The sequence below is a fragment of the Lepidochelys olivacea genome (assembly GCF_965140295.1).
Source record: "Lepidochelys olivacea isolate rLepOli2 genome assembly, chromosome: 1".
In the NCBI taxonomy this organism is placed as follows: Eukaryota; Metazoa; Chordata; order Testudines; family Cheloniidae; genus Lepidochelys; species Lepidochelys olivacea.
Window position 1 is genome coordinate 164,746,693 of NC_140411.1, and position 71,338 is coordinate 164,818,030.

Sequence of the window (71,338 nt, forward strand, 5' to 3'; positions counted from 1 at the left end):
GGGGCAGGGGCCAGGCTGTTTGGGGAGGCACAGCCTTCCCTACCTGGCCCTCCATACAGTTTTGCACCCCGATGTGGCCCTTGGGCCAAAAAGTTTGCCCACCGCTGTTCTATTCCAGACTGATCTGGTTACTTTTAAGATCAAATAGTTAGACATTATAATCTCACCAGGAACAGTATGTGAAATCACTAAAAAGGAACACACCTTCCCCCCCCCACCTGCTAAAAAGAATATAAATTTCAACAAATCAATTTTAGCTTATTAAACTACACTTTATTTAAACAGTTTTCATAGTTTTAAGAACTAAATTAAGGCACAGTTTAATTCATGCATTATTCCAAACGGCAATTATTTTGTAATAGCAGAAACCTTGTGTGTATTCTATAAACCCTAATAAGATACTAGAAATGGCAAAGACATTTACAGATGCTTAATTATTATTGGTACCACAATAAAACAGTAATATCTGATACTGTTTCTGGACTGCATCTCACATATACAGAACTCCTCACTTAATGTCATAGTTATGTTCCCAAAAAATGCAACTTTAAGCGAAACAATGCTAAGTGAATCCAATTTCCCAAGAAGAATTAATGTAAAGGGGGGGGAGGGGTTAGGTTCCAGGGAAATTTTTTTTCCACCAGACAAAAAACTATATTATAGTTTATTTTTATATATATATATATATAAAATAATAAATTTGTTAGTCTAAGGTGCTACAAAGACTCCTCATTGTTGTTAATGTAGCCTCACACTCTACAAGGCAGCACGAATGGAGAGAGGGGAGACAGCATGGCAGACAGAGACAGACACACACCCTGTGTGTGTGAGAGAGATGAATATTGCCCCTTTAAGTAAGTACACTGCCTTTAAAAAGGATCAGGAAGTTGAGACAGCAGCTGTGGTCCTGTCCCCACCCTGCTACATATGGAGAAGGGGTAAGGGGGGGGCAGGAATAGGGGGGAGGGGGACACCCTGACATTAGCCTCCCTCTTCCCGCCCCCCCCCCGCGCACAGCAAGCAGGAGGCTCCCAGGAGCAGCTCCAAGGCAGAGGGAAGGAGCAGCACATGGCAGTGGGGGGAGGGACAGCTGAACTGCTGGCAATTGGTAGCCTGCTGGGTGGCTTCTGTACAGGGAACTTATGGGAGTGGGGAGCTAATCGGGGGGCTACCAGTCCACCCTGGTTCCAAGCTCCCACCAGCTAGCTGCAACTGGCTGCTCTTCCTGCAAGCAGTGGACAAAACAATGCTGTAAGGGAGCACTGCACAATTTTAAACAAGCATATTCCCTAATTGATCAATGTAACAATGAAACAACGTTATCTAGGACGACTTTAAGTGAGGAGTTACTGTATAAATAAAAGGACTGTCAAGGCAAGTTTACTGCTTTTGCACCTTTTTTTCACTAATGAACTGCCCATGAGGCCCATCAGCACCAGGGGCCAAAAGGGCTAAGTAAACTGGAGTCTCGGCTCCCTCATCTGGACTTTTAGTGGCACTGGGACCTGCCATGTCGGTTCTCACCCATCCAGGGCAACAGGCATTTAGAAGAATTTGATCAGCTTTCCTTTCTTCATTCAACATCCGGGCCTGGATTCTGGACAAGACCGTGACTCCAATTTTGGACACACCGTAAGCAGTATTTGGCCAGCCCTCCTTCTCATGCACTCCGTTCTTGGTATCCTCCACAAACTTTGTCATGAGTTTCACTAGCTCCTCGTCAGTGATTGTGTCACTACGAAACTTCCGCTGCAGATCTTGGCTACATCTTGCCAGAGCTGATACGCTTACCATGCTAGATACATTCACTACTCTGCCTATTAAAAGAAAATTATAAGTAAATATATAAACCATGCCCATACACAATGTTAGGTCTTGATCCTGCAAAGTGCTCCACAAAGGTCTATGTATGGTGATTGCTTTGAAGAACCACAGTTTAAAAACCAAACCAACAGACACTGTTGGATGTAATGGAATTCCTAGCAAATATTTGACATGACCCACCGCTACAATTTTAAATAGGGATATTTCTGAATAAATAAACAAATCTGATCCTGCAAATACTCACTGCCAAACACTGTGCTTACTTCCGTGAATAATCCCATTAAAAAAAAAACACAACAAAAATGGGCCTATAATGTACATAGAGTGAAACTTCTCTGCAGGGAGACAGCAACAAGACTAGGGAGCTGGGTTTCTTCAGTGACTGTGGGTACAAGTCTGTACAGCACACTGAACTCAGCCTCAGTGCTCCATTTTTGTGAGCAAGTAGGACATAGAAATATCTCCATTTTCTCCTGTCTGAAGCAAGGACAGATGAGGCAGCTAGGCAGTGTGGAAAAAATATTGACAGGCCTTCATTTCTGCATAACGGCACAGATAAGCACTTCCGGAATAACCATTAGTAAAGAAAAGGATTGGAATAGAAGCAACTTTAGATTTAAAAAGCAGAGACATTCTGTGCGTCAAGACGTGCATGCAAGCTATTCTTGTTTTTTTATCTTTGATGCAGCAGAAATGCACTGGTACTCCTGTGGGCAGTGAATTCGTAACAGAGGGTAGGGTTTGCTGCCTTGTGAGAAGCAAGAGAGTCTTTCTAAAATGATACTTTGATATTTGTTAGGTTATACTTACCATGAGGCTTTATGAGAGGTAGCAACTCCATGCAGATATCCCTTGTTGCAAAAAAGTTTGTCCTCATTGTAACCTCCGCTTGAGTAGCAAATGGAGTGGTATCAGCAACTGTTCATAGGGAGAAGAAAAAATATATAACACTGAAGTTATGCTTACAGGTTAATGGGAAAAAACAGGTCTCTGAAAACTAGAGTTAATCCTAATTCCTTCTACAGTAGTCATTTCTGGTTAAATTAGGAAGCAGATGTTTAACAGAGAAAGTGCAGAAAAGCAACAGGTACATGGTGCTGCAAAGATTAACATTTTAAAATGCAAAGGCCCAAATATGCAATATTAGATTAGTAGAAGATTGAGAAGATTTTCCCCTGCTAAGAACTCTTCGTTTAGAGTTCTGTGCCCCCCCCCCCCCAACAAGAGCTGATGACATAACTGATGCCTCAAAACAGAGCAGGGAGCTGCATTCTTTATACAGATTTAGAGCTCAATCCTACGTATTAGGCAATGGCTGGGTTGTTGCTGGTTGTGTTGTCGAGTTGCAGCATGAGTTTGTGAGACAGGATGATGAGTGCTGTGCAGAGATAGGATTCCCATGCAGCAACATCAAGCTTTTGAAGAACTGCAGCAAATGGGGGCAACGAAGCCTGTTTCTTTGTGGCAGGGAAGGAAGCAACAGGGAGCACTGTCAATCTGTAGTAAGTACTCAGATTTAAAAATTTTATTAAGACGATTTAAAAAAAAAAATCAATGGTACAGAGTTTAAGCACAGAAGTTTCTGGTTATCAGGGAACAACAGAGAGATTATCAAGGGGTGCAAAATTCGGTTTAAGATTGGGTGGCGTAAGGAATACATAATCTGCAAAATCCCTGATTGGGGTAGAAGGTTAATGGGTCAAAGTACAGACATCGAGATATGAGGGTATGTTGTTCATATAATGGCTATGTTCAGGTGTGGAGTATAATGAGTGGATATGATGATGAGGATGGATTGACCCTCATTTGGTGAGATTTAAGGTTCAGTGAGTTTATGGGTCCAGTTCATATGGTCCAACAGAAGTACTACAAGGATGAGGGCTCTTCAAGTAGTGTAAATAGATACCAATTGTTGTAGTCCCCTTGCTAGATACAACATACCTGCAGGCAACTCTAAGGTGTAGCTGTAACTGAACACCTATTGCTTAAACTAATGGAGATATTCCTTAAAGGCTTTGTTAATAACCACCTTAACTGTTCTCTTGAGCAATGTGCCAGGGCACCACTATTTGCAGAACACTGAGCAGTATATTAACACTGAGACAGGAGGCCCAATTCACCACTGATTTCAATGGTTTCAGCATCAAACAGCAGTAAAGCAGTGGTGGGCCAAGATAACAGCTCCCAAATAAGAAATGTAAACTGTAACTAGGGTGTAGGAGTTTTTGTTCTTTATCAACATTTGCAAGATTTACTACATTTTAAAATCTCTTTTAAGCAGATTTCCCCAGAGCTCAGGGCAGATGGCTGCGGTTTGTGAGTTGTCGCAAAAAAATATGTATTATCCACTCTGTGTGACAAATAACCTTTGCTAGAATCCCCAAGCACTATTAAGAGTTCTGTGCAGTCATTACATGGCAAGCACTTCCCACTATGCGTACATCTTACAAAGAGATGTTTCTGTTGAGACAGTGATTTATGCATGAATACATTGAACAATAAATCAGTTTAATGCCAAATCAGGTATCTGAAGGGCAACAATATTCAGGCCACAGAGGAATTCTTTAAAATGGTACAAGAGGCAATCAGAGTAACAAGATTAAATTAAGGAAAGGACAATTTAGGCTAAACATCGAGAGAAACCTCCCGACAAAAAGAGTCCTATAATATTTCAGGTTTCAGAGTAGCAGCCGTGTTAGTCTGTATTCGCAAAAAGAAAAGGAGGACTTGTGGCACCTTAGAGACTAACCAATTTATTAGAGCATAAGCTTTCGTGAGCTACAGCTCCCAAAGTAAGTAGAGGAAACTACAATGGCAGGAATAGCTTCTAAGCAGTCTGTTTATTTATATAGTGCTCATCACCATGGTAATTGGCTCCCTAAGGATATTTCTTCCCTGCAGAGTTAAATTGCATTATCTACACTCCCTGGCCTCTCATGCCTAGATAGAAAGAGAGCAGCCACTCTGCAAAGCAACCCTTCAGCTGCACAGAGTGACTGGCTTAGTAACAGAGTAGCAGTATCCTCACTGCATTACTTCAGCAGCACTTGAGCATGAACCCATGATCCCAGATGGGCCAGCTAGCTCAAGTTTAAAGAGCCACTTCTCTCAAGCTAGAGATCTGAGTGTGGGGCCAGGAGTTGGGTTATATAATTTGAGTTATTTCTTGAGCTAACACAGCAGTGAAGACAAGATCAAAAATGTGATCTGATAAAACACCAGAAAAATGTCAGGTAGGGAACAGTTCTTTGCTGGCACGGGGATGAGCTGGGTATCATCATACTTGGTTGCCTCTCTAGCTAAGCATGATACTTGTAAAAACAAACAACAACACCTACTCATCATTCTTCAATTTACAGCTCAAAGCCTTGCCAATAAGTCAGCACTGTACCTTTGAAAGCAATCCCTGCGTTGTTAACCAGCACATTCAGCCCACCATACTTCTCCTTCAGGAAGTCCCGCAGAGTCCGGATACTCTGCAGATTATCAATGTCCAGCTGGTGGAAAAGCGGGCTCAGTCCCTCCTCCTGCAGTTTTGTCACTGCAGTCTGACCCCGTCCTGGGTCCCGGGCTGTCAGGTACACATCCCCAGTGAACTGCTTACACAGAGCCCGCACAATAGCAAATCCAATCCCTTTGTTGCCCCCGGTCACCACAGCTACTGGGGTGCTGGACATCCTCCTGGACTAGTGGATGGCAAAATAAGCTCACTGCAACAGGCAAAAGAATATAGCTGTATATATTTGGTTATTGTGATTATGCACACCTTCCTGCTCACTCTCTATGCAATTTTCTGCCAAGGTACATTTCTCTCCAGTTGCCAAACCAAGAAATAATTGGGCAAAATGAGGTTGGTCTCCAGTTTTTCAAGAAAAAAGAAAAGGAGGACTTGTGGCACCTTAGAGACTAACAAATTTATTTGAGCATAAGCTCTCATGCGCTACAGCTCACTTCATCCGTTAGTCTCTAAGGTGCCACAAGTACTCCTTTTCTTTTTGCAGATACAGACTAACACGGCTGCTATTCTGAAACCAGTTTTTCCAGGGCACTCATCCAGGAGCTTCCTTCTTCAAAGTGCTTTGCAAATGGATGAGAGGCAAAGAGCAGAGTAGGGCAAGCAGGGACAGGGCTGGCCTTAGGGGTGAGCCACCCTGCGATCGCCCAGGGGCGCCATGGTTAAGGGGGCGCTGTGTGGCAGTGGAGAGATATACACTACCAGTGTTGAGTCAAAAGCTGCTCCCAGCTGGCAGGGGAGTGCCTCGTGGGAGGCACCCAGATTTCTCCCAGACCCTGCTTCATCCCGCCAGAGGAACATGGGGGATATAAGTGATGCACAGATACTGCTCTACTCTGCCCCGTTCCTCCTTGTCCCCCTGGGAGGCTGGGCTACTGCTGTCCCTTCCCTTACGCAGCCCAGATAGGGAAAGTGCCCAGAGGTCACTCCTTGCTCCGCCCTCCCGGCCCCTTAGGGGTGTGTGGAGGAGCAGCATTGGAGGGGGGAGTGTGAGTAGCAATGCCAGTTGCTCCATACCTCCAGGTTATTTCCCCATGTAGGCACAGGAGGGGGGTGGTGCATGGGTTAGGAGCAAAGAGGGCACAGTGCAGGGGTTAGGGGTGCAGGAGGGGGAACGGGGCAGGGATTTGGGGGAACGGGGTGTGGGGAGCCCACCGGGGCCATGAGCAATTGGGGGGGGTGGCACCATGCCCATGGGGACCAGGGGCACCAAAATACAAATTCACCCAGGCCACCATTTTCCTTAAGGCAGGTCCTGCACAAGAAATGAGGTCTGATCTCCGTAACAAGTAAAGGCAGGCTGCAAGGAACGCTTTATGCAAGCTGCCCCCCACTCCCGTAGGCGGGTGGGTGGGTTGGTTGGGGAAGGGGCTGCTAGGGGGGGAAGAAAGCAATTTGCAAACTCACCTCTAGCAATACGTAGCTTAGCCTCTGGCAATTCGTAGCTCAGCCTCTTTAGCTGCTTCAGGCTCCTGCTCTAAGAGCCAATGGTGTTTATGCATCAGCCTGGAAGGGTTGATCGGAGAGGGCGGGGAGCTCTTTCCGCAGATAGGGACGCTGCTCCCGCCTGATCAGAGCACAGCGAGACAGGAGAGAGCTGGAGGCGGAGCGAGTGTTAGATGGATGGCTTTGCTGGCGGCCTGCAGCTCCGCGCTGGGAGGGTCACTGGGGGAGAGGCGGCAGGAAACACGTGGCTGCGCGGTGGCGGAGGCGGGGTGGGCGCAAGCAGTCTGGCCCCCGGGGCCTGGCTTGGGTGTACGTGAGGCTTTTGCTTTACCATGTGCTCGCTGTGCGAGACCTGAAGCTGGAACCGAAAGGCCGTATTTTAAATAGGATTATTGGCAGGCATTAGCGGGCTGGCTTTTTTTTTTTTTTTTTTTTAAAGCTCTTTTTCGGATTGCAGCTCGGGAACGAGCCAGAAAATGCAGCCAGGGGTGCTCCAGCCAGCGATCGGAGCTGGGAGCGCGGTGGGTTGGTGTAGCTCTCTCCCGTGCTGCTAGAGACGTGTTCGTGAGTTATTGAATCTCTTGCGCAGGGCTCTGAAAATCCAAGGCGCCGGAAGGAGTACAAGGGCACAGTAGTATTTATTATGGTTACTCCATTCGGCATGCAGTTGATAATGCAACCGGGGCTCAGGGGCGGCTCTACCAATTTTGCCGCCCCCAGCAGGCGCCGCCGAATTGGCGCCGCGTTTCTCTCCCTTCGAGTTAAGCTATGGTTCAGTTCCGAGAATGACAGGAGGGTCACGTGGCACGGTCCACATTGCAGTAGCAACCACGCGCTCACCTGTAAGATGTGCTTACAAGTAATTTAGTCAAATATATCAAAGGAATATGTGTAACTTGCCTACTTGAAATTTATAAATTCGTTAGTCTCTAGGGTGCCACAAGTACTCCATAACTCTGTAGGTATATTATGAAATATTTTGTATGTTGTGGGTTAGAGTTAGGGTTGTTATTGGAATAACATGTTAATTTTTTCCATGCCAGTATTGTCATTCATTGAATAAATGGACTGCAAAGGTAGTGGAATATTTATGTAAATTACGTGTGTTATGTTCAGACTTTTAAATGCAGTGGTGGTGTAGCTGTGTCAGTCCCTGGATATTAAAGAGACCACGTGGGTGAGGTAATATTTTTTTTTATTGAACCAACTTCTGTTGTAGCTTGAAGGCCTGGTTCACCCACAGAAGTTGGTCCAGTAAATTTTATTTTCTGGTTTTAATACGCTTTAACTTGCAGTCTTTCTTTGTCCATGTTTAGCTTTGAGAGTTCTGTTTTCTGGTTGAAGGATGATACTGTAGCGTGAAGGCCTGGTTCACCCACAGAAGTTGGTCCAGTAAAAGGGTACTTCCTCACTCACCTTATTTCTCTCATACTTTTTAATTGAAGATAGTTATTTTAAGTGTTCTTGCTGTGAATTTTATCTGTGGGTTATATTATTCACTGTATCAACATAACTGTAAATTAATAATGTTTCTGAGTGGACACTTTATTTTTAAATGTAGAAATGGGAGCATATCTGTTTCCCAAGGGGATTATGCCCAGTCCTTAGGTAAGGAGGGCAGCATGGGATGGAAGCTTTTTGCTTCCCACTCCTCTCCTTGCATTGCTCATTCAAGTGCTTATATGTCCTATGTTTTCTGAGATGAAAAGCTGAAGCATGTTGAATATGAAGAGCTTTAATTTCTTTTGTGCATATTTGTAAAAGTTTGGAGTGAGTCATCTTCTGTATGTATGCAGGAACTGAAAGAAATATCAAAAAAGAACTTGGCTGTTTTCCCATTTTTCATTCAGGTTGTATACCTAAGGTGAAGTCTTTTCTTACCATGAGGAAAAATAAAGGTCGGACTGGTAGAAAGAGAAGAAGAAAACAATACAGCAGTTTGCCTTCAAATGGAGGTACTGTATGTTTTCATCTAGTCTTCACTTGCATTCAGGGAAGCAACAGAATAATTAACTACTTGGCAAGGGATCTTTCTACAGTCTGTGCATGTTAGAACTCCTACATGTCTTCATAGAATATTAGGGTTGGAAGGGACCTCAGGGAGGTCATCTAGTCCAACCCCCTGCTCAAAGCAGGACCAATCCCCAGTTTTTGCTTCAGATCCCTAAATGGGCCCCCTCAAGGATTGAACTCCTAACCCTGGGTTTAACAGGCTAATGCTCAAACCACTGAGCTATTACAAGAGTAATCATGGATATCAGTTGTTATGTGTGAACAACCATTTTATTTTTTGGTTTTAATATGCTTTAACTTGCAGTCTTTCTTTGTCCATGTTTAGCTTTGAGAGTTCTGTTCTCTGGTTGAAGGATGATACTGTATTACTCTGAGTTTTATCTAGTAACATGCTGAGTGATTCCTGGTCATGCTAAATACCCTCAATTTCCAGTGAAATCAGTGACATTAAGGGTATTCAGTACCTAACAGAACTGATGCCTTTTTTTCACTATCTTATGTTGTGTCATGTTATAAAATACCATTCTATGTATAAGGTAAAAGTCTACTACAGCAGTACTTCTCAACCAGGGGTACTCAGAAGTCTTCCAGGGGATACATCAACTAATCTAGATATTTGCCTAGTTTTACAACAGGCTATGTAAAAAGCACTAGTGAAGTTTGTACAAACTAAAATTTCCTACAGACAATGACTTTTGTACTGCTTTATATACTATACCCTGAAATGTAAGTACAATATTTATAGTCCAGTTGATTTATTTTAGAATTATATGGTAAAAATGAGAATGTAAGGAATTTACATTTACAATTTAGTGTGCTGTGCCACTTTTGTATTTTGATGTCTGATTTTGTAAGCAAGTAGTTTTTAAATGAGGTGAAACTTGGGGATACGCTAGACAAATCAGATTCCTGAAAGGGGTGCAGTAGTCTGGAAAGGTTGAGAGCCACTGTACTACGGTACAAGTGCACTGTGTTTTTAATTAAACTATATGCTATAAGTTAATCACTCGTCTCTTCATTTAGTAAACCAGAGTCACAAACTGGAATATATACAACTTAGGAAGTGGCTGAAAGAGAGGGGGTTTGATGACCGAAATTTAAGACCAGCACAGTTTTCAGGTAATACTTTAATTGCTTATTGATCCTAGGTTGTCCGGTTCTCACTGTGGTTTTATCCCCATCTGGCTGGTTTTCTTCAGGAATGAGTCTTCAGCGTACAGACATTACAGACCCAAATCCTTCAAATGCATGCATGAGTAATTTCATGCACACAAGTAGACTCTGGCCCACATACTGCCCGCTGTTCCTCATGAGGGGGTTCTTATGCTATTGCAAATTGCTACGGAAGCCAAAGGGGCTCTGCGTGGGCAGCGGGGTACACTCAGGTAGTACTTCTTGTAGGATTGTTGTCATAGGCATTAAAGAAGCTAGTCACATTTGTAAAATACTGTTGCTTAAGTGTTTACCGGTTGAGGGCCTAAGCTTGTAACCATTTCCTCATTTGTTCTGGCAGACTAACTAAATAAACCTATCAGCATTTAGAGATGGAATGCAGATAGCAACAATAATAAATAGTTCAAATTTGAGTGGATTGTTTACTGTGTGTGTCTTTAATAATAATAATCTTCAAAAATCTTTAGAAAATTAAATGAGAAGGCAGCAGATAGTACGTAGTATAAATTGAGAAACAACTGCAGAGATATTGCAGGGTGACAACTAAAACACTAAAAGAAAAGGAGTACTTGTGGCACCTTAGAGACGGTTAGTCTCTAAGGTGGCACCTTAGAGACGGTTAGTCTCTAAGGTGGCACCTTAGAGACGGTTAGTCTCTAAGGTGGCACCTTAGAGACGGTTAGTCTCTAAGGTGGCACCTTAGAGACGGTTAGTCTCTAAGGTGGCACCTTAGAGACGGTTAGTCTCTAAGGTGGCACCTTAGAGACGGTTAGTCTCTAAGGTGGCACCTTAGAGACGGTTAGTCTCTAAGGTGGCACCTTAGAGACGGTTAGTCTCTAAGGTGGCACCTTAGAGACGGTTAGTCTCTAAGGTGGCACAAGTACTCCTTTTCTTTTTGCGAATACAGACTAACACGGCTGCTACTCTGAAACTAAAACACTGAGTGTAAAATAACTAGCAAGAAAAGCTAGAAGCAGGGGAGAAAAAAAAGTGGTTTTTAAGCCAAGATTTTGGGAAAAAATGAGTGAAGCTGAGGGACACAGGAAGATTGTTCAGATGGCAGGAGTTGCAGAGCCGAAGGCTTTCTTTCATAAGTGATAAGAATGTGGGAGACAGCAGAGAAGAGATTGAAGCTAGAGGAAGAAGGAGAGAGAGAGAAATAAGAGCCCATATCTTCAAAGGTAATTAGGTGCCTCTCATTTAAATCAGTAGGTGTTAAGTGTCTAAATACCTTTGAGTAAATCTGGACCAAGATCCATACATAAGCTTCAACTAGTCCATGGGGGACTTTTAAAAACGGTTTTTATGTTATATAAGAAATATGTTCATTTTCATGACGTTTCCTTTTTCAGACTAGTTTTAATTCATAGTGTTTTGTTGTAGTCTTATGGAAAAGTCTGAAGATTGTATACTGTATTGTAATCATTCTTTTTGTTCCTGTTATTTCAGATACAGGAAGAGGCCTAATGACCACAAAAGCCTTTCAGGTTAGTATTTTCTTTGTTATGGCTTTTATTACATGTACTGCAGGAGCAGCTGGAGACTTTCTGGGCCCTACTCAAAATTGCTTCTGGGAGAGCCTAAAAGTCTAGAGGGGAGTCTAAGATGATATAGTTTATAATCAGGAGCTGGAATCCCCCATGCTAATATAAGGCTACATGTACTCTGCACGGCAGTGTGGACTACAGGGGTGTGAATTGCAGAGGGCACCAAAATGTTGTGCTTTAACTATCCTGTGTGGACACTGCAGGCATGAACTAAAAGGTACCTAGTTTGTGTTAATGTAGTCCTGTTTGAAAGGGACACAAAGGAGCCATAACCTGGGTGTAAATGCTCAGTAGAAAATTCCCCTATCAAAGGGGTCTCGCTCCAAGTATGGTGTATTCTGTTCAAGGGGAAAGGTGATGCTTCTCAGCCAGTCACCAGCCTACACAGAAACTGTTTATCCTCTGTCAGGACATCCTACCACACACTGCACAAACTTCCTACATTGCTGGACCACCAGAATTTTACAACTACAATGATCTCCGCTGAAGTTGTGGTCATATCTGTTTGCCTCCTGGCTCTGATGTGCTCTGGGACATTTCTCTACACTTATGAATTGTGCATCCATGGCTCATTTTCGATCTGACTTTTAGTCTGTTTGATTTTTCTCAAAGGCAGGGGAACTGATTATTTCGTTGCCGGAGAAATGCTTGCTCACCACTCGTACTGTCCTAAGTAGCTACCTTGGGGAAAACATTGCAAAGTAAGTGTGGAGGAGGGAAAGAAAATCTCTTAAGATTTCTGTTGGTATTTATAGGGTGCTCACACACTGGTAGATTATTCATTTGAATTTGTGTTAGGGCCTCAATCTGTAAAGCCTAATTTACACATGTATGTGACCCAAGAAACTCTGGATGCCAAATGGCAACAGGTACAGGGATCCTCTGGGTTCACCAAATAGGGTGACCAGACAGCAAGTGTGAAAAATCGGGACGGGGGTGGGAGGTAATAGGAGCCATATTAAAAAAGCCCCAAATATAGGGACTGTCCCTATAAAATTGGGACATCTGGTCACCCTATCACCAAATAATGTCATGTAAGGTCTCTAATGGAAACTTGTGTCATAATAATTGCAAAATGGATGTATAGATACACTGAAAATTCTGTCCTTAAGGTCTGTGACTAGGGACTGATAACCGGAAAGGTGAAAAGCAGGTTTTCTTTCTGGCAAGAAATGTTTGGTTCAAAATGGGTATCCATTTATAGTCTGAGCTGAGTGCTAATGAAGGATTGTGGAATCTTCAAAGACAGGAAATTTACAGCAAGAAGTATATGAGCAGAGGAGAGCTCTGTTTCCTAAGTAAGGACAATGAACTTTGGGGCAGTGTTCCCTCTAATTTTTCCCACCCATGTGCAGAATGAATTCTGTTATGTGCACCAATATGGCGGTAGTGTGTGACAGAGTGTGGGGGGGGGCTCAGGGCTGGGGAAGGAGGTTGGAGTGCGGGCCCTGAGGTGGGGCCGGGGATGAGGGGTTTGAGGTGCAGGCTGCCCTGGGGCTATGGTGGGGAGAGAGGACTCTGCCCAGCTCTCCCGCTCAGCCCAGGTGCTGCTGCAGGGAAGGAGGGGTGACTTTCCCTGCCGGGGCTGGAATTGGGGGAGGGGCGCCTCTCCCTCTCCCACGGCCGCAGCAGGTCAGGCCTGGGCTGGGTTAGGGCCAGAGGAGGGGCGCCTCTCCCACGGCAAGTCTCGGCTGGGCTGGGTTGGGGCTGGGGTGCCTCTCCCGCAGCCATGGCAGGTCCGTGGCTAGGTTGGGTCTGGGGAGAGGTATCTCTCCCCGCCAGAGCCCTGAGCTTAATGAGCTGCTGTGTGAGCATACAGCTTAGAAGGATCTTAGTTTGGGTGTATAACTAAGGGGTTTGGAGGTACACCCTCATCCTTCATCTAGGAAGTAAACTGACAGAGGGTTTGCTTCATGAAAAAGGGATTTCTGCCAGGGTTGGTTGAAAACTCTTGAAATAAATTTGGGTAAGATGTCCTGCTTTAGACAGAAGGATTACTTGTTAAGTTTAGGGTTTAGAATGCATGTTATGATTTTGTTGTAAATGTAACCATTTATTCCCATTTCTCACACTGGTTTTTATTTGAATCTCCTCTTAAATAAATTTTCCTTTTGTTTATAATTGACCTCAAGTGCTGTGTATAATAGAGGGGAGCGATAGTCTAAGGTAAAACTGCTAAACCATGGTAAGAACATGAGAACAGCCATACTGGGTCAGACCAAAGGTCCATCTAGCTCAGTATCTCCTCTTCCGACAGTGGCCAATTCCAGGTGCTTCAGAAAGAATGAACAGAACAGGTAATCATCAAGTGGTCCATCCCTGTCGCCCATTCCCAGCTTCTGGCAAACAGAGGCTAGGGACACCATCCCTGTCCATCCTGGCTAATAGTAATTGATGGACCTGTCCTCCATGAACTTATCTAGTTCTTTTTTGAACCCTGTTATAGTCTTGGCCTTCACAACATCCTCTGGCAAAGAGTTTCACAGACTGACTGTGTTGTGTGAAAAAATATTTCCTTTGATTTGTTTTAAACCTACTGCCTATTAATTTCATTTGGTGACCTCTGGCTCTTGTGTTTTGAGAAGGAGTAAATAACACTTCCTTCTTTACTTTCTCCACACCAGTCATGATTTTATAGACCTCTATCATATCCTCTCTGTCGTCTCTTTTCCAAGTTGAAAAGTCCCAGTCTTATTAATCTCTCTTCATACGGAAGCCGTTCCATACCCCTAATAATTTTTGTTGCCCTTTTCTGAACCTTTTCCAGTTCCAATTTATCTTTTTTGAGATGGGGCGACCACTCAGATACTGCACGCAGTACTCAAGATGTGGGCATACCATGGATTTATATAAAGGCAATATGGTATTTTCTGTCTTCTTATCTATCCCTTTCTTAATGATTCCCAACATTCTGTTTGCTTTTTTGACTCCTGCTGCACATTGAGTGGATGTTCTCAGAGAACTATCTACAATGACTCCAAGATGTTTCTTGAGTGGTAACAGCTAATTTAGACCCCATCATTTTATATGTATAGTTTGGATTATGTTTTCCAAAGTACATTACTTCGCATTTATCAACATTTGAATTTCATCTGCTATTTTGTTGCCCAATCACCCAGTTTCGTGAGATCCTTTTGTTGCTCTTTACAGTCTGCCTGGGACTAAATTACCTTGAGTAGTTTCGTATCCTCAGCAATTTTTGCCACCTCACTGTTTACCCCTTTTTCCAGATCATTTATGAATACTTTGAATAGGACTCGTCCCAGTACAGACCCTTGGGGGACACCACTATTTACCTTTCTCCTTTCTGAAAACTAACCATTTATTCCTACCCTTTGTTTCCTATCTTTTTAACAGTTACGAATCCATGAGAGGACCTTCCCTCTTATCCCATGATAGCTTACTTTGCTTAAGAGCCTTTGGTGAGTGTCAAAGGCTTTCTGAAAATCTAAGTACGCTATATCCACTGGTTCCTCCTTGTCCACATGCTTGTTGACCCCCTCAAAGAATTCTGGTAGATTGATGAGGCATGACTTCCCTTTACAAAAACCATGTTGACTCTTCCCCAACAAATTATGTTCATCTATGTGTCAGACAATTTTGTTCTTTTCTATAGTTTCATCCAGTTTGCCTGGTACTGAAGTCAGGCTTACGGGCTTGTAATTGCTGGGGTAACGTATGGAGCCCTTTTAAAAAAAAATTGGCGTCACATTAGCTATCCTCCAGTCATTTGGTACAAAAGCTGATTTAAATGATAGGTTACAGACTACAATTAGTAGTTCTGCAGTTTCATATTTGAGTTCCTGCAGAACTCTTGGGTGAATATCATCTGGTCCTGGTGATTTATTACTGTTTAGAACACTGGTACACTGTTTCTTTGGGAACAGAGGATTTGGTATTTCTGTGGGTGTCCAGTGATCAGGGGCTGGTTAGCACAGGGTGACACTTTGAAGGGACGCAAGGCCTGGGGTGCATCTATTGTCAACCTGCAGGGCAAATGAAGGGCTAATATAGTCAGAGGAGAGTGCTATTATGATGGGCTGGTTGTGTTAGAAAGCTGACATCCAGTTGAGCACAGGCAGGACTCCTTCGTACTGGCGGCAGGTGGTAACAAGGTGACTCATAGCTCTGGGTGACCCAAGAAGCATCACAACATATTCCCATTGGTCTCAACAAGACTACTTGCATACATGCGGATTGCTCAATGAGTAAGGTTTTGCAGGATGGGGCCCTTCTTAAATGGAATTGTAAATGATTTGTTTCAAATTATTAAATGTGCATGTCCTAAAAGAAAGGAATTCAAATATGAGACTACGAAGTGCTATATGAATGCACCCTTTCAGCAAATTCATAACAAAAGGTGATATAGAGTATAGAAGACTATTTTATATTTTTGTTTAAACAAAATCCAATGTTTTACTAGGTACAGTATTTTAATAGCTTGTCAGTAAAATAAATTTAAAATCACTTTGAAATAATGAAAAAACGTTTGCAGGTAAACTACAAAGAAGTTTAAAATATTTATTTAAAATCTCAAAGTATTAAAAGGATATGTGTGGTTGTATTTTATCCATCTCACTTCTGTGTATCTGTTATGTTTTTGATAGGTGGAAGCCTCCCATATCTCCTTTGATAGCACTGTGCACATTTTTAATAGCAGAGAAATATGCTGGTGAGCAATCTGTGTGGAAGCCTTATCTAGATGTTTTACCAAAGACCTATACGTGCCCTGTTTGTCTGGAGCAAGAAGTAGTGAGACTTCTTCCTGAGCCCTTAAGAAGAAAGGCTGAGGAGCAAAGAACAGTGGTCCAGGAACTGTATACCTCTTCCAAGACTTTTTTCTTTTCTCTGCAGTCTTTATTTACTGAGAATGTAGAAACTGTTTTTAACTACGATGCCCTGCGGTGGGCTTGGTGCACCATTAATACTAGAACAGTGTACATGAAGCATTTACAGAGGGAATGTTTCTCTAGAGAGCCAGATGTTTATGCACTAGCGCCTTATTTAGATCTGCTAAACCACAGTCCAAATGTTCAGGTAAGAAGCTGGAAAAACAGAACCATAGTTTTTGTGATGTACAGTTCACTGACTCTGTGCAGAACCCACATTCTTGTCTCTGATGAATTCGGAACACAGCATACCACTGAAGGGTCATGACTGGTGTGTATAGTGTAGTGTTTGTAGAACAGCTGTAGGCTCAGTAGATACACCACTAAAACGTATCATGTAACCCAGAGTGAATTCACAAATAGAATTGATTTTATGAATCAAGTGGCAAAATAAAGATGGGGGAAAGGATTCCACGCCTCTGCCCACCCCCAGTACCCTGGTGTGATGAGGTGTAGCAAACCCACACTCAACCTGAAGGGATTAATGAAAGCCTGTGGGCACAATCAGCGTCACCCCACTACACTTGCAGTATGTGTCAGACGTGAAGGAGAAGTTAAAAGGGCTGACCCTGGCTCAGTTAGGGGCTGACCAGGAAGGAGAGCAGATTTCTGGCTCTCGCTCAGTGAGAGAAGCCTGGCTGGAGTCAGGGAGCTGGGTAGGGTTGCTGGCAGACAAAGCCTCCCTGAAGGAAGGTACCTCTGCAATGGAGACACTCAGGCAATTAGGAAAGAAAGTGGCAGGAGGTGAATCCACCCAGGTTTCTCCCCAGTGGTGGAGGGTCCTGCAAGGAGCAGGAAGACTTCTGCCAAGTCAGGGATTGCCCTGCCAGGGGAGTGGAAGAAAACCCCTCTGCAACAGACCCAGCTGGGTAGCAGAAAATGCTAAGAAGGCCTGCAATGACCCTTTGGAAAGCGGCTTAGAGTGGAGCTGATATACTGGGAGCCTGGGAAGAGGCTGAGATAAATGCCCAAGACAGGATAAGGTAAGACGTGGACCAGGAGACCGCAAGGGCCTTGACTACGTAATGAGGGTCCTTGGTCTGGACCCAGTGGAGTCGGAGGGCCTGAGTTCTACCAGCCCACCAAGGAAGAGGGGGTGTCCCCCTCTCTCCCTGAGGAGTAAGGACTGCTGAACTCCCCTGATACTAGAGAGGAGGACTGGTGAGTCCGTACTCAGACTGTCCAACGTGAGTCGAAGGACCACTAGCTGGTTTACCCTGGTAGGGGTGGGACTCTATGTGAGCTGGAAGGAGGGGGGCTGAGTTGCATGAAGAATCAGACCGCAGTAGGGGTGGAAAGGCTGTCAGCAGGGGGCGCTAAAGGAGGAACGTCTTTACACCATGAGGAACGTCTTTACACCCAGCCACCAGGTGGTATGCCGACCAATGAGTCACATGTTTATGCCTGCGCCAAATGCCATTATTTTGGCCCATGTCTCCAGAAATGGCTTGGGGAGAATTTCCCCAGCAGAGGGGCCCTGTAAGCAGCTCTGTATTATCCCCCTCACAAGGCACAGTGCAGGGGGCATGTGGTTTCTATAGTGCCTGGTACTAGGCTTGAAAGCAGCCTATGGCAACCTCGTCAGGACTGCCTATAAAGTTACTCTGATTTATGCCAGGGACCACAGTGACTCACATGACCGCGCAGAATCAGGGTAGCACAAAGGTGGCTTAAAGCTAGCTTTGTTCCCGCTTCCCCTGAGCTGGACCTTCTATGCTCTGCCTCCTGGAGGCAGCACAGCCTTGAACCCAAGGATTTTATGTTTGTTCTGTTTTAGTATTTTAGAGAATTTTTCCTCTTCTTCAGATAAGATCCTAAGTGCAACAAAGACAATCCCCAGTCTTCAAAATCACTTCAAATATTTCATCATTGAGTTCTAGATGTTTATAGCCTTTTGTCACAGTAAGAAAATATTACTGGTCTTTATCAGTCTAGGTCTGATGGGTTTTTTTTCCCCCTCACTGCTATAGAGGAAATATTGTCTTTTTAAAATTTCTCAAAGGTAAAAGCTGCATTTAATGAGCAGACGAGATGTTATGAAATCAGGACAGATTCACATTGCAGAAGACATGAAGAACTGTTTATCTCTTACGGCCCTCATGATAACCAGCGACTTCTGCTAGAATATGGGTTCGTTGCCATCAACAACCCACAGAGTGGAGTTTATGTCTCAGCAGGTTGGTAGCTTGATCTTGATATTAAAATGTGAAGTACTAGTGAGCCAGGCAGCTTTATCTCTTCATCTGGATAAATGTGGTAATTGAGGGGCAGTGAGGAAGCTTACATAGTTTCACTCTGCATTAGGCTGTAGCCAGTATGATCAATTTTGGGATTGTTAGCAGCATTAAAGTGAAATATAGGGTTGGGTTGGTTCCATTTTTGTCTTTTTGAACTACACCTAATAGGAATTTTTAACTAAAAGAGTGTGACTGTGTGTTTGTGTTAAGTGGCTATCATTTTTGTGGATTTGCTCAGGTTTTATTTGTTACGCTGTGAAACTTAGTTAGCTTTATTCTGAAAACTCTTACGTGTTTGGTTAACCTTAAGCACAGGAGTAGCAACACTAGCTTCAATGGGACTGCTAGTGCGAGTAAAAGTTAGGCATGTGCTTAAGTGTTTGCAGGATTGTGGCTTTAGAGAATAATTTAAGGATGGAACTGGAAATGCTGGGAGATCTTTGCAAACTACCCTCAAGTGTGTGTGTGCATGCATCTGTATCAGATTAAATATTGATAGAGCCTTTTCATAGGATGCTCGCATGTCTTAGAAGCCCCAGTTCTGCAAAAGTTGGTTTTAAGCATGTGCTTAAGTGCTTTGCTGAACTGAGACCACAATAAGAGAAACCCATGCTATTAGGCAGCCAAGTCATTGTTATAGAAAATTAATAATTATGTGGTGAAGACTTGGTTATGAGTTGGCCAACAAGCTGATTGGAGAGCCAAAAAGTAGCTTGGGAAGTGAATTTTTTTGTTTATTTTTTGTCAGTGAGCCTTGGTTGCTTATGCAGGCATGTGAAGAGAGAGAGACAGCTGTTTGGAAATGAGTATGCAGTAGACAAGTTACATTTTTATTATAAAGCATTGAGGTTGTTTAAAGTAAGATTTGCAGCTTGTATAAATTAGCTCCATTTACTTCAGTGGAGTTATGTGGATTTACCAGCTGAGCATCTGGCTCTTGGTGCTTTAGAACTGACTATATGTCAAAAATTGTGTTAAAATAACATTATTAAGGTTGCCAGGTCAAGTACTCAAAAGTTAGGAAATGCCAGAATTAACTCTCTCTCTGGGTTCAATCCTGCAAGTTTCTGAGTGCTCTTCAGAGGTGTTCTTCAACTCAAGGTAAAATTCATTAAAGTTTTGACATTATCTGAGTTGGTTTTTGTGTACTGTTCAGTTGGAAGATTGATTATAGTTAAAATATAAGAAAATACTTTACAGTTCAAGTTAGCTTGTTTTCAATGTTAACTGGTTGCTTAAGGATCTTTAAATATATATTTTGCAGATATCCTTCTTAAGCATCTCCTTTCGGCAGACAAGCAGAGAAATATGAAGCTTTCCATTCTAAAGGATCATAACTTGTTAGAGTAGGTATCTCTTTAAAACTCTGGTTTCCATTTGAGAAAATAGTTACAACAAAACTGAAATAAAAGTTCAGATGTTTTTTTTTTTTTAAACTTGCAAAAAAATTGGTTTATAAAAATATATAGGTTTTCTGTTTCACTCCTTGATAGTGGAAGAGAATTTAAGTGGATAAAAGGCAATATGAAAGCTAAAGATCAAGGTTAGGGGTCAGCACAAGACAATCTGTACCATCCTGTTTCAAGGCTGTGGGAAGCAGCAGAGGAAAGGGAGCTGGGGAGAATCCTTTTGCCCTGGATGCTACAGTGTAGTTCCCACATGGACTGTGGATCGGCTTCTCCTTAACTATGTTCTAGGGTGGGAGGAGGCTGCCACTAGGCAGACGTTTTGTTGCCACAGTTAGTGTTAGTGTGAAGATCACAAACTGTGTAATGAACTCCTGCTTTCTACCTTTTGGTAATTTTTGACACTTTTAGAAATTTGACGTTTGGAAGGGATGGGCCATCATGGAGACTCCTCACGGCTCTCAAGTTGTTATGTCTTGGAGCAGATGAATTGTAAGTTTCAAATACACTTATAGAAATGTGGTCATTTATTTAGAGGGCTAGGAGAGGCATTATTTTCTAATCTGTGTCTTCTCACACTAACTAACTGCGGTGCAAGAAGGATTTGGAACAATCTATAATTTAAAAGTTGTTGTCTGCTTGTTGCATCTATGACAACTGTATTCAGTTAAACACCAAGCATTCTGTTGTTGTTCCCTTCCTACTCCAAGAACTGTATATTGCTTTAATGTTAGGTTTCTGTTTCTTACATTTGTCACTTTGATGGGTCCCATGAACTCAGACATCAGTCTGATTTCTCTGAAAAGTATATTTCAGGGACTACTTTTGAAATTTCAGGGCCAAGTTCATCACTGAAGTACAAAGGTTCAGCACCAATGTCACAAAATTAATCTTGCTTATTTCAGCAGTGAATTTGGCCTTCAAAATCTTGGTATTGTTTGCAGATGGGTAGGTGAGCTTTGTCAGTATTCAAATATGTTTTAAAATTAAAAGGAAAAATATTTACACTCCTCTACGCTGTGAGGGTTTAGTCCTCGATAGAACATGTTAAAGTAGCTGAAAGATACTGAGACCCATCTGTCTTTCATACCATGCAATATGTGTTCTGTTCTACTCAGCGGCTTAAACCATGCACATCATTGTGGTATCTGAGTGCGGTGGGTCTAACTTTGACTTAGTTATCTATCTGGGTTTTTATTTATTTATTTTGGGGTATAACTTCAGTTTAACTTCTGGCTCAGGAATGCAACAAATAATCACTTATCAAACATATTTTTTGCTTTAGTACCTACTGGAAGAAAGTGCTGCTTGGTGATAAAATTTCAGCCAGAAATGAAGAGAGCAGTTTGAACATAGCAGCAAAAATATGCTTTTCTTTAATAGAGGAGACACAGCACATCCTTCACCAGGTAACTTGGCTAGAAGAATACAATGGGGCAGACGCCACTAAGGGGCTTGCCTATGTGGTGCTGTAGTCTGGAACAGAGGGGTATACATTTTAGTCCCCACTAGCATGTTGCGCACTAACAGGCCCATGTGAACTTTGCTGGTGTGCACTAAAAGTTCCTTTGTATGTTAACATACTGCTGTTTGAAACAGGACTACATTAATGCATGTTAGGGAACTTTTAGTGTGCACCAGCACAGATAAGTTAGTTTGCAACACGCTAGTGTGGACTAAAATTTGCACCCCTCTAGTGCAGACTACAGTATTGTGTAGACAACCCAGCATAAATTGGTAGTAACACCATTAACTTCAGTGATGTAAATGAGGGTAGCATCTGGCTCTGTGTGTTTTACAGGCAATGGTTTGACCTACAATTATCAGTTTATTTCCGGCGTTAGCTAAGTGCTTATTTTTGTGGGCAAGGTGCCTTTTGTTTTTCTATTCAAAGTGTGCTTCAGGCATAATATACTCCAGATTTACACCAATATAACTGAGATTGGCTTCTGGTACAGTAAGGGTGCCTTAGTTTAGGATTTACCCTGCTTTGGGGGAGTTGGAGGGGACTGTCACTCTTTTTGGAATATCTTGGTGTACATTATGCATATGGACCTTAAATCAATGGGATTATTTCCATTTAATTCAAGTGGGTTTTTGATTAGGAACACTTGGTAAAGCATAAAAAGGTGGCAAATGAAAAAAGCCCCTTGCTATTGACCGCACTGAAGTGATTCTGGATTTACATCAGTATAACTGAGATCAGAAAATGGTCCAACGGTTACAATGATTTTCTTTAAAAAAATGCATGCAGTAATCTTCTTGCAGTGGTGATAGGCTTTAACTCAGGAGGAGTGTAGTGGCCATCATATTCCTTTATCTGGTGTTGTATACCTCACGGCCATCTGATGTGAAGAGAGAAAACCAAGTAGGTGTACTTTTTATGAATTAAGTAAGAAAATAAATAAGCAAATACAAAGCTAGTTAACGTAGTGCATTTCCCTAAAACAATGCGATAATAAAATTGAGGTTACACTGGAGATCAGATGAATTAATTAAGGGATTAACAATAGCGTAAATTGACATCAATAACTTGACAAGAAAATAGATTGAGAATCAGAGCCCCCCCCCCCGAAAAAAAAGACAGGGACTGTTCAGCTTGGAAAAGAGATGACTAAGGGGGGGATATGGGAGAGCTCTATAAAATTATGAGTTGTGTGGAGAAAGTGAATAAGGAAGTGTTATTTAATCCTTCACATAACACAAGAACCAGGGTCACACAATGAAATTAACAGGCAGCAGATTTAAAACAAACATAAGGAAGTATTTCTTCACACAACGCACTGTCAACCTGTGGAACTCTTTGTCGGGGATGTTGTGGAGGCCAAAATTATAACTGGATTAAAAAAAGAACTAGATAAATTCATGGAGGACAGGTGCATCAATGGCTATTAGTCAGGATAGTCAGGGATGCAACTCCATGCTCTGGCTGGCAGAAGCTGGGATTGAACAACGGGATGCATCACTCGATGATTGCCCCGTTCTGTTTATTCCCTCTGAAGACAGGATGGCAGGCTAGCAGGACCATTGGTCTCCCCCAGTGTGGCCGTTCTTATGTTTAACTGATCAGATCATTGTAGGAACATGATCTGTAGTCAAATCATGAAACCAATATAACAGAGTGAATCCTTTCACCCCCCCCCCCCGCCGTTCCCCTTTCCCCAGCTCCTCCTTAGCCCTACAGGTATTGATACATCCTTTTGGAGAGCCTGTCATTGAATGGCTTATTCAGGACTGGTCTACACTTAAAATTTAGATTGATGTCACTCAGGGCTGTGAAAAATGTTTGCATCTTGAGCCACGTAATTTGGTCAACCTAATCTCTGATATACATGTGGCTAGGCCAATGGAAGAATTCTGTTGAGCTAGCTACCGCTTCTTGGAGAGGATGGTTACCTAATCCGCAGAAAAAACCCTCCTGTTGCTGCAGGAAGTGGCTACGGTATGGTGGTACAGCTGCGGTGCCATGCCACTGTCGCGGGGACGTGTCTGTGCCCCTTCCCACCCCCATTCCCACCTCTCTACCTTCAGTACACTGGAATCAGGAGTTCAAGATTCCTCTCTCCAGCAGAGCGGTTTGTGCTAACACCTCTACAGACGCAGGATGACCCCTTTCGATCTAGGGTAGGATTTGCTAAGAATTTAGGTTAGTCTGAGTCCAGTTATTGTTTTCTTATATGGATTAACCAGTATGTGATTCTACTGTTACTACTACCTCCTCCCAAACAAATGGTTAGGAAAAGTCTATTAGTTGCAGGCATCCCCGCAGTTATCTTAGAAAAGAATTCAAAAGAGAAAAATACTTAAAGGATCTACTCTTCGGCTTGCTTAGTCCCGTGGAGCCTCAGAGTCAGTCGGGAACTGCAGTTTGGGGAACCAGATGATGTCTTTTGGCTCAGATATCTTATGCTAATATGTGTCATCCTCTGGTCAGCTGGCTGGTCTAAGAGAATCTCTCTCCTCTTTCCTGGGGACTGGCCCAGGAAAAGTAGGGTATCAGCCATCTGGCTGTCTTTGTGGTGACACATGAAGCAGCACGCTTGGCTTTTTAAGGCCGTAATAAGAGTTGGTAATTCTCCCAGTACCGCCCAGAGATTTTTCCAAGCAAATGAGAGATCACAGGTTCCATATCTCTTGTAGTAGGAAGAGAGCTTGAGACAAAAAAGCTCTTGTATTAGAGGCCTGGTATGGGGCGGGACCTGCTTACAGCATCTGGCAAGAACAGGGCTAGTATTGCAAAAAATACACGTTTCTAAGAAGTGCTAAGCCCAGACTACTCACACAAACACATCCCGATATTAAGTGGTACCAGAACATTCCCATATCAAGGATGGTACAAAAACATCCCCTAAGAATAACAGCAACGCATCCTAAAAGATAAGGTCAGGATGACAGTACGTAATAGAGATGTTTTGATTGAATTAACATATACAAGGTGATGAGTGATAACTAGCCACGTCAGGGGGCAGTAACTAACTATGGGACAGTAATAACTTGTTTGTATCAGGGTATAAAGATGTATCTCAGAGGGAATATCTTTGGCCTAGGGAGGAACAGAAAGTCCCACCGTTCACTGAGCTGGTCCATTGTTACGGGCATATGTGTATCCGTGGTCCGGTAGAGTCTGCGGGATACTAGTACCGAGCTTTGTAGACAATAAATCTGGCCTGGTGCTTTCGGACCCTAACAGATCTTGTGGTCATTGGGCAGTTCGCTCGAGGTCTGCTGTGCCAGCTGTCTGCACAGAGCTGGGGCAACACACAGAAAACACACACATATGCAGCCCAACATTTAACCACACTGGTGACCCCGACTAGTGCGTTGTCCAATCCTTGTTGAGGCTGGTTAGGCTTAACCTTTGGTTCACTTTTGGGGCCTTCCTTCCTGCAAGCAGTTTTATCACCACATCTATCTTAAACTGCGAGTCCACGTACTTCCCCCAAAAACCTTATCTGGGTTAACAGTCAGTGGGTCACAGAGGTTCTCAGGCAGTTAAGGCCCAGTCATTTCCCTGGATATGACTGGTAGCCCATTGCCCTTTGACAGATAACATTGTCAGTGCCCAGACTCATTCATGCATCTCATGTGCGCACTTCCTCAGCGTTGCTTAGGGCCTCACAACACACAGAAAGAAATGACCGAACTGTCACCCTGTGGCTAGACTGGGCAAATGTATGAAAGGGCGTCTTGCGCTACCAATGTCCTGTGGACAAAGCTGCTTTTGAGCTCTTGTTAATATAAATGTCATTTAAAAATACAACAGATCAAAACACCTACTCAGTGTCGACTCTACTATAGACCAATGTGCCATATATAATTGCCTACAGTAAAATTAAATTACTATTTCCCTGAGAACAAAATGCACCTCTGTTAAGAATGTTATAAAAATACATCCTCAGCAAAGAAAACATGTATGCACACAGTTCAAGCAGCTCATGGCCCTCAGAGCCTAGGTACAGCTTATTTAGGCCTGAACTGGAGGAGCAGAGACAGAATCGTTTATAGATGTGGCATATAGGGACATTGTAGAGCAAGCCCACCTCAGAGCTGACTTCCCTGGTCTTCCAGTTGAGGAAGCCAATCTTATGATGGAAGTGCACCTAGCTGAAATGGAAGGATACACCTTCTTAGATGGGATTTCCTTCCCACTGCGATAATGGAGATGAACAATTCCTCAGACACCAAAGAGGTTGTGTCAGGGGATGGAATTACAGGCAGCGGCATGGGATTAGATCATCAGGAATAGACAGCTAGGTATGTCGTTACTGAGAGAACAGTGTAGTGACTTGCCTGCCCGTTGCAAAGGTGGTGGATATTACAAGACCCTAGATGGACTTCTGGTGAATGCTGGGGAGGAGCCTATGATGGTGGTACATGTTGATACCAATGACATTGGGAGCTGTAGGAGAGAAGTCCAGGAAGCTAAATTTAGACTGCTAGGTAGAAGGCTTAGGTCCAGATCTGGGGGAGGGGAGCATTCCCTGAAGTCCTTCCAGTATCCGTGTGGGGTTGAGAACATGGTGCATAGAAGAGGGGTTTCATCTTAGTTTCTGGGGAACATTTTTGGGAAGTGGGAACCTGTACAGAGGGGATGCAATAATTTTAAAAACAAAAAGAGTGAACTAGAGTGCCTGGCAGTGGAAGAGGACCTTGATGTAGTAGGCATTATAGAAATGTGGTGGAATGATTAAAAACCAATCGGATATGGTTACAATCTATGCAGGAAAGACAGACTAGACTGAAGAAGTGGGGGAATAGCGCTGTATATAAAGGATTCCATTGAACATAGCTAGAAAAAATTAAGAGAGGAGAGGACTACATAGTTGAATCTATATGGATACAAATTCCAAATTGTAAGAATGTAAATGTATTAGTAGGGCTATGCTATTGTCCTCTGGATCAGGAAAAGGAAACTGAATACACAATGTTGAGAGAAATCCGAGGCAGACAAGTATAATGAAATGATGACAGTGGAGATTTCAGTTCTATAAGTTCAGATATAAACTGTTCAAAAGGCACAATGGGACAGTGTTGAGTACTTGTGTCAAAACTTTGATCCGTTAAGAGTTTGCTTCTAACAAAAGCTAGTTCTAGAGGCTATTCTTGACTTTGTCTTAACTCAAGCAAGGGAGCTAATTCATGAAGTAACTAGCCGAGTCCATTATTGAAGTTGATTGTGGTGTCCAGAAAGTAGATGCTGGTGTGGCAGTGTTCTAGAGAGCGTTGAGTGGATGCGGGGTGGTTATGGAAGTTGTGGTGGAAATTATGAGTAGCTTGAGTAGTATTGGTGACTACAATATAACTAGGCTTACCATCTCTGACCTACTGTAGGAGGCAGATTGCTGAACATCTGCTTACCGTCTGTAAGGTTCTTCTGAACCTTGCGGTGCTGGCCACCGGTGCGAACAGAATACTGGACTAGATGGACCTTAGGTCTCATCCAGTCTGGCAACTCCTATGTTCCTATGAACACTGGGCTACTTAATGAGGAACCTGATATTTTCTTAACGTTGGGTTTAGTCTGTGTTTTCTGTCTGTGTTGTGGATTTTGAATGAACGCTTTTTCATTTTGCCACTAATTCTGTTTTCTTGATAAGTCATAAAATGTAACTAGTACGCATTTTGATGTCACTTACCTCTGGCACAAATTAACTAGTCGTAAATGTCTGTTTATGGGCTACATCTATTTTTATTACTGAGTTTAAATATCCTCTTGGTTTTTATTCACTTCAGATTTCCCAAATGAAAAAGGACAAGGTGAACCTTGAAAACCAGCTGGCTTTGGTAGAAGTACTGCGCCTGGAAGATCTGACAATCCTGCAAACATCAGCAGCGATTCTGTACAACTTGCACACTGCAATAACTTGACCTGTTCAGAAAGCAGACCATGACTGTCACAACACAGTGGCGTTTACTTACCAGGAGCTAGAGGCCTGCTTGACCCAAACATTTTTGATGACCAGTAGCATCAAGGAATAATGTAAAATTATGGTGGAAAAGCTGTCCAGTTTCATTTATGGGTGTTGGCATCAGCCATAGGGCCATATTCTGTGCCTCCTCTCCTGAGAGGCGCAGCCTAGAAAATGCAGGGGGCAAGAGTAGCTTTGTCACCTTTGTGTCATCTGGATTCTGGGCTGCTGTGGGGACCAAAACAGGTTCTGGCATAATCAGAGCAGTCCCAGGGGCTGCAGTCCATAATCTCCACAGTGCCAAGCAGCTACTCCCTGGTATGTCCCTACTTTTGTGGCTTACAAGGGAGGGCAGTGCAGAGCTACTTGCCTCACCCTATGTTGTTTGTGTGCCAGCGTCATCCTCTGCTGACCCTTTTCTATCTCATTTATGGTCCCTGGACTTGGCCTATGCTCCAGACCTTATATAATCATCCCCGCCAAGTCAGCCCCAGAATGACTGAAAAACAATCATCCAGTGCCCACCCAAATGCATGTATAGTACACTGATGCTGGAGGCTCGGGTGGTGGCCATCATGCAGAAGTTTGGATTTCCCTCCTCCATTTTAAAAATCTCCTCCAGATTGTTGCTAATCTATGTGATTATTGCTCCTCTTCTGAACAACAAACAGATGTGCTTGAGTTATTTTGAGCTGTGATGTTGTAACAGTTTGCATGTTGGCTATTCAGGAAATCCACTCTGATACTTTCCACCAGTCCTGATTGTCACATGGAGAAACTTCCTTCGCCTGTCCCCTTTTTGCCTTTCCTGATCAATCTGGCTGGACATCATAATTGTTGGAGGGTTAGGGTAAGTATTGACATTAGGACCATACCTGTGTGAATGATCTTGCATCTTACTACTTTTTTGTGTGCTTTCCTGCAGGCCCTTGGTCTCTGACTTTTGTGTTTTCTAGTATGGATCTGCTGCATGTCATCCATTTACTAATACCCTGGTAGCTTTGGAAAAGCTAATGTGGGATAAAGTCTTGGTCAAGGGAGATATGTGCAGGTGATGGGCAAAGCTTGAAGAGGGAAGGAAAGGGGATATCTTAGGTTCCATGACTATGGGCTTGGTATAAGGACATAGATAAATGGCTACAAAGTCGGTTGAAAACTGTCATGTGCACAGGGCCTGTACAGCTGGGGAGCTGGCTGACTTACAGAGTTAGAGGCAAAAAGGGACACTTAGAGTATCTAGTCTGACCTACTGTATATCATGAGCCACTACATTTCACCCAGTTACCCCTGTATTGAGCCTAATAACTTGTTTGACTAAAGCCTATCTTCCACTTTGGCATCCAGTCTTGACTTGAAATCAGTAAAGATGGAGAATCCACCACTTTTCATGGTTCCAGTGGTTAACCACCGTCACTGCTAGAGATTTGTGCCTTATTTCCAGTTTGAATTTGTCTGGCTTCTGCTTCAAGCCATTGGTTCTTGCTCTGCCTTTCTCTTCTAGTTTAAAGACCCTTTTAGTACCCAGTCTTTTCTCCCCAGGAAAGAACTTGTGCGCTGTAATCAAGTCACCTCTCAATGTTTTTGATATTGAGCTCTATAAGTATCTCATTGTGAGGCATTTTCTCCAGCCCTTGAATCATTTTAGGGAGCTCTTTTCTGCACCCTCTCCAAATTTTCTACATTGTTTTTAAATTTTGGATACCAGGACTGTAGGGGCAGAATTCTAGTATCGGTTTCACTAATGCTGTGTACAGAGGTACTATCCTCCCCCTATTCCTACTAGTAACTTTGTATTTGTCTGGATTAAAATGCATTTTGTCTGAATGGGGCCAGCTTTACCAAGCAATCCAGATCACTTTGAATGACTGCCCTGTCCTCATTATTATGCCAATCTTTTTGTGTCATGTGCAAATTTTATCAGCAGTGATTTTTTTTTTATATTTATTTACTTCCAGATCATTGACTCCTTGGTGCCGGAGCCTCTCACTGTGGAGGGAAAAGGCTCGGGCAGTGGGACGTGAAACTGTTAATAATAGAAGCATAGATGTGGGTGTGTAGAGAGCCTGTGCTGGGTGTATATACCACGTGGTTCAAGTGTGTAGGATACTCTGCTCACCTAAGCAGTTCCTCCTCATTTACACTGCTGTTTATATGTGTGCTAGCTGGGCGTGCGGTGTCTCTACATTTATGGCAGCATGTAGACATACCTTAAGTGTTACACTGCCACAGTTCAGATCAGCGGAGGTACCGGAGCTAGAGTTCTTTCATTTTAAGCAGGAGGACTTTCTCATAGCAGGTCTCTCTCCTCTGTAATTTCCCCCTACCCACCCTTGGTCTACCAATGCCTGAATTTATTAACTTTTCCATCATGCTGCAAGACTCTTCTGTTCGCTTGGGCATTTGGAAAGATGGGTGGAGAGAGAATTTTATTTTTGTCAGATAATTACTGAAATGGGATGAAAAGCCTAGATGATGTGAATAGAAGAGACGACTACTCTGGGAAGGGGCTGATTGCTACTTTATTGCTCTTTTTACGGTACCCAATTGCTCTTTGCTTGCTATGTTACAGCAGCTCATGGCCTCACACTGCATCTTGTAAGGAAGTCTTACTATAATGTTAGTCATACGTAAAATGAACTATACAAAAATAACATAAGGCTGTATTTTTATTGTGTGTTTGAACAGCTCCTAGCATACCTAATAGGAGCCTGGGCCATGACTAGGGCTCATATATGTTACGGTAATACAAATAATAAGGTAATAAAAAACTGAACGAACATACATACATACATTTTAGTTACATCCGCAAAGCCCATCTATTAAACACTTCTAAAATAACTTAATCTCTTTGAAGTGGTGGCAAGAGTCTCTACAAATCACTCCCAGCATTTTACACTCTCGGTTGTACCATCGTGTAACATGTCCTAGGGGCCCTTGCAGCAGCTGGGGAAGGGCCAGAGTGTTGCGAGTTCCAGCCATGCTTTTGCCTGCTCTGACGTGACCGCTGTCCCCGGAGTGTTGAGAAGGGGTGGTGTGAAGCTGGCTATGCTAACTCTGCTCCAGCTGAAAATTCTCCTAGGTCAGGGGAATTCTCAGTAGCTCATGTGGATCCTTTTTGTAGCACTGAGGCGGTTCAAAGAGAACTTCGGTGCTGAGGAGCTGGCCTGAGGACTTCAGGCCGTTAGCTGTGACTAATGCCAGGAACTGATTTTCCGCTTAGTTTCATTTAATAAAATTATCCCTAGAGAACGTAGGTGTGACCCTGAGTTGCTATCAATCTGCATATTTCTGTGTAGTTAATGGAACTAGGCCAATGTATACCAGCTGAAGATCTGGCCTTGTGTATGTTGAATAGTTAATAGCAGTGTTTTACAGAGTTAGAAAGAGAGGGGTTTAGAAATTAGTTTGAGGTGATATGGGGCTATAATTAAGATTTTTTTTGGGGGGGGGGGAGATTGCTTAGAGCTATTTCCATTTCTCTAGGTATGCTAGGTGGCCTTGGACTTGCAGGAATACACTACCGTTTGACATTAGTAGACTAACGTCAAAGGCAAAATCCTGCCCCACCCTTAAGTATGAAGTCACAACCAGTGCCTGTGTAGTATGCTTCAACATCAGCTTTGCTGAATTGCAGTCTTAGGCACATGTGTAAGACTTCAATGGGGCTTAAGTGGTTTGCTGAATCAGGGTGTAAAATACATCTGAGCTAAGGCATCCTAAGATGGTTTACCTAACCACTTTTGTACATTCTTAGCTTCTCTAGCTCTCATTCTAGAAGCTCAAAAGGACTCTTGTTATCTTAGTAGCTTAGTTTTAGTAACTTGCTGTTAGTTAACATTTGGCTCAAAGAGTTTAATCGGTCTGTCATTTAAACGTAGCTCTATTATGAAAAGAGACACTGTAAAAATAGCCCATTCTCATTCATTCCACAGATCTACTCCCTGTGGGTGTCCAAGGCAGATCTGCAAACTTCAGTACCACCACTATGGTTTTTACTACATTTTACTCCTGTCAGTGATGCAGCACCACTATAGATATGGGGGAAGCAAGCTATATTCAGATCTGACTTGCACATCAGCAGCAGAACTGTTAGGGTATGTCTACACTACGGAATAAGGTCGAATTTATAGAAGTCGGTTTTTTAGAAATCGGTTTTATATATTCGAGTGTGTGTGTCCCCACAGAAAATGCTCTAAATGCATTAAGTGCATTAACTCGGCGGAGCGCTTCCACAGTACCGAGGCTAGAGTCGACTTCCGGAGCGTTGCACTGTGGGTAGCTATCCCACAGTTCCCGCAGTCTCCGCTGCCCATTGGAATTCTGGGTTGAGATCCCAATGCCTGATGGGGCTAAAACATTGTCGCGGGTGGTTCTGGGTACATATCATCAGGCCCCCGTTCCCTCCCTCCCTCCGTGAAAGCAAGGGCAGACAATCATTTTTCGCCTTTTTTCCTGAGTTACCTGTGCAGACGCCATACCACTGCAAGCATGGAGCCCGCTCAGGTAACCGTCACCCTATGTCTCCTGGGTGCTGGCAGACGCGGTACGGCACTGCTACACAGTAGCAGCAACCCCTTGCCTTGTGGCAGCAGACGGTACAGTACGACTGGTAGCCGTCATCGTCATGTCCGAGGTGCTCCTGGTCGCCTCTGTGAGGTCGATCAGGAGCGCCTGGGCAGACATGGGCGCAGGGACTAAATTTGGAGTGACTTGACCAGGTCATTCTCTTTAGTCCTGCAGTCAGTCCTATTGAACCGTCTTATGGTGAGCGGGCAGGCGATACGGACTGCTAGCAGTCGTACTGTACCATCTTCTGCCAGGCAGGCAAGAGATGAGGATTGCTAGTAGTCGTATTGTACCATCTTCTGCCGAGCAGCCATGAGATGTGGATGGCATGCAGTCCTTCTGCACCGTCTGCTGCCAGCCAAAGATGTAAAAGATAGATGGAGTGGGTCAAAACAAGAAATAGACCAGATTTGTTTTGTACTCATTTGCCTCCTCCCCTGTCTAGGGGACTCATTCCTCTAGGTCACACTGCAGTCACTCACAGAGAAGGTGCAGCGAGGTAAATCTAGCCATGTATCAATCAGAGGCCAGGCTAACTTCCTTGTTCCAATAAGAACGATAACTTAGGTGCACCATTTCTTATTGGAACCCTCCGTGAAGTCCTGCCTGAGTTCCTTCCGTGAACTCCTTGATGTAAAGACACCCACTTTGTTGATTTTAGCTCCCTGAAGCCAACCCTGAAAGCCGTGTCGTCAGTCGCCCCTCCCTCTGTCAGAGCAACGGCAGACAATCGTTCCGCGCCTTTTTTCTGTGCGGACGCCATACCAAGGCAAGCATGGAGGCCGCTCAGCTCACTTTGGCAATTAGGAGCACATTAAACACCACACGCATTATCCAGCAGTATATGCAGCACCAGAACCTGGCAAAGCGATACCGGGCGAGGAGGCGACGTCAGCGCGGTCACGTGAGTGATCAGGACATGGACACAGATTTCTCTGAAAGCATGGGCCCTGCCAATGCATGCATCATGGTGCTAATGGGGCTGGTTCATGCTGTGGAACGCCGATTCTGGGCTCGGGAAACAAGCACAGACTGGTGGGACCGCATAGTGTTGCAGGTCTGGGACGATTCCCAGTGGCTGCGAAACTTTCGCATGCGTAAGGGCACTTTCATGGAACTTTGTGACTTGCTTTCCCCTGCCCTGAGGCGCATGAATACCAAGATGAGAGCAGCCCTCACAGTTGAGAAGCGAGTGGCGATAGCCCTGTGGAAGCTTGCAACGCCAGACAGCTACCGGTCAGTTGGGAATCAATTTGGAGTGGGCAAATCTACTGTGGGGGCTGCTGTGATGCAAGTAGCCCACGCAATCAAAGATCTGCTGATATCAAGGGTAGTGACCCTGGGAAATGTGCAGGTCATAGTGGATGGCTTTGCTGCAATGGGATTCCCTAACTGTGGTGGGGCTATAGACGGAACCCATATCCCTATCTTGGCACCGGAGCACCAAGCTGCCGAGTACATAAACCGCAAGGGGTACTTTTCGATAGTGCTGCAAGCTCTGGTGGATCACAAGGGACGTTTCACCAACATCCACGTGGGATGGCCGGGAAAGGTGCATGATGCTCGCATCTTCAGGAACTCTGGTCTGTTTCAAAAGCTGCAGGAAGGGACTTTATTCCCAGAGCAGAAAATAACTGTTGGGGATGTTGAAATGCCTATATGTATCCTTGGGGACCCAGCCTACCCCTTAATGCCATGGCTCATGAAGCCGTACACAGGCAGCCTGGACAGTAGTCAGGAGCTGTTCAACTACAGGCTGAGCAAGTGCAGAATGGTGGTAGAATGTGCATTTGGACGTTTAAAGGCGCGCTGGCGCAGTTTACTGACTCGCTTAGACCTCAGCAAAACCAATATTCCCACTGTTATTACTGCTTGCTGTGTGCTCCACAATATCTGTGAGAGTAAGGGGGAGACGTTTATGGCGGGGTGGGAGGTTGAGGCAAATCGCCTGGCTGCTGGTTACGCGCAGCCAGACACCAGGGCGGTTAGAAGAGCACAGGAGGGTGCGGTACGCATCAGAGAAGCTTTGAAAACCAGTTTCATGACTGGCCAGGCTACGGTGTGAAAGTTCTGTTTGTTTCTCCTTGATGAAACCCCCCGCCCCTTGGTTCACTCTACTTCCCTGTAAGCTAACCACCCGCCCCTCCTCCCTTCAATCACCGCTTGCAGAGGCAATAAAGTCATTGTTGCTTCACATTCATGCATTCTTTATTCATTCATCACACAAATAGGGGGATGACTACCAAGGTAGCCCAGGAGGGGTGGTGGAGGAGGGAAGGAAAATGCCACACAGCACTTTAAGCACAGCACTTTAAAAGTTTACAACTTTAAAATTTATTGAATGACAGCCTTCTTTTTTTTGGGCAATCCTCTGTGGTGGAGTGGCTGGTTGGCCGGAGGCCCCCCCACCGCGTTCTTGGGCGTCTGGGTGTGGAGGCTGTGGAACTTGGGGAGGAGGGCGGTTGGTTACAGAGGGGCAGCAGTGGCAGTCTGTGCTCCAGCTGCCTTTGCTGCAGCTCAACCATACACTAGAGCATACTGGTTTGGTCCTGCAGCAGCCTCAGCATTGAATCCTGCCTCCTCTCATCACGCTGCTGCCACATTTGAGCTTCAGCCCTGTCTTCAGCCCGCCACTTACTCTCTTCAGCCCGCCACCTCTCCTCCCGGTCATTTTGTGCTTTCCTGCACTCTGACATTATTTGCCTCCACGCATTCGTCTGTGCTCTGTCAGTGTGGGAGGACAGCATGAGCTCGGAGAACATTTCATCGCGAGTGCGTTTTTTTTTTCTTTCTAAGCTTCACTAGCCTCTGGGAAGGAGAAGATCCTGTGATCATTGAAACACATGCAGCTGGTGGAGAAAAAAAAAGGGACAGCGGTATTTAAAAAGACACATTTTATAAAACAGTGGCTACACTCTTTCAGGGTAAATCTTGCTGTTAACATTACATACATAGCACATGTGCTTTCGTTACAAGGTCGCATTTTGCCTCCTCCCACCGCGTGACTACCCCCTCAACCTTCCCCCCTCCCTGTGGCTAACAGCAGGGAACATTTCTGTTTAGCCACAGGCAAACAGCCCAGCAGGAATGGGCTCCTCTGAGTGTCCCCTGAAGAAAAGCACTCTATTTCAACCAGGTGACCATGAATTATATCTCACTCTCCTGAGGATAACACAGAGAGATAAAGAACGGATGTTGTTTGAATGCCAGCAAACATACACTGCAATGCTTTGTTCTACAATGATTCCCGAGTACGTGTTACTGGCCTGGAGTGGTAAAGTGTCCTACCATGAAGGACGAAATAAGGCTGCCCTCCCCAGAAACCTTTTGCAAAGGCTTTAGGACTACATCTAGGAGAACCGCAAATGCCAGGGCAAAGTAATCCTTTCACATGCTTGCTTTTAAACCATGTATAGTATTTTAAAAGGTACACTCACCAGAGGTCCCTTCTCCGCCTGCTGGGTCCAGGAGGCAGCCTTGGGTGGGTTCGGGGGGTACTGGCTCCAGGTCTAGGGTGAGAAACAGTTCCTGGCTGTCGGGAAAACCGGTTTCTCCGCTTGCTTGCTGTGAGCTATCTACAACCTCCTCGTCATCATCATCTTCTTCGTCCCCAAAACCTGCTTCCGTATTGCCTCCATCTCCATTGAAGGAGTCAAACAACACGGCTGGGGTAGTGGTGGCTGAACCCCCTAAAATGGCATGCAGCTCATCATAAAAGCGGCATGTTTGGGGCTCTGACCCAGAGCGGCTGTTCGCCTCTCTGGTTTTCTGGTAGGCTTGCCTCAGCTCCTTCAGTTTCACGCGGCACTGCTTCGGGTCCCTGTTATGGCCTCTGTCCTTCATGCCCTGGGAGATTTTCACAAAGGTTTTGGCATTTCGAAAACTGGAACGGAGTTCTGATAGCACGGATTCCTCTCCCCAAACAGCGATCAGATCCTGTACCTCCCGTTCGGTCCATGCTGGAGCTCTTTTGCGATTCTGGGACTCCATCATGGTCACCTGTGCTGATGAGCTCTGCATGGTCACCTGCAGCTTGCCACGCTGGCCAAACAGGAAATGAGATTCAAAAGTTCGCGGTTCTTTTCCTGTCTACCTGGCCAGTGCATCTGAGTTGAGAGTGCTGTCCAGAGCAGTCATAATGGAGCACTCTGGGATAGCTCCCGGAGGCCAATACCATCGAATTGTGTCCACAGTACCCCAAATTTGAGCCGGCAACGTCGATTTAAGCGCTAATCCACTTGTCAGGGGTGGAGTAAGGAAATCGATTTTAAGAGCCCTTTAAGTCGAAATAAAGGGCTTCATTGTGTGTACGGGTGCAGGTTTACATCGATTTAACGCTGCTAAATTCGACCTAACGTCCTAGTGTAGACCAGGGCTTAGAGTCCCAAATACAGAGCTACATTCTGCCTTCAGTTATACTTGTGCAACTACAGAGAAGACAATAGGACTAAATAGGTGTAACAGCAGCAGGAGCAAAATTTTCATGGCTGGTGACAATACTTGAGGCAAGAAATAACTCAGCTTGACTCTCAGATCCTAAGGTGTGCTGCTGGCATTTAGCGGGGGAAAAGTGGGTTTTTTTGTTTGTGTGTGTGTGTGCGTGTGTATATGAGAGCTGAACAAATGAAATCTGGATTCACTGAAAAATTATAAACATGGCACCCTACAATGCTATCTTCCCTGAGTCACTTAGAATAGAAACTCACTCTAAAGTGAACATCCTGTGGATTTTCTTTGATCTCTTCTGGCGAGTGGCTTCTGGTTTTCACATTTCTTTAGCGATAGGGTAGAGATCATTCATAATTTCTTAATGTTTTTAGATCTAACTGTTCAGAACAAGATAAGATAGCATCAGCTCTCAAGCCCTGTTAATTAAAACTTTACGTACACGATGAAAATGTTTAAAAAATGACACTCCCTAAGGAAGAAATCTTTAAGTGAAGGATACATTGCCCCTCTGAGGTTGAACGCTCCCTGCAAATATAAAATCTTTTTGAAGACGGTCCTTGGGAATTAATCTGAAGTGGTTGCAGGCACTTAGTGCATCTATAATTATAGATGAAGATGATAAACAGAATGCTGGGAAAGGTTTGCTGCACCAGCTGCCTGGTTTGTTTAATTATACAGTACACCTAGACTAAGTTTGCTGAACACTTTGCAAACCTACCCTTGTGTTCATTTTTGCAGCAAAATCATGTGGAATTCATAGTGTTACATCATTTCAACATGAAACCAAGAGAATCTTGGCATTCGTGACTGGTTTTAGTTATATCTAAAACCCAAACTCATACAATGTTAATTCACACACTGAAATGGAAAGAAATCACATAATTCTCATGAGTTTTATATTTTAATATTCTTTAGGATGTCTAAAACACTGCAATGAAGTTCTGTATTATTATTATTCATTTATATTATATATTGCCATAACGCCTAGGAGCCCCAGTCACAGACCAGGACCCCATTGTGCTAGATGCTGCACACACAGAACAAAGAGACATCCCTACCCCAAGGACCTTACAATCTGCATATAGAACATGAGCTAACAGCTAGATACAAGCAGATGAGGTAATACAAGGAAACTGAGGCAATACTGTGCAAATAGACAACATAGTCATGGTGGGGGAAGAGGTAGAACACACAAGCAGAGTGAACAGTGTGATGGCAGCAAATGGCATATGTTAGTTATTTCCATAAGTTTTTGGAGGGAGACAGGTTGGTGGATTTAGTTTGGAGGGGATCAGCTAAATGGAAAGAAGGGAAGGAGAGAGTAGAAGGGGCAGGTGTTGAGAGGCTGAGGTGGAGAGACCTGCAGAGGGGAAGGGGAGGGTTAGAGTGAACAGCCAATCAGCACAGGACACAGAATTAGAGAACATTCTCATTTTGACTGGAATGCCCAGAGGTTTCTACTTTGCCATTAGTCATAATATACCAGTAAGCAAAGAATTAATGTGAAACAATTTCTCATTTATTGTTTCTGCTAACCACACAATGTGCTAAGTTCAGAACAAACACAAAGGTGTTCAAAAACACAATACTGATCAAACTGCATGAAATTAGTGTAATTTCTGTAGATGTCCACTAGATGATGCAAATGTACTGCAGAAAGAGAGGAAACTACATTCTATCAAGAAATAATTATATTTGCTGTATTTTATATTTTAATATTAGGGGGAGAGTATCATTTTTTCAGTGGGCTGTTACTTGATTTCCATAGTCAAGAAAAATATCCATTTGTTTAGTTGCTGTTAGGATCAAGTTACAAAGCTTATATTCTAGTCTGCTTCAATTTTGGTTCCAGGATACTAAGAAACATGGGTGCGAGGTACACAGAAGAAGCTTGTCTCTTCCACCAATAGAAGTTGTCACCTCAACCACCTTGTCATTTTAGTCCTCTGCATTTAGGACACAACAGAAGCAAAATGTTTTGAAGGAACATTATCTCTTATTCGTCATGCTTCCATCTTTTTATGTTTTATCTATCTTTTTTGTAGTAGCCTCCCCAAATTTAGAGCATGTCTGAAACTCCAGTCCAAGACATGGACACAGACCTTGGGTGAATTCTGGTCTGATGCTATTCTGGTTCAATCCCATTGACTGAGGTCTAGTCTATGCTACAGAATTCGCTCAACACAGTGCAGCAAAAGTTGACCTAATTCTGTGTCTATACTAACATTACACTCCTGCCAACATAACTGCCCTGCTATGATAATAACTCCACCTCCATGAGAGGCATAGAGTCAATGTCGATGTAGTTAGGTCAACACAATGTCAGTGTAGACTCTGTTGCTTACATTGACTTTCAGAAGGCATCCCAGAATGCCCTACACTGACAATATAATTGGGACAAGCACTCCTAGTTAGGATGTGCACTGCTGACACAAGAAGTGTAGTGTAGACACGTGAAAGTGATTTAATTATTGCAGTGGCTGTATGCCGACCTGACTGAGGTTGCCATAATTTTGTAGTATAGACATGCCCTTAATGAGGTTGCCCTGGTGTAATTGAGTACTGTCCACTCTTCTTTTTCACAGATTCGGGTCCTGAATTCTCCTCTTATTTACACTGATGTAGCTCCATTGTCACTGATTGGACATGTACATACTTGGGGCTGCCAGCCTCATGTCACCTGCAGCTACATTCCATTTTTAGTGCATTACCTCAATCAGAGCTAGCACAAGTATGTCTCCTCAAATTGGGAATTATACCTCCAGCTCAAAGTGTAGCCATATCATTAGATATAGAGAGAAGTGCAGTGCCACAAACACTGCAACTTTTGGTCTGCAAAATGCCAAAGAAAGTTCTAATACCTGGCTGTTTTAATCATTGTTAAAATCAAAATGCTGAAAACCCACTGTGACACTAGCAGGCCAGGTGCCAGCTCTCGCCAAGGCTGCAGGCATTAGCTAAGAACTGACAAACTCATAGCTGGAGACCAGACCTGTTTACTTTTGTGTTAGTTTTGCTCAAAATAGGTATTAGTCTTACAAGAATGTATTTAGTGATCAGACTCTTATAGAGTGTCTATTTGTGCTGCATGCATTAATCGTATTTGTAATGCTTGTATTCCATGCTATAAAGAAATATGTAACTTTTGACTTATAACTTTGAAAATGTTTGCCCTAAACTTGTGAACTCAGATGGGAAGAGTGTTTCTCCCCAGCCATCCAGAAAAACTATCAAAATCAGATGGACCATCAAGGAATGTCGCAATACAAAGGATTGGCGAATGGCCCTGTTGCATCTTGGAAATGATACGTGCAAGGAAGCTTGTCCTATGGACTTGGAGGCTGAATCTAGGAAATAAAACAAAGATACAAACAAATTTTCCATCTCTGCTGTTTGAACATCTCACAGGGACAGAAATGCTAAACTGAGGCCAAGATCCCCAGGGTTTATCCTCTGGGACTGCCCTGAAAGACCTCTTGAATTGACAGATCATCACATCTCTGTCATCTTTAGGAACCATAAAGGGTAACTCATTTGTGTGTATATATTTGCTTGCTTTAACCTGTATTTAACTCTCTTGTTTCTTTTTCCTAGTTAATACATAGTTTATTACAGGATTGGCTACAGGCATTGTCTGTGGTGTAAGATTGAGGGTACCAACTGATCTGGGGTTAGTAACTAGTCTCTTGGGACTGGAAACAACCTGAATATTTTGTGATTTTTTGGTGTAAGTGACCATTTATCATTAAGGCCAGCTTGCCTGGGTGGCAAGATATACTGGAGAGTCTAAGGGTACTGTCTATGACTCCATTGTAAGACTGTTACAGTGATCCAGGAGTTCACATTTGTTACTGGGTTGGTGAAACCTAATTGTAGAACACAGTCAGTCTGTCCTGAGGCAGGCACTCATGGTCGTGAGCCAATCCAGACAGTGTGACACCCACTTCCCATCAGTTTATGCTCCTTGAATACTTTTAACCTATCCTTAAGGGTCCCCATGAGTGACAAACATTTTAAAACAAATGCCGATATTCTATAGTTGTTACCAGTTGCAGGTTACAACTTGGATGACCATCAAGAGTCTGTGAGAGAGAGATCCGCTGTACACGCTACATGCATTTTGACCATTTTAATTTTAAGGAATAATTTTCTCCATTAGACCACTTACATTGTAAAGAATGATGTAGAACAGAGGTATTTGCAGATCTCCCTTTGTTTATAACTAAAAAAGAAAACTCTGGCTGCTTTAAAAGACATGAGAATGAGTTTTGTCTTCCTTTCCTATTACTGTCAAACAAACTTTACCTCAGCCCTGAATATCACATGGAATTTGTCACTGACAGGAAGTATAAACTTTATCTTGTGAATATATAACTTACAGTCACTTCTTAAGAATAAAAAAAAATCCTTTCATCATGTAAAGTTTTCTTCACTGTTTTATTTCACTTAAAACATCACTCAGTGCCAAATGGTATTTGTCAGAAGTAATTGTCAAATGCTGGAGGCAGTTTTCAAGGCTGTCTGAATGGAAAATCTCAAGGCAGTTGTCTGGGTTGAAAGAAAATATTACATTTGATCTTTTTATGATTCTCACAGACGATGTATGTCTGCATTCTTTAGCTTGAAGAATTCTTGTTCTTTTTAACTGACAGGAAGTAAAACTTCACTATTAATTGACAGTATTGTCTGAGAAATAACTACTCTATACAATAATGTAATTTTTTTTTTACTCTTTACAAAGATTCATTTTTATTAGCCATTTACTGTGGTTTTGCTTGTTGGCAAGTTGTAATACTTTGAATGACGACTCTGACTACATTTCATCTACACTTGTATTTGGAAAAATATTTCTTCCAATGTGTTTCCTCTGAGTAATGAGTCTCACTTAAAGATTGTCTTGCAGTAAATCACCTTTTCCTTAGTGGAGTCATATAGATATATTATTGCTTTTCTCAATTCTGCCTCAGTGCTTTCCAATGATAATGACAAAGGGTAGATAGCATGGTAGATTAACACCACAGTATGAATTCTGAAGGCTAGATCCTCTTTCGGGCTGACAGCAGATCAGTGCAGGGAGGGATGGTGGGAGTTTAGGTTCTAGATCTCTGATTCTCAGAGCAAGGCCCAGTCTGAATGCAATTTAAAGCTGCTTTAAGTTGTGCCAATGGTGCCCCCTCTCCCTGTCCCCTACACCAGGGGAGGAGGCATGAAAGGGCAGGGCCCAACAGGGGTGTTCTCAGCTGGGCATTTGTGCCTGGGTTGTGGCTCCTTTGAGTCACTCAAGTGGCACAAAGGGGCTGTAAGCCCAACTTGTGGACCTGGTCCAAAATGATTTATCAGTGTTGAAATATGAATGGAGTTCCACTAATGTTCTCAGCCATTTTAAATCATCATAATATTAAAATGTGTGGTAACTCTGCTTACTGTCCAGTGTTAGACAAGTTTCAGTAATCATTGTGAGCTGGGTGTTATGCACCATGAAATACCAATTACCTTTTTGATGTTTATTTTCATTTTGGCTGGGGATCTTCTCCATTTCCTTCTTTCTGCCAACTTCTGTAGCTGAGGATGTGGGGATGGGGTCCTAACTTCCTACAGAGCCTGATAACCCCACTGTTGGCATTGGCCAAAAGAAGGGGTCTGGAGGTTAGTGGATCTTCCTATTTTAGGGAAAAACCTCAAGTGCTGAGATTTGGGTCTGTGTGGTCAGGTAAGGCTTCAGCTAGGTCTCTCTCCTGTCACAGTCTCCTCCTCCGCTACTGATTGGAAGCTCATGGGCTAGGGGAATATAGCACCGATTTCAGCCAGCCATAACAAAGACAAGCTTTCTGCAAAGTTCTCTAAAGAGCAATATTGCCAACACCCAGGAGTCACAAGTCTTGAAGTTGGCTTGAAAATAATGAGATTTCTTGTTTCTGAGTCACTGGGCTTCACTCAGTTCACATTATCTCTGCAAGCATCAGTACCAGAAACTTACTTCTAAAAAAATAAATGAAAATGAGATTCTCATGTAATCGCTTAACTCCAGAGCTGGGGCTTTAAGAAACATATTGTGAGACTTGCAATACAATAGTGGGAGTTGGCATCACTGAGACAGTTCTGCAGACTTACCTCAGTTATTATGACACATCAAATATTAAAATGTTGCTGGTCTCCTGAGAGAAAATTGCCAATTGTGTCAGTACATTTGCCATAATTATACTAAATCCCTCCATTCAGTTGAAAAATACACTGAGAAACAATATTGCTAATGATTGTTTGTTTGTTCTTTCTTCAACACACACTCACAAGCAATGTGTAATCCCTAGGGAGGGAAGGGTGAGGTTATCTGGAAACAATGCTGTGTTTGTTTTGTTCTTTATAGAAAATTGCTTGACATGAGTAATTTTACACCTTTCTAAAGGGTTGAAGGTTTTGCCACTGACTCACTGTGTGACCAGGAGCCACGTCGTGTACATCAAAAATGTCTAAAAAAGCCTGCAGGCTTACAAATGGCAGTTCAAAAGGTGTTTGCGTTGCTTCTGGGTGCGCGCACAGCATTTCCAGAAAGGGGGCTAGGGCCTGTCTTCACTGCAACAGCTAGCTTGAGTTAGCACACTGAAATTACTCAAGCTAGCCTAACTTGAGTGAGAGCTACCACCATGCAAAACAACTCTGGAGTTACACAGAATGATTGGATTAGCCGTTGATTAACCGTTGTATATCACCACTGCATTATTAGTTTGAGCATCAGCATCACGTGAGCTCCAGCCACCACCCCTCCTCCTGCCAGGTTGTGTAGCTTGAGCTCTTAAAGCACCCACTTAACTTAAGCTTGAGACTTTTGCATCCAGTACTGAGACAAAACTGGATGTGGTTTTGTCCAATATCAAGAGTGTGCCACTCCGTCTGCGCTGGGTGACCTTATGTGCACCGGGCATGCGAGGTCACACCGGGGGGGGGGGGCACTCGCTAAAATATCATCATGTGGCATAACCTTACGTGCACTATGTGGTGCAATCTCATGCCAGTGGGAGTGGGGCGATACAGGCGGGGATGGGCCCACGCTGTTCCCAGAAATACCCGAATGGCCAGCATTCTGGAGATGCATCTGTGGCTACCCTGCCCACAGACCCCATCACACACCGATTAGATGACTACTAACACTCTAAAGGGAAAATATTTTCAAACTTCTGAGAGGGTACGGCGAGTATCACAAGCAAGTAAAAGCTCTAAATAAATAAAAAGTTAGAAGCTATCAGAATAATTGAACGTTTGCTTTTAAGTGACAGTTTGCTAAGATCTACATTAAGTCTCAGCAAAGCTTCTAGCTGTCAGTGCACTTCTAACCAGTGGTGCCCAAACTTTTTCTGTCACGCCCCCCTTCTTACCAATAACGGAATCTGTCTGCGCCCCTCCCTCCACTACAGCACAGTTGACTCAGCAGAGGAGCTCGGGCTGATGGCAGAGCTGGGGGCAGAGCTGGCGATGGGGGAGGAACTGGGGCTAGAAGCAGAGCTGGCCTGGGGGCAGAAAGGGAATGAGGACAGAGCTGGGCTGGGGGCAGGGCAGAGGGCAGAGTTAGGGTTGCCAACTTCGTAATCCCACAAAACTGAACACCCTAGTCCCACCCCTTCCCCGAGGCCCTGGCCCCCGCTCACTATGGTCCCCCTCCCTCTGTGGCTCGCTCTCCCCCACCCTCACTTGCTTTCACTGGGCTTGGATGGGGGGTTGGGGTGGGGAGGGGGTGAGGGCTCTAACGGGAGGTGCAGGCTCCAGGGTGGGGCCAGAAATGAGGGGCTCATGGTGTGGGAGGGGGTGCCAGGCTGGGGCAGAGGGTTGGGGTGTGGGAAGGAGTGAGGGCTTCGGCTGGGGATGCAGGCTCTGGGGTGGGGCCAGGGATGAGGGGCTTGGGGTGCAGGAGCAGGCTCCAGGTTGGGAGGTGGGGCAGAGGGGTTCAGAGTGTGGGAGAGGGCTCTGGGCTGGGGCAGGTGGGGTCAGGGCACTATCTGGGGGTGCAGGCTCTGGGGTGGGGTCAGGGATGCGGGGTTTGGGATGCAGGCGGGGGCTCCAGGTTTGGGGGGGGGGTTCAGGACTGGGACAGGGGGTTGGGTCTTACCTTAGGTGGCTCCTGGTCAGAGGCACAGTGGGTGGGGGCGGGTGGCTAAGGCAGGCATCCTGCCTGTCCTGATTCCACACTGTGCCCTGGAAGAAGCCAGCAGGTCCAGTTCTTAGGTGGAGGTGTGCAGGCGGCTCTGGGCACTGCTGTTGCCTGCAGGCACCGCCCCTGCAGCTTCCATTGGTTGTGGTTCCCTTTTCAACCGGGTGTTCCAGTTGAAAACCAGACACCTGGTCACCCTAGGCTGCAGAGTGGAGTTGCAGCTCGGGATGGAGCTGGGCTGGGGGCAGAGCAGGGGATGGAGTGGAGGGAGCTGGGTGGTGTTCCCTCAGTGCCCCCGTGGGGGCTGGCCTAGGCCCCGCCACACACTCCCCCAAACTTTTCTCCATGCCCCTTTAGGGGGATGTGCCCCACAGTTTGGGGACCACTGCTCTAACTCCAGAGCAGAGACTGTCCAGTAGCAAATTCAAACTGGTCTTGCTTGATTTTATTTATTTTGCAACTGCATTGCCCCTTTTCTTGTTCACAGGGTCTTTTGCACGTGTTTTTAGTCATTTTTATGGATGCTGTTATAGAAGGCTAGCTCTGTTCCCTTGTTTAGTGTTCAAAGCAATAGCTCTGGGGAGAACAGCACTTAACTTAAACAAACAAAAAAGCAAAAACAGTTTAAGTCCCAAATGGAAGTCTCAGCCTACTATGTGGAGTTTTGCTGGAACATGGACACCTGTATTAATTGTTGCTCTGTGTCTTTAAACACACAAGACTTGCATTTTTTATAATTCACCTGTGAGATCTAATTCTTGAAAGCATTCTCCCATGGAAAAATCCTGTATGTTTCTGAGCAGGGATCACTAAAATATTCCCACACTTGTTTTGTCAAGTTCAATAGGAAACTTGATTTGAGGCTTGTGTCTTTAACTATTCAGCTACATTTACTGTGTTTAATAGTGGAGTTATGATTGTTACACCATTACTATTCCCATTGCGGGCTATCAATTTTGAGTTAATACAAATTGCAGAACATCTTGGGCAAAACTAAACCCGATCTTTGATGTCCTTATGTCACTAAAATTTTTGGAAGCCTTATTTAGTAGTTATTCTCAGTGTATGAGCATTTTCAGCTGTGTTTTGTATGTTACTCATGTCACCAATCAACAGATCAATAAATGCAGAAAGAACCATTTACTCTTTTTCTTAGCCAGGTCATATGCTCCCATGTGCTGTGTGATGTGGCACAAAGAAAATTACCATAATCTTTTACAAAGAGTACCAAGCAAGGTTTTCCATCACAAAGATAGTCCTAAATGGCATGACGCCAGACCCAGTGAAAAAGAACTGCATTGCACAAATTTTGAGTTATAGGACTGGAAGGGACCTCAAGAGGTCATCTAGTTCAGTCCCCTGCACTCATGGCAGGACTAAGTATTATCTAGACCATCCTTGACAGGTGTTTGTCTAACCTGCTCTTAAAATCTCCAATGATGGAGATTCCACAGCCTCCCTGGGCAATTTATTTCGGTGCTTAATGTACAACATCGTCTGTTTTCACGCCCAATATGCACATGGGGGTGTGATTTGTGGAAAGATGAGAGGAATCAAATGAAAAAACACAAGTATTTTAGAATATCCTTTAAAACAGTTGAAAATAGTAGGGCTGGATCCATACGAGAACACTGGATCTAAAATCTTTCAAATCTTAGGAAGCTTCAAGTCAGGCTGGATCAGAATTTTGTGGTTCCGGGCCATCTCTAGAAGAGGAGGCAAGTTTGCATGTTTAGATTGATGTAAGTAGACAAAACTTGAAATGGCAACACACATATTAGATGGCCCCACCAATGAGCCCAGAAATGTTGAGACACTTCTGGTATGTTACAGGAAGTAGCAATAGAGGAAAAAGAACTATGGGACAATTGCACTGACAGTCTCTCTGTTAACAGGGGTTGGCAACCTTTCAGAAGTGGTGTGCCGCGTCTTCATTTATTCACTCTAATTTAAGGTTTCGTGTGCCAGTTATAATAATCCATGCGATCCATGCTGAGCTGAGCTCCCTTTTGGCCCTGTCTGCACCCCTCACTGCCCCAGGCTGGGGACGACTGCAGAGACCCGGGCCAGGGGCCAGGACCCCGGGCCGGCAGCAGAGCCCCCCAGACCGGTGGCTGGGACCTGGGGCTGCAGCGGGCTGAGCGGGGCCAGCGGCCGGAAGTCCAGGCCAGCAGCAGAGCCCCCCAGACAGGTGGCCAGGACCTGGACCCGGCAGCGGACTGAGCGGGGCCAGTGGATGGAACCCTGGATGGCAGAGGGCTGGCAGATGGTACCCCAGGCCGGCAGCAGAGCCCCCGGGACTGGTGGCCAGGACCCAGGCAGTGTGAGTGCCGCTGAAAATCAGCTTGTGTGCCGCCTTTGGCACGCGTACCATAGGTTGCCTACCCCTGCTCTATAATAAGACCACAAAAGAGGCATATGTGACCAGAAGACATACAGGAAGGTGCATTTTATAGTCACAGGAGTTACTTTTGACTGCTGTGTTGGATTTCTGGAGAATATGATCCTTTTTGAGTATACCCACTGTTTTTTGGACAAACTTTTTGGGGCAGATGTGGTAGGATGCTATGGCGCAACTTACTATAAGTGTTTGGCATCCAGTATAATGCCTTGAATATGTTTTTATACAGAAGGCTAGCTTACATACCTACAGCATAGATGGGATCTGTTATTTCTTATTATTCACATTACAACAATGCATAAAGGCTCCAATCAGGATCAGGGCTCCATTGTGCTAGGACATAAACAATCACATAGTAAGAGATGTCCCTGTTCTGAAGAGGTTACATTCTAAATAGACAAGATAGATAAACGGTGGGCGAAAGACATACAGTATAGAATCAGAGTGGTGGATGGCAAATGTCATGTTAATTCCATGTTTTTGTCAGTGGAATTGGTGGAAAGATTAATGTCCAGAAACAGTATTGCATTTTTTGATTGAAAATGAAACTTACACAAATGGTTTCTAAGCCTAGAAATTCTAGGAATATGTATTTGCAATTATTCTGCTTTAATAATTAATTACCAACATGTTTTAATCACTGAGAATATTGTTTTCATCATTAAGAATTTACAATGTAAAGATTGTTTCAAGGTCAAATCTCAAATGTTAATCATCCTAACATAATGCATGTAAATCTCTGCTGAATAAGAAAAAGAAATCATTAATTCCACCTAGCGTGCTTACTGGAAATTATCTTTTATGGTTCTGTGATATGGTTCAGGGTCATTTCTCTAGTCAAGAATCTCTTAAGATCTACAAAGTCAGCAGGAGAAACAACAGCATTGAAAATGTACAGTATTCCCTCCCCACCTAAAAGTGTTTGTTTATTGTCAGAATAAACAAAAAAGCACTTAAATCTGTCATGTGTGCATTGTGTTTCTCACCTTTTAACCAAAAATAGAAGAAAGAGAGCCTCTCTCACTGTTATGGTTGCCAACCCTCCAGGATTATTCTGGAGTCTCCAGGAACTAAAGCTCAATCTTTAATTAAAGATGTGTTATATGATGGAATATGTCCAACTGAAATTGGCAACCCTAAAGTGATGCCAAATAGGTGTTCCGCAATTCTAACCATCTTGGGTGAAGTTCATCCCTCTGTGGAGGGTTTGCACAGTGCCTATCTACCACTTCAGTCCCACCTACAATTTATTTAAAGGGATTTACGTGGGACTTAAGTGGTGCATAAGACTCGTGCTGGCCTTGTGCATGGGAGGGAATTTCACCCCTTGTATATTTAGGGGTCTATTTGGTGGTCAGTGTGCATGTAAAAATCTATTTCACTTCAAAGTCTATGCTGTATTTAACCTGAATACAGACTGTAGGATTTGATTCTCTTCATTGTACTGGTACCAGTTTGTAACTGATGAGTTGCAGATCCTCCAACAATTGACAGGCAGCAGCTTCACTAATCAGCACCAGTAGATGTTCTGTTGCCATCTCTCTTCCAAGTCCATAAATTGAAAAGTAGTAGGTGAGTGTGACATGCCTCTGGACTACCAATTGGGTCCACAAGCTGCTTTCTAACTTCTACACAAATATTTAAGTGCTCAAATCATACTCAAAACAGATAAAAATCTAAGTGTGCAGCTGCATGTGACTATATTTCACCAGCCAATCACTTGATTCACCTAGATGAGTTGCTAAAAGATGTTCAGTGAATTGGACAAGCAGAATGCTGGGGGTGGGGAGCATATTGACCAAGAGGAGTGTATTAGCAAGATCGTTTCTGATCCTACAAAGGATCAGCTCTAGAGAAAAGCCTTAGAAGCAGCCTATGGGTTGGATTATTAAGGACAGAGAGTGTGCTGGCATTTGCTCAGGAAACCTAACAAAACCAAAATCCATGAACAAGCTCTTAATGACAAGGAAGTCATAACATTTTAACTTGTCCAAAATCTATTAAATAGTAGTGCTGCATAAAAAGGCCATTAAAACAAAAGAAGGATCTGACATAGGACTGCAAAAGCTTTTAGAAGACCCAGTTCACAATGTAGTCTCTACATACATTAGCATGTGACACAAGTGTATTATGGAATCTTGCAGTACCTACCAGATTCTTCTTTAAATAGCCCATTGTACTTGTTGAGATGTACACGTCTCGTTCCTTTGTGCAAACGATACTGAATTTTGTGATTTAAGAATAGATTTAAGAAATATTTGACATGTTTATTACTTTAAATCTTAAAGAGCCATCCTTTACTGAATCCTCCCTGAATGATACATTCATTTTAGTCAGGACATGCTTTTAAGGGAAAAGGATTAGCTATATAACATCATCTTCTTTCTTAAATTGCATATAATTTAACATAGTGTAACCTTTAAAGTAGAAATATGACCTGTTTTAGTGTATTCCAGTGGCATTTGAGCAGCCTGTATGCCTGAAAGCCCATCTTAAAATAGACAGGCATTTAGTTTCAACCTCATAGTCTTCTTGGAGATATTTTGACATCTAAATAATAGTCCTGGCATTTCTTTCAGAGTTCAGGTCAATAACATTGACTCAGTGCATTCCTTGCTCTTATTTTCATCTCTCCAGATAGAATTATTTAGAATAGTAAATATTAATAATTGTTTTTAAGATTCCCCAGGCGTATGTTTAGGTTTGGTATTTTCTCATTTAGCTGCAGTCATCATTTTGAGAGCCTCTCCTACTAACTGTAACACTGGCTACTAGTTATGCAGGATTTAAATGACTGTGTTCTAGAGTTGAAAGCTACGTGTAACTGTTTTTAGTATTTGACTTGTATGATTGTTATAATGATATGAACATATCTTGCTTCTTTTTCTTTTCTGCGCAGGATGCCTTTGCAAATGAAATTCTTCATCAAAATAAGATCTTCCTGTTTGCATAATTTTAAATAAAGAAATACATTTCCAAAATTGTGCATTGGTAACTCTGCACTGACAATGAAAATGAAAATGGGCCCAGGAAACATAAGGCAAGAAACCAAATCTGACAAATACTGTATGTGTATAGGGCAGGTAGCGCGATCCATTAGACAGGGAATCAGTGGAGTTGGCGTCTACTCCCAGTTCTGCCACTGACTCACTGTTTGCCCTGGGGTAAGTCACTTAACTTCTATGTGTCCCAGTTTTGCCATTTGTGAAAATCCGAAAAGATGATGATTATCCACATTTTGAGATTTATGTACCAAACTAACACTATATGAATGGCAGGTATTATTTATATTAATGTAAAATAGGGAGAATTATTCAATGGAGAAAGTTTTGTTGTTGATCTCAGCATAAAACTACTTTCTGAGTGAAGGTAGATAGTGTTTTGTTTATCGAATTGACAACAGTAAAGTAAAAGAGTTTACTGATAACCCACGGGGCAAGATTCTCCAACCCTGTGGGGGCTCTGTCCTGCGCAGCAGAGGCATCTCCTACACCAGTTGCCCTCCTCACCCTGGTTTGGTGAGGGCACGTCATGTGTGCACTGGGAACATGATGGAGCAGATCTCCATGATGCCAATACCCCGCTGCTCGAAGGTCTCATGCCCAGGGATTCCCTTCTGCACAAGTAATCCCAGCTGGCCAGTTAAACAAGTTTTTCATCCTTTCAAGGGTAGCAAAGGAGAGAACAAGGGAAAAAATTGAATGCGAATGGCAGGGGAACAACATTTTTGTTTTGTTTTTTGGCTGGTTTGTGTATCTTTGCACACTTTTTCCTTTAACATAAAACACTTCTGAGACTCAAGATTTTTTCCCCTTTCATTTGTTTTAGCTTTCATCCTCCATAAAACTATCTCAGCTGACAAAGAGGGAGATTTGGAATATTTGTGTGTTGTTCTTTCACTTTCAGTCCTACTTATTATTATTCATTTTGGGGAGGAATAAAAGAGCTACAATACCTGTTCTAAATAAGGGATTCTTCAGCTCAGCATTCTATGGTTAGATGAAAATCACAGCTTTACACAGCACAGTGCTGTGTAAAGCTGTGATTTTCATCTAACCATAGAATGCTGAGCTGAAGAATCCCTTATTTAGAACAGGTATTGTAGCTCTTTTATTCCTCCTTATTTTATTTGCTTTTATAACATATACATGATGCAAGGGGGTCAAATAAGATAGGAGGGTATTTGCTTATCTTTGGGCTTGTTTGAAGACCAAACCACAGCCATGTTGTGATAAAACAACTGAGGTTAGATAGTGCTAGTATAATTCAAGGAATGCCTCTCCTGGCTTACCACGAAAACCTCAGTAGTGATATAGTGATGTGTATACACTGCAAAAGGGCAGTAATACGTAGAAAATAATTGAATGCATCATCAATATTGACTATAACTGAATGTATTAAATGCATCTGTAAGTGTGTGAGTGTGTAAATGTAAAGTGAAACAGGTATAAGTCCCTGTTCTATGCTAGCGTATTTCCCAGCAAGTTTACCCTCTGGCAAATGTAATGCTCAGCAAAGCATGAAGGCTGGAATTTTCAAAGGAGCCTAAGGTCTCATGGACGGTCAATAGGAAGGTCATTACTCCTTTAGGCTCCTTTAAAAGTCCTAGCCAAAGGCAAACACTAGGGTTTATTCTTTTAACATACATGTTGGGGCAACAAGAGTTAAGGGCTACAACTTTACAGTGTTTCTGAGTGTAATAATTGTTTGTAAGTTTTATGATGGACAGACTACTGTACCTCAGGGAAACAAGGCACTCTGTGCTGCACTACTGAGAGACTCTGGGCATGATTCTGCACCTTCTATTACCACTTACATCTCTGCAAAGAGGCAGGTGTAGAACTACTTAATGAGGATGGGAGTGTTTTCCACTCACTTTGCACAGGACTACTTGACTACACAAGCAACAAAACTGGTGAGGATAGTTTCTACCTTAGTCTGTGATGGGAATGAAAGAATTGACATGGATGCAAAATTTTCCTTGATTTTTGTCTCTCACGACACTTGTTTGTCTGCCTACCATCCCCTGCTGTGGGAAGTCATCACAGTGAAAAATCAACTCTCTTTTAATTTTCTTTCATATTTCTGGGTGTGAAATTTTTAGTAGCGTAGCTAATAACACTATAGGTTTTTTGTGTAAGTGACTTATTGCAGAATGGTGGGAGAGGGTTTCAATATAAACAGGAGGCACTTTAAGTAATTAGTTGATAGGAAAGGCAGCACCATGGGACTCTTTGTCTTTAGGCCAAGCCCGGCTTATATGCAGGATCCGTTGGATTCGTTATTCTTTAGCCACTTCTCTCTCAGTGATATGAACAATCCATCCAAAACAGGACAGCAAAAGCTTGTATATAAATGACAGAACAATGATCAGTTGCACTCTGACAACAGTAAGCAATTCATGTTTTTTACAGGACAAATTGGAGAGAAAAGGTCTGCTATTCAGAAGTAGTTATCCATTAAAGGGAATTTCTGTGTGTGGAATTACAAATACAACATTTGGGTGGGGGGGGGAGGGATTTCTATTGCATGTAGGGTGAATCCCATAGAAAGGTATAGAAGATACAGTTTATCTTGTTGGTTCTAAGGACATTTTGATTGTGTATTAATAACTACATCATTTCAAACCCCACAGAACTTCATCTGTGATTCTCTGATCATCTCCTGTTCCCCCTAATTTATACAACTGCAAGGGATAGATTGGCACTCTCCTTGCATGCATTATATTTTGAATCTGCCTCAGTCTCCCCACCCTGTAAAGTGGGGATAATACTTACAATTGCCTACTTCACAGGTCTGTAGTGAGGATTAACTAATGTCTATGAAATGGTTTGTAAACTTAGAGTGTTGTAGCATGGGAAGGAACCAATTTGCAGCCCCATATCCAGGACTGGTAGCAAAGTTATCAGCCACATTGTTTTGGTCATTTAAAAAAAAAAAGTTTCCTTCCAAGTTTTGCTCTTAGAAGTGATGCTGGGCAGGACTGCCCATATAGAAGATAGTAATAGGGCATTGCTAGATACTTGAGACGTAACAAGGGAATACATGCCAAACTCCCTGATTTGAAAGACCATAACATGAAATAATAATAAACCCGCTCTTCTGTGGGTGTGTTTGCAGTGGGGGCTAAACCTGCTGCTGCAAGAGACCCCAGGATGTGTGCATATGTGCCATCCATCCTAATCAGGTTTCTTTGTTTTTGAAGCTTCAAGGGTCCTCTGTTACCAGTTCAGCCAGTGCTAGTTCCCTCTGTAACTCTAGGATGCTGCACCTCGCAGAGAGTTATTAACAGCAGGGATCACAGTTCTTTGCAAAGTAGGTGACTACATGAGCAAATTTTGTGCATAGCATCACAACCTGTCTCTGTCCCACTCATGGGACAAACCCCAGTCTGTTGTGATTGGATCCAGCCATTGGATCCCACATGCTTGTAAGCCCCCTGGTGCACACAGTGACAGGGCAATGCTCCTAGCTCTACAACTCAGGTGCTCTCCCCCATGGGCACAACCCATGTCTGACACCCTTTTCGTGGGCAGTGGGACCCCAAGTCCAACTGCCTGGATCTCAGAACCAGTGCCTCAGCTTTCCTGAGCCCCAAATGCTTAGACATGTTCTCCCAGAGCACACCTGGCTGTGGGAGCTTTGGTTTCTGAGTAACACCATTCAGAGACAACATGGCAATAAAGCAAGAAACACAGACACTTTTAAACACCACTACAGTTAACAAATCTTAGGAAAACAACAAACTCCTGAACGCAATCCCTCTCAGTCTGAAATCACCACCTGTGAGAGTCCTAGGTTTGCTCCTGCCTGCTTGGGTGGTCTTCTACATGTGGTGTTGGAATGGCCCTCCTTCTCAGAAAGCATTCCTCTTTTAAAACTAGACTGTCACCTTTTCTGCCCATTGCTTCCTTGGGGGAATTTCTAGGCTTCAGCCCCTCCATCCCTGGCTTCTGTATACAGAGTCATTCAAAGTCTACCTGCTGGTAGAAAACCCATTGTACCAATAAGGTAGAGCCATTCAATGCTGATGGTTCTGTCACAACTTCCCAGACATTGTCTGTCTACTTGGTGTCAAGTCCTTGCTAGAAAATGGATGCTTTAAGCCACACTGAATGTCATCTTCAAAATGGAGATTGAAATACAATAGGGTATTCCAAAATAAATGTCACACATAGAAATGGCATAGTTATTCTATGCATCCAACTGACTTATTGGAGATCAGACCCTTAATACTACCAGAGCAAGTGCGAGAACAACTGACCACAGGTACAGTTTTGTGTCTGGTCCACTTCTAACATTTATCTGGTTCTTCTGCAAAACATCCTTCAGACCACAATACATTACTTGGGTTTCAAAAGGCTGTTCTGACAAGCCACACAAAAGAGTTCAAATGGGCAGAGTTCATTAGCACGTTTCAGCTACATGATCTGATTGGAAACCCCAGTGCTTAAAGGAAAGGAAGAAAACAATTAGATTTATTTTCACTGTTAAGCATGAGTCGTGGTATCTCAGCAACGAAAGCTGGAAACATAAAAGAGAGGAGAACTGCACACCCGCTTTGTAAACTCAGTGCAGGTGGCTGAAAATAATACCTGAACAAATATCACCAGTCACTTATGAAACTTTCATTGTATCAACATTTGCTGTTGGCGGTTCACACGTCTATTGGTTTTTTCCAAGAAAACAGCTTGATTCAGAACAAACAGAAAAAAAAACAGAGGCTTGCAAGGAATGATTATGCATTAGTTAACCTTACAGATAGTATTATCAGTATTACTGTTTCAACTGTTATGAACTATTAATGTTTGTTCTACAGCTTCAACCTCAAATAAGATTCTTTCTGAGTAATGTTGGCGTTTGAAGGTGTTGAATTTTGTCTGCATGTTTTGAAGACTCCTTAGTGACCTCAATTTATTGTCCTTTTGTGGCCAACCAATATCAAATATTTCAAATTATACACTCTAGGCCCAATTCGGCAAGGTAGGAAGGGTAATCTATAAGGCAATGATTGAGGACTAAGGAGACTTGGCTTCAATTCCTGTCTCAGCCACAGCCTTCCTGTGTGACCATAGGCAAGTCTCACAGGCCACGACTACGCTACTGGCATTACAGCAGCACAGCTATGGCACCGTGCCTATGACATTGTAGCCACTGTAGTATAGATGCTTTCAACAGCGATAGAAGGGGTTTTCCACTGACAGAAGCTTTCTTCCATTGACCTAGCCATGTCTACACCAGGGGGTGTGGTCAGCTTAATTATGGTCTTCAGGGATGTGAATTTTCCATACCTTCTGAGAGAAGGAGCTGTGTTGATCTAAATATTAAGTGTAGACCAGGCCGTAGTCTCTCTGTGCCTCATTTTCCATGGGGTGATTACATTACTGTTCATAGTCTGTGAAGCAACTTGAAATGCCTTGGCACGACAAAATGCTTGGTGAGTCAAGCAACTTTTGAGTCCTGAACGCTACAGAATTGATTTTCAAAAATGGGGCTGTCACAGGGTGGCTTACCCCCTAGGGTTGGGGTTAGCCAATCCTGAGTACAGAATGAGCCAGACCCAGGATAGATTAAGGTGATTGCCCTAAAAAGAGCCATAGGAAGGGGCAAAGCTCAGGAAACGGCCACAGAGACTGCAGAGAGTGAGGGAAGGCTCATGCTGGGAAGACCCTGAGCTCAGTGGATTTGCTCCAGGCAGGGAAGCCTGGGATAGGCCCTGACCAAGCAGGGGAGAGACTGCAAAGAGCCCAGGCAGGGAGGTCTGGGAAAGATTGCAAAGCTCCCCAGGCAAGAAGGTCTGGGAGAAGAAAGAGAAACCTTATGTTGTGTGAACTTCTGAATGGACTTTGTTTGGGATTTTGAGTTTATTTTATATGAATAAACCCAATCCCAAGGAGAGGTATTTTTGACCAAGAAAAAGCGAGACTGAAGTTTTATTTGAACACTCTAAGAGGGAAAGCTGAGGCAGGTGGCTTGTATCAGACCCTAGGCCACGAGGCGGTGCATGGGAGGCAGCCGGACTATTACAAGGGATAATAGCACTAGTCTACCTCACAGGGGTCTAGTGAGGATAAAATCTATTAATACTTGTGAGGTGCTCAGATACAGGGCTAATTGCCTAGGTAGATGAGAAAGTGCTGAGAAATCTGTCCTTCATCCAGCTAATCTTAAACTTTAAACATGTGAGTAGTCCAATTGATTTACAGGGTCCAACTGTGCTCTCAGTAAAGTCAACGGCAAAACTCTCATTCACTTCAGTTATAGAAAGGAATGAATGAATCACATAATAGGCTGTAAATTCCCAATAACTGCCTTCCTAATGATATCCCAAAACATGTCAGAGTGATTAAAAACAATTGCTTCTCTGTGCTCACCTAGAGAGAAAGGAATAACCATTTACAGAGGCTTATAAAGATTCTGATCCACGATAATGCAACAGGTCCTTTGTCTTTGCACAATATATGCAAAAGACAAGACCAGGAACTTAAATTCATAATTCTGCTGGACACTAAAAATCGTGGACTTAACAGAGGTACTGGTTTTATGGCTTATTACAATGTACAAGGGCTGGTAGCCATGCTAAGTGTGGAAGCTTTGCTAGGATGGAGGCATATGACTTGGGTTGGCCACGTTGTACATATGGATAATAATTGACTGCCTAAGAGAGTTCTGTACAGCGAATTCGAAAAAGGCAGTAACAAGGTTAGCCAACCCCAAACTCTGCTACAAGGATTTATCAAGCGGCACATACAGTTGGCCGGGCTGGACTTAGTGATCTGGGAGGATACGGCCCATGACAGGTGAGCATGGCACTCTGCTATGAAGGAAGCAGAACATGCAACAGAATATTGTCGCGCCGCCTTGGCCAGGAGTAGGAGGGAATGTGGACACCAACTTGCCTTGGCACATTTCCTGAGCCCTACATGTGGAAACTGATTTCCAGTCATAGTCCTACTCGAATCCAAGTGACAGTCATTATTATTATTATTATTATTTTATTACAACACTTTGTAACCCACTCTGCTGCCTGCTATCCCTCCTTTGTCCCTAATACTGCAGAGATGTTAAGTGCCGCTTCATTTTAAGTAGTCTCCTACAACCTGTACAAACCCCTTATGATTAACAATCTGTCCCAGCTTGTATTTAGCTCTGTTTACCTCCTCCAGATCTGAGGAAGAACTCTGTTAAATTCAAAAGTTTGTCACCTCCAGCAACAGAAGTTGGTCCAATAAAAGATATTAACTCACCCATCTTGTCTCTCTGTTATATATCTGACTAGTAGCCAGAACTTCATGCTAATACATGTGAAAAGCAGATTTTTGAATTAGAGAAATATATATCTTATGAAGATAACTTCATCTGTATGTTGGTTGGAGCAGTGGTTCTCAACCTTTTTTTCTTTGCAGACCCCTAAAATATTTCAGATGCAGGTGTGAACCCCTTTGGAAATCTATTGTCTGTATATATAATTGAATTCTGTTCAGTCAGTTTTCAATCTAAGTCTTTTGTGGACCCCCAGGGTTGGAGAACTTGGAGAACTAATATTCAAAATTTCTCTCTCTCTCTTTTTTAGACTGCAAAAGTCTACTTCTTCTAGGCAGTCCAGGCTGAAAGCCCGCAGGACTGTAGGGGGTCTTCAAGTCCAGCTGATAAATATTTTAAATGAGTCTGGGTTGAAGCTCCTTTCAAGATAAGGCCCAATATCCTTGGCAATGAGGATTTCCGCATACAATCTAATGGAATTCTGATGCCTCAACAGCTTCTGTGCTATTTTCTGCCTTTTTCTACTCGCTTTTCATTCTCGCATCACATAAGTCCACTATGTATTATTATTACAGTAGCTCCCAGAGGTCTCAATCAAGATTTGATCACCATTGTACTGGCGGCTGAACAAACACACAGCAAGAGATAGTCCCTTCTCTGAAGAGTTTATAATTTTTTTTACTCCATAGTTAAATATCCTTTGTAGCCTTTAGTTATTAGTTATTGCTGTCTTGGTGATCAGATGTATACATGTATCATTAGTGTTAATATTGCTGTGTACAGACACAGTGACCATGAGCACTTACCTATTTTATCTTTGACAATGTTGAGTCCTGGAGATGATGGGGACATGAGGTTCTATCAGAAAAGGGAATTCCACACAAGTTCTGAGGTGAATTTGTAACTGCCACTAGTGAATGGTCCCAAGTCTATCTTCTTCAGATGCCAAGTATAGGCATAGAACTATTACAGATTTTGCTTCTTTCTTTAGCTTTTACCTGAAAAACATGCATCTATTCATCACTGCAGCCACAATAGTGGTTTATTGAGGGATTTTCTTTATAAATCTTTTTTTGGTATGTGCACTAGTCACAAGGGGCTTATTGACTTCTACCATCTTGTGCATTTCAGATGCCAAACTGCTTTGGGCCTGATCAGTACTTGGACTGGAGAATTCTAGACTTGGGCACTTCAGGAAGTGGTGTTAGTAATACAGTGGGTGGTATTCTTTGCTCTAAGTTAATAATAAACCAGTGTCCCAGGATGGAGTTGTTGTTCAAAGGAGACACAAATAAGGTGCCCCATGTTCATTAATGATCCCATGACTTTTTTTTTTTTTTTTTGGCAAGTGATATTAACCCTAGTGTCCTGTCTAAATTGTAACCTGGGTAATCACATTCCCCATACAACAATACCTACAATTCACAGCAGCAGCATTTGGATATGGGAATGTTTACTTCCTGTTTTAAGATAGGCTTTGTTGTACTGTATTCCACAGGCAGCTGCATTTCTGCAGTGAATGCAGGTGATCCCTGTGTATGGTTTAAAGCTGTAAAATACTTTGGGATGGATCAGTATTATTTATATTGCAATAGCACCTTAGAGCCCCACTCAGGGACCAGGACCCCATTGTGCTAGATGCTGTACAAACACAGAAGAAAAAAGATGTCTCAAAGAGCTTCCAATCTGAAGATGTAAGGATTCAAGTAAGGATGACAGGATAAATTAGTATTATAATATTTTAAACCAATTGCAGCTCTAAGGTAGTACAGGGATTAGGGAATCTTAGATTAAAACTCATGACAAAGTAATCTGTTTCACTATAAATCATTGCTTGACACTATTGTTGTGCCTATCTGCTCAACTATCGGCAGTCACTGTTGGGTCCAGAGTGAATTTTGTCAAACATATGTTGAAATAGAGATGAAACAGACATTACACAGAATAATACAGTCACCACAGCAGACTCCATGTAGCTTCTAGATCGAGTACACTCCATGCTTCTTTTCAGAAATGAAAATATAAACTTCTAAGGACCCTCTATATTTCTTTTCCAGGCACTCCTCGGTGAAACTGATTTACTGGGTCTGTAGGTGTGGTCTGTGACACTGCATCTTTCAGAAATTCACTGGAACTATTTACCCAGCTGTTGTCAGTTCAGAATGCTATTTAGATTGCTCTATAGAAAGATTTGCCTGAAAGGTTTGCATATTCCAAGAAACCACAATGATTAAGTACACATGAAAGAAAGCATTATGATGAATAATCAGAACATAATCAATTATACCCTTTTTGCATTATAAATGATGAAGTTTATATTCAACAGCTTTTAGGCAGAGTGTGGGTGTGACAGTTTGAAAAACACTATAAAGCATGATATGAGACCTGTCAGTTTCTAAATGAAGTATTTAATGACCTGCTTAGCATGTAAATGTTATATCCACCAATACATTTTAAAATTTTTTTGGAGAGAACAAAAAGAGAGGGTGTTTTGCCATTACTTATTCCTATTAGCTGAGATTCAAAATCGGTTCTGTGCACAATATAAAATAACATCAGATCTTATAGGGGGTAGGAGAGAATTGTTTCCAGAATCTCCAAGAGGCCCCTCCAGGACATATCGCCATAGGAAAAGTCTTCATAGCAGGTAGATGGGTGATAATCTTCCCCCCATGTAGGTCTCACGCTAGTCAGAGATTGGTTTAAAAACTCTTAAGCATGAGGTTCTATATCTTTTCCCAAATTTGGTAGCATTTATGATTATAACTCTGGATACTCATAACATACCACATGCAGATGTATTGTCCATTTCATTTGAACAGATATTCAGGGGATCTGTGATATTTGTTTAACTGGATTATAAAAGAGACTCATATTCCATGCTGGGGATGCTCACTTACCTTTCTTTATTTTGGAAGCCTGTAAAGTTGAAAGCTGATTAATAACTAGATCCATAATAAATACATAAATAATAATTATAACAGCTAAATTACTTGGTCAGAAATGGCATAAATATGAACTCCTAACAAAACCATTTTTTGCCTGTATTGCTACAGATACACTTTAATTTTCTACCCTGGATCAATATGCCCACTCACTAAAATGGCCACTTATTTGACCTTGTCTTACTCAGTGCTGCTGGCTCCTTTTCTCTCCTTAATTTTCTGTAACTGGGATGTTCCACTCTGATCACAACTTCATTTCCTTCAGCATCACCCACCTGCCCCTTTTGTATTGTCCCTCCACTTGACCCTTTCATGATCTTCAGTCTATCATTGCCCATAGCTTCACAGCTCCTCTGTTCCTGGCTCTCTCTCTTCTCTCAAGCCAAACTAAGGCCCTCCTGAAGCCTGACCCTCTTCCAGTCCAGCTCTACTCCTCATACTTCAATCCTCTTCTGCCTCATAACCTCCCTTGACTGTATTCTCACCCCTTGCCTCATCCTTCTCTTCAGCCTCTCTGGTAGAAAGGGAGCAAGAGAAAATTGAAAGATCTGAAAATAATGTGTATGTGTGTATGTGTGTGTGTGAAAGGGCAGCACATGAAGAGAACCACATTGGGCTCTAGAGTGGAAGGGGAGATGTGTGTGTCTGTACAGAGAACACCAGTGATAATGGCAAAGTATTTTAAAAGCAGGCTGCCTTCATCAAAAAGGGAGGAAAATTCAATAATTCTTTAATGATTTAAACACAGCCCTATTTGGATTAGCTGCAGCCAAGTAAATGGTTGGGCATTGCATCACCACAAGTGCCAAAGTCAACTTTTAGGGGTTAGCTGTGGCCAAGAGGCCCTTTGTGTATTTTCTCCTCTCAAATGATTTGAAGTCCACGCTCAGAGGCTTAGTAATAGGTGAGCAGACCTATCAGTATTGTTCCCCCTCCCCGAAAATACTATAAACAATTTTCTTGTATACTAATGCCCCTTTCCAGCACTTTGACAGAACAAAGGGGCCTTAATGTGGGAGTAAACTGTATAAAGGGGCCTTCTTTCCAAATTGTGGTCAATGTTGACTTGGATATCTGATTCAAGGGAGACAGTACTACAGGCTGCCGGCTCATCAGGAAGGGTGTGCACATGTACATGGATTAAACATCCTGACACGTAGTGCACATAAACAGGAGAACCATAAGAATGATTTGTAATGACTAATTTCTAGTTTGAATTTTAGTTTCAGCTTCCAGCCAGGAATCTTGTTATGCCTTTGTCTGCTACATTAGAGAGTCCTCTGCTATCAGAGACCTCCTCCCTGTGTAGGTACTTAACTGGGATCAAGATGCCTCTTAACCTTCTCTTTGAGAAGTAAAATAAATTGAGCTCCTTAAATCCCTCAGTATAAGGCAGGTTTTCCAGACCTCAAATAATTCTTGTGGCACTTCCCTGAACCCTCTCCAATTTTTTAATATCCCTTTTGAAGTGTGGACACTGGAACTGGAAACATGGTTCAGTAATGCTCTCACTAGTGCAATTTACAGGCTTACTATCACCTCCCTACTTCTATTTCATATATCTCTATTTCCAAGTATTGTAGTAGCCCTTTTTGGCCACAGCATCACACTGGTGACTCACGTTCAGTTGGTTTTCCACCATGACCCTCAAACCCTGTTCTAAGCCACCGCTTTTCAGAATACAGTCCCTGTAGCAGAGCTGCCACACCAGCATGCCCCTTCCTAGTTGGATTGGCCTTGCAGCAACCTTTTGCCTCAGTCCCCTCGCCGCCCATCTTCTTTTGGCCTGCTCTGGCCACAGGAGTGATCTGGTCTTTCAGCCAGACCACTTTACATAGTCTGTCTCTGAGGCCCTGGAAGGACTTTTAACAATGTTTAACAAAAACACGAACACAACCAAACCATCAGCCCAGCCAGGCTTAGCAGGCTGTCTTTTCCTCACAGGCACACCTCAACTTCTGAAGTCTTTTCCTCAGACTTAGGGTGACCAAATGTCCTGTTTTTAAAGGGACTGTCCCATATTTAAGCCCTCCTGTCAGGTGTCCTGACTTTTTCTTAAAAATGGGCAAATTGTCCCATATTTTCTGTCTCCCCCCCATCAGTACTGGTGGCCAGATCCCTGCTCGCCAGCTGCCCGTCCACCAGCAGTGAGTGGGGGGGAGGTCCAGGAGCTGATGATGGGGGGGTTATGCAAGGCTGGTGGCGGGGTGAAGATGCAGTGCATGGGGCTGGCCGCTCCCCCTGCTGGTCCGTCAGCGCAGCCCGTACTGCATACCGGCTCTCGGCCAGCAGGGCCCCGTCCCCTGTCCATGTCTGGTTGGCTTTGGCTTCGTGCTGCCGTGGCTGGTGAGTGCTGGTAGGTGCCAGGCAGTGGCTGGTTACGTGTCGCCTCTCTTGCCCACCCATCGGCCCTTTATGTCCTCCTCTGTCCTCTCCCTGCTTTGCCCCTTCACCTTCCCCCCCAGCCCTGCTGCTCCTCCATATCCCCCCGGCAAGGTGCAACCCACTCCCAGCGCTATGTGGAGAAGCAGCCCCTGGTTGTAGCACTCAGCTCACCAACAGCCTGGCCAGCAGGCTCCTTCCTTCCCCCACTGCCTCTGACTGGGCCAGTGTCCCGGGAAAGCCCAAGACCCTCTGGCCCAGGGTGCTGGCCAGAAGGAGCTGAGCCCTGCATGTACCAAATCCCCACACAGTGCTGGCATGGGGAAGCCTCTCTGCCCCTCAGCTAAGTTCTGGAGTGTGTGTGGGGGGCAAGTGATTTCCCGCCTGTTCACGCCCCAAATCTGCAAGCTCCACAGCAGCCCCCAGGGCAGGGGGTTAGCACCATCTTCACCCCTGCACCCACCCTGGGCCCTGCCCCCAGGGAGCGTGCTGCTGCTCCATCCTCTAGGCACCCTCCCCTGCTGAGCTACCTCTCTGGCTGGGTTCACTGAAGCCCCTGCAGTCAGGTTCCCTGGGTCCTGGTGCACAATGCATCCTTAGGGCTGAACTCCTTCCTGCCCATGCTGTAGCTGGGGGAGAGGAGGCATCTGTGTTATGTTGGTGGCCAGCAGCAGCCTGAAGGTGTTAGCTGCCTTTCAGCACTATGCAGGCAGGAAGGGACAAGCTGCTTCCAGCCACAGGGGAGGAGATGGGGAGAAGAAGAGATGAGCTCTGCAAATACATGGGACAGATCATCCCTCCCCCCTGCTACACGCCCTGTGGCTAGAAGCAGCTCCCATCCCTTCCCTCCCACACAGTGTCGAAAGGCTGCTGCTGGCCACATTGTGGTGTGAACCCTGGCAGAAGTCTGGGGAGGAAGGGCATGAGATCCTGTGTGCCCCTCCCACGTGTTGCTGTGGGAAGACATGGCGCCAGGTACCAGGAGAGGCAGGTCCATCCCGGGGGCCCAGCCAAGCATGGAGGGCTGAGAGCGCTGGGCAGGGAGGGTTGTGTTGGTTGGTCACCCTTCCTGTGTGAGAGAGGTGTATGGTAATGTGTGTGTCACCTGTCCTCGTGTGTGTGTGTGTGTGTGTGGGGGGGGTAGGGGTATGTGAGTCACCCCTCCCCGTGTGACCCCCAAAGCCTTAAAGGTAAGAAGGTAAATAAAAATAATCCAACTATGGAGTATTTCTTTTTAATGGGGGCTCAGTCAACCTGATGTTTGTTTGTAATGCAGAGTTCCGATTGATTGCCGTTAAAGTCGCTTGAATACGAATAATTTTACCAGGTGTCCCGTATTCAGCATAGGGAAATATGGTCACCTTACTCAGACCTCACCCCAGATTCTAGTGCCTCCAGCTTCCCTTCTGTCTAGGGGCTGTCACACGCCTCCTCCCACTCAGATGTTCACAGGCTTCAGCTCCTCAAGTTTCCAGCCTCCAGCTCACCCTGGGAGTAACCTATGTGATTTTCTCTTTCTGCTTCTCAGCCTTCCTTTAAACTGCTTTCCAGAGAAAGCGCACTCCTTGTTTCCTCTTTCCAACTGGGCTCATGCAGCCCATCGGAAGGAGTGGGGAAAAAAACAAAATCCCCAGCTCTGCCCCAGCTGGGCTTTATCTCTAAATAGGCCTGGCCCACCTCCAGGTGTGCTCAGGGGGGTTAATTGTCCTCTCTGGCTAATATTGATCCTTTCAGGGCATGTGTCGGGTAAACACCCCATCACAGTCCCCAATCCTGTAAGCAGGACCTATATGTTTTATTGCTAGATGTAAGACCTTGTATTTTGTCATTGTTTACAAGCCATTGAGGGGGGGAATCACTGAGTTCATTCATAGGATTCAGACTTTACTGCAGGTCTAAATTAGCTGGCTACCAGATGAACTGTATCCGATCAGTGGTTCTTGTCAAATTAATTTGAAGAGTCACCTAATGGCTGAAATAAATGTTTGACATATTTCCAGATTAGGGTTGATGTAGTAGCAGCAGAGTATACAGGGACTTTCATTGTGCTCCTTGGAACTATTCTATGTGTTTTTCTTTCAGTACTGTAAATCTTACCTTTGATATGCTTTTGAAATCCTGAAAGGTTAAAATAAACAAGGCACAGCAAGTCATGCTGTCTAAAGACAGCTGGAACATATGGTAAATCTCATGAGATTATAACTAAACAAAGGCCATTACCTAAGTGCCATCATAATGTAATATCTGCCCTGAACGTGTATTAAGATGAAATCCCACTTAGATGTATAGTGTACTGAATGAAAGACAGAAGAACAAGTATGATAATATGACACTGTCTGGGACACTTTGTATCAGGGAAGCTTTATAATCACAGAAAATTCACCGTAATACTAGTTAAAATCAAAATGTAAATGCATTTTCCATTTTGGTATTGATGTGTCTGATACCAGTGGCTTTGCCTCTTTGCGCTAACTCCTAGATTTCAATGAAGATTTATGTCCATTTATTGTATGGCTGAATGGATATTTTTTGCTTAGGACAGAATGAACAGCGCAGGTGTGTAAATTAAATGTTCTATACGAAGTATTGTGTGTGTATTGACTTGAGCTGTCAAATGAATGGGCAAATAAAAAACCTCATACCCTGAACTACAATAATTATTATGGGGTTCAGGTCACCTTGTTTGAAGGCTGAATTGTTTCCTCTTAGTTTCAAGCAGGGTTTTCAAACTGTGCTGGTACACTTTAAATACAGATTACTTATAATATTTACTGTGTTTTAAAATGTAAATAAATATTAACACATTTTGACCGAAACATTTACCAGATTCAGACACCGTACCTCTACAAACTATGTCCTGAGCCCTCCTGCATCATAGAAAAGACAATGCCATGCTCACACCTGGGCATTATTATTGTAATCTGTACTACAGTGGTGCTCAGTGGTCTCAGCTGAGATTGGGTCCCCATTGTGCTAGGTGTTATGCAGACACATTGAGAGAGACAGTACTTGCCCTGATGAGTTTACAGTTTGAACAGAGAAGACAGACAAAGGGTAGCAGGTGAAAAAGAGGCACAGAAAGGTGCAGTATTTGCCCACGGTCATGCAGCAGGTCCGTTGCAGAATCAGGAACAGAACCCAGGCTTCCTGACTCTGAGCTCAGTGCCCTATCAAGGATCAAATAATCGATTGAGGGCCAAAATTCCGAGTCCTTAACTGAGCAAAATTCCCATTGATTTAGATGGTAATTTTGCTCATTTAAGGATCATGGAATTTGGCTCTAAAATATTAATAGACAGTGACCTGGTGCTAGATGGCACAGTGAGCTCATACGCTGGCCTTTATCCTCTGGATACTTGAGTTTGTTTGCTGATTTGGGGTCAGAAGTGAAAACAAACTACTACCACAAAAAGAAAACAGACCATTGTTTTATCAGATAAACGTACTTTATGGGCCAAATTCTGGCTTCCTGTTGTGAAAGCATGTGAATCGTCAAATATATGATTCAGGCATATGCCACAGCTCAAACTCTCACCCACAGCAGACTGGGACTGATTCAAAGCTCACTGAAGTCAATGGGAGCCTTTCGATAGACTTCTAAGTAAGTGGTGGTATGGCCACACACAGCATGTAAGATTACCTCAGTATGTAATTTATTCCATCCCTAGGTGAAGTAATTCCTTTGAGTGTCGTGAGAAGGGCTATGCTAGCCTCATGAAATGAGAGCCAGAAGGCCATTATATAAAGCTATTGTAACACAATTGACTCCTAAAACTCCCTCTAGCGAAACATTGAGGTTCACATTACATATTAGCATTTGTTAATGTCTTTTAAACAGGTGCTGTGGGCCTCAGAGGTGGTATGGAAAAAGTTCCTTAATTTTTAAGTATGGTATTCTTCCCTGCTGACCCCAGCAGTGTAAACTCCTACATCAATAGCCCATGTGAAGCTGGTGGAGGTCTCTAACCAACTTCATTAAAAAAAATATTTCTGTTTCTATTTCTATTTATTACCAGACACAATCGGGTGTCAGGGGCTGACTCTGTTTTATTTTGGTTGAAAGATCTTTTGGGGATGTAATGGTAAATGAATCATTTAAACAAGCATATTGTGGGCTTTAAAATGAAAACAAAAGACAATCAAACAACCCCCCTCAAACAAAACCAAGTTCCCAAACCTATAATGCCATAACAATAATTTTACTTTGGTGCATTTTACAAGTGTTATACATTACATACTGTGTCTGAATAAACGGATCATGTAGGGCATGATCTTGCACCTACTGAATCAGTGGCAAAACTCCTGTGACTTCACTAATACTAGGTCAGGCCCATGACATTATAAAGGGGCCTGATGGATTTTGGTAGTTAGCCTATGACTTCAGTGGGCTGTAGGTCAGGTCCAAAGTCACTGTCATGTCCTTTCAATGTTGCTCTTTCATGATGGGATCAATTTTCTAATACCTTGTAAATAATATCATTTGTCTACTAGTGATGTCACAACTAAAGATTAAAATGACCTGAAGCCTTCCTCTTGGAAAATGGTATTGCACTGATTCTTTACTGTTCAGGAAAGCCAGGGTACTTTCCATAGCTACAAAATTATTAGCATCACTACATACAGCTATTGGCATGAATGTCTGTATTTATATTAATGCCACATTAGCTCATGCCAAAATGCATTACTTGATAATCCATTTTATTTAGCACTTTTCACAATCACATGCCTTATCTTTCAGTAAGATGGAGTTTTACTGAATCATTCTCCACCCTCTATTCAACCTGAATTTGCCGTGGCTTCTCTCAACCACGCAGTTCCAAGTTTGTTTTCTCAAGCTGTACTACAGACATGTAAACAACAAAGTCCTCTTTACTATCCTGGTTCTCTCTGGGAAGGTTTAGCTGTTAATCTGCCCTCATGTTTTATATTACATTTGGATTTGTAAGGGCCAAGCATTTAGGGCCTGATCCAAAGTCCACTGACTAGGGAGGAAAGACTCGTATTGAGTTCGGTGGTTTGGGATTAGGCTGTTGATCTTTTCTTCTTGTTCACTGGTTGCAAGTTTTTAAAATTTAATAACAAACTTTGTACAGAAAGTATCTTTGTAATTTGACACAGTGTGGGGGAATGATTCTATTTTCTTTAAGTATTATGTCCCCTAATATCGTCACATTCTGGTGCTGAACTTTGATGATTTGATCCACTCCCATCTTTTGTACATAGAGCTACTTCATGACTATGGTCAGTCTGGGTGTAGTCAGGGAAGAAAATGATGGTATTTATAAAATCACCAATTTTAAAATCACAGATTGATAAAATCATCAGATCAAGGGAGTGATATCCCCCACATTGTTACCCCAGAACGTATTTTATAGCATTGTTAACTATAGAATTGTGCAGCATCACCAAACACATCATTATCTTACTGTAGGTCTCAGAGTTACATATGTGGGTGGCAATATTGTTTGCATAGTCAATTGCTCACAAATTTTAAATGCTGACTATTAGGAAACACGGACAACTTTTGCACTGTAGCTCCACTCACTCTTTAGCAAGAAAAGAATGAAATTACAAATGCCTTTTATTATCAATAGGCTCAAATAACAAGTAAAACTGTAAACATTTTTGGTATAGTAACGTGAACATCCTGGACTAAATTCTTTGCTGGTGCAAATGGGTGAAACTCACCACTATTTACTCATGAATAAAATGTTATCTATTCTGACTCTAGAACCAGGGTGATACTTTGTAGTTTGATTTAGCTGACTGAGCTGTAGCCAGCAGCTGAGGTGCTCCCCTGTGACTACACCAGGAAAGAGGTCAAGTTTAGGTTGGGCTTAGTTGGCTCTTGTTAAGCTAACCAAATACAACCATTTTTCCTAGTCAAAACAAAGCCTGAGATAATACACCCTTACAGCAAAATATTGCAAATAAAGGGTCATGCACCTTTGGGAGAGGACGAGGAATCTGGTGGGGTAAATGGTTTGCAAACACCTAAGGTCAGTAAAAAAGGACATGGGAGGATCAGTAGTCTCTACACATAAAGGAGTCGCAGCCAGTGAATGAAGGTCCAGGATGGCACTGAGTGAATTCTCCAACATAAGAGGTACAAGGTTAAGGTTACCCGTGGCTATAAGGAGATAGGGGGTACCTTTCTGATAAAATGCAACCTTGCTAGAAGTTTGAAACCATGTACTTTTCATATTTAGGTCCTGATCCTGGGCTATATCTAAACAGGCTGTGGTGTGATTGTATGGGACAGAAGTGGCCTTCCTATGAACTGCTACAGAGGTTCTACACTACCTCTGGCTTCCCCACATAGGAACAATCCTCCACTGGCCAGATAAGCTGACTTTAGTGCTTCTTTGCTCCACCTGAGCAGCAAGGAGCAGACCTAGTGGAGCCAAGTATCTGGTTCCTAAAGTTTATTGCTTCCATAGATAATGTTGGAAATAGCAACCTATTTTCATGCCTGTAATTGACATACACTTTGATTCTGGTGCAGAAACAATGCATTTTCTGATTTTCAAGCTTAATTCAACTTTCCATGTTACAATATTGTATTAGATAAAGGGCAGTTGCACCTGGTTACTACCTTAAACTTCATATGATCACTCTTAGACTGGTGTAACCTCCAAAACCATGTGGCTCTGAAAAATCCTGCTCTGAAGAAGGCGCCTCATGCTTGTGAGAATATATTGTTCTCATACATTGGCACATCACTGATTTAAGAGATGCTGAAGGTTCTCTTGTATTAGTTACTATTTATAGTATATACTGTTGGGTAAGTCATTTGTATCAGTATTTCACATAGACCAAATCCTGAGTCCATTTTTGAAGATGCAGTAGGGCTAAGAATGCTAAAAATGCTGTTTCCACAATGTTGGTGGCTGAAGCCACAGAGAACTTTTAAACGGGTACTGCTGCATACACTTCTATGCTGCTGAGGAGACCTCCATGGTAGGTCCCCACAATACACTGCAGTGGGGGAAATATGGGTATGAGCACCCACAGTAGTGGATCAGTTCCCTTGGGGAACCAGAAGTTAACGCAAGAAAAAACTTGTTTTTTCTTTCTTTCATCGTTTTGCTTTTGTAAAAAGGGAATGTGATAATTAATTCTGGGTGTTCTGCCAAGGCAAAGATAAGAACTTCTATGTTTGCAAATGAACAGTAACACCCATTGGCAAAGAATTCTTTTCTTGGTTTGTGAGTGAAATGAGTTGTAAATGCTCAATTTTTATTCATGTTCAAATAAACTAATTTTAATTTAATTCTAGAATTTTTTTCTCCTTTACTTATGCCTGCACCACATTATCTGCAAAGATGAAGAAGCTGTGATTCCAGGACCAGTTTCCAGACTTACTCGGATGGAAAAACCAGAAACTTTGATTACTCACACCAGAATACTGATTCAGTGATTTACATCTCCATTGATATGTAGACTTTACTGGCAAAAGATTTAAGCAAAATCAGATATGACAATTTTCAGAAATGGTGTCTAGGTTATGCCAATGAAACAACTATTAAATTTCATGAGATTGTCACCCAACTAGAAGTTTGTTTAGATTCAAAAGCTAGAGGGGAGGAAATTACTTTATTCAGACGATGGATCTGATCTGTAGTTGGTCATGTTGCACATGCTAGAACCAAAGCTGCTATATGGACTGGTGGAATCAATCTTGCTGTAGGACTGGGTACTATAATTCAGGATGGAGTGTTGCCACATGAGATAAACACTTTTAACTCTTTTGGCTCTTGAGATCAATACAACATTAACTGACAAAGATCCACACTGGAACAGGAGTAGCGTAGTGGGTCCCATCCATAATTCTGCTGGGCGTAGGAGAGTAGTTGGAAACAACCTGGCTCTGTGTGAGCCCTCGTCTTTCCAATCATTTTGCGGCTTAGGATTCTGTCCTCCATTTTCCCTGGAATTGACAGACGCACAGCCCTCTGACTTGAGCTCTTCTCTGTGCCCTAGGACTGAGTGAACACCCCACAAAGGAAATGCTGACACTGAACAGCACTGGCTGTTGGCACACTGGATTTCTGCAAAAGTGGGAATTGTATCCAGATCAATGAGAGGGGAATTTTCTTCAAATTGTTGTTGACGCAAATATAACAACTTCTAGATTGGTGACAAAATAGGTTCCATTCAGTGGTTGCTGATGGAATTAACTTCAGCATATTTCTGTTGGAAGCTGGTTTGTGTTGTTTCTTCTGGTAAACTACATATTAAAATATTTGGTGGTTTTTTCTTGGGCAGTAGTAGTGAAAAGAAGAGAGTAACTATTACACAGATGTTACAGTAATAAATAGTTTTACTTCATTTGCAAAAATGTCTCTGCTTTACATTTGCTGTTGGCAGCAACAAAGCTAGTGCGGAAAACAATGCTACACCTTTGAAGAACAAATCAGGCCTCTTTCTTCTACAGCTGACAGATTTTTTTACTATGTCTTTTCAGGCTGCTAAATTGTTGTCTAATCCTTACCTCAGGGCTAAAAGCCTTTCAAGAGAACAAACACATGTAATATCAAAAAGAAAGTGTCTGTACTGCGCTCCAAAGCAGTTTGTCTACAGATAACTCCTTAGAGTTGCATTCAGATGAGAAAATGTGACAGAAGTGCATTCAGTAATAACAATATCCTCAATCAAAGGCATCATCTGCATTCACATCCGCTAAGCTTGACTTTTGAAGCCTTTAAAGGAATGGGAAGTTAGTGCATGTAGG

The 71,338-nt window shown here is 43.2% G+C and overlaps 3 protein-coding genes across 11 annotated transcripts; 1 reads left to right on the forward strand and 2 right to left on the reverse strand.

Moving 5' to 3' along the window:
* Nucleotides 1-291: 291 nt before the first annotated feature.
* LOC311516079 (carbonyl reductase [NADPH] 1-like) lies at nt 292-6,902 on the reverse strand. The gene is made up of 4 exons (XM_084619743.1): nt 6,746-6,902; nt 5,216-5,534; nt 2,635-2,742; nt 292-1,817 (listed from the first exon to the last, which is right to left on the reverse strand). Exons 2-4 carry the CDS (start codon nt 5,499-5,501, stop codon nt 1,381-1,383), a joined length of 831 nt encoding a protein of 276 aa, XP_084475869.1. The 5' UTR covers nt 5,502-5,534; nt 6,746-6,902; the 3' UTR covers nt 292-1,380.
* Nucleotides 6,903-6,996: 94 nt separating this feature from the next.
* SETD4 (SET domain containing 4) lies at nt 6,997-39,652 on the forward strand. Of its 9 annotated transcripts, none has more exons than XR_014710311.1 (13): nt 6,997-7,305; nt 8,101-8,184; nt 8,635-8,739; nt 9,821-9,916; nt 11,420-11,457; nt 12,130-12,218; nt 16,125-16,554; nt 18,409-18,583; nt 19,908-19,989; nt 20,461-20,541; nt 21,335-21,458; nt 27,283-28,308; nt 29,414-30,894. XR_014710311.1 is itself a non-coding variant. In XM_084619697.1 (11 exons), exons 1-11 carry the CDS (start codon nt 7,428-7,430, stop codon nt 27,415-27,417), a joined length of 1,554 nt encoding a protein of 517 aa, XP_084475823.1. In that variant the 5' UTR covers nt 7,327-7,427; the 3' UTR covers nt 27,418-28,789. The 9 variants fall into 9 exon arrangements, 1 of the variants encoding a protein (XP_084475823.1); XR_014710315.1 differs by lacking the exons at nt 6,997-7,305; nt 8,101-8,184; nt 29,414-30,894 and adding exons at nt 7,327-7,626; nt 31,391-31,552; nt 32,686-33,950; XR_014710312.1 differs by lacking the exon at nt 8,101-8,184.
* On the reverse strand, nt 34,380-37,254 carry LOC311514834 (myb/SANT-like DNA-binding domain-containing protein 7). The gene is made up of 2 exons (XM_084617540.1): nt 35,462-37,254; nt 34,380-34,873 (listed from the first exon to the last, which is right to left on the reverse strand). The coding sequence occupies exons 1-2, from the start codon at nt 36,042-36,044 to the stop codon at nt 34,788-34,790; spliced, it is 669 nt and encodes a 222-aa protein (XP_084473666.1). The 5' UTR covers nt 36,045-37,254; the 3' UTR covers nt 34,380-34,787.
* Nucleotides 39,653-71,338: the final 31,686 nt, after the last annotated feature.

Bases quoted from the DNA above. Each gene is read 5' to 3' on its own strand.
- LOC311514834 (XM_084617540.1), bottom strand. From the start codon at position 36,044: ATGCAGAGCTCATCAGCACAGGTGACCATGATGGAGTCCCAGAATCGC. The intron at 34,874-35,461 runs GTGAGTGTACCT...TTTCTCCACCAG, and splicing joins AGGCGGAGAAGGGACCTCTG to CTGCATGTGTTTCAATGATC.
- SETD4 (XM_084619697.1), top strand. From the start codon at position 7,428: ATGGTTACTCCATTCGGCATGCAGTTGATAATGCAACCGGGGCTCAGG. The intron at 7,627-8,634 runs GTAAGATGTGCT...TTTTTCATTCAG, and splicing joins TAGCAACCACGCGCTCACCT to GTTGTATACCTAAGGTGAAG. The intron at 18,584-19,907 runs GTTGGTAGCTTG...TATATTTTGCAG, and splicing joins TGGAGTTTATGTCTCAGCAG to ATATCCTTCTTAAGCATCTC.
- LOC311516079 (XM_084619743.1), bottom strand. From the start codon at position 5,501: ATGTCCAGCACCCCAGTAGCTGTGGTGACCGGGGGCAACAAAGGGATT. The intron at 2,743-5,215 runs GTACAGTGCTGA...CCCTATGAACAG, and splicing joins CGCAGGGATTGCTTTCAAAG to TTGCTGATACCACTCCATTT. The intron at 1,818-2,634 runs GTAAGTATAACC...TTCTTTTAATAG, and splicing joins ACCTCTCATAAAGCCTCATG to GCAGAGTAGTGAATGTATCT.